At 46.5% G+C, this 72,089-nt stretch overlaps 1 long non-coding RNA gene across 1 annotated transcript; it reads right to left on the bottom strand.

Annotated features, from left to right (window-relative positions):
* Positions 1–17,971: 17,971 nt before the first annotated feature.
* On the bottom strand, positions 17,972–69,395 carry LOC142591140 (uncharacterized). The gene is made up of 3 exons (XR_012830355.1): positions 69,263–69,395; positions 42,132–42,243; positions 17,972–18,233 (listed from the first exon to the last, which is right to left on the bottom strand). It is a non-coding gene; the product is annotated as an uncharacterized LOC142591140 (long non-coding RNA).
* Between the last annotated feature and the right edge of the window lie 2,694 nt (positions 69,396–72,089).

Below are 72,089 nucleotides of genomic sequence, written 5' to 3'. Positions count from 1 at the left end.
ACAGATAGTGACCAATGCATACGAAAGCTCATGACATTCTGTGCAGCAGAAGGTCGCCGGTGAGGTGTTTTGCGCACAAGTGCACTCTTTCACACAAAATGACATCCTGCAGCCCAACCTTGAGCAAACATTACAGTTTGAAAAACACCACAGTGGAAGGCAAAGAGTGCTAAATTTGTTGAAAATTACTAAAAATTATTCGAATATTCATTATGGCTAATGGAACTTAACCCTCACAAATTCAAAACCTTATCTTTCAATCGCCGCCGCTTTCCAGTTGTTTTTTATATGCGATTAGCAGCGTTCCTGTCGAAGTAGTTCAATCGTTTAAGTATCTGGGAGTCACTTTCTGCCATGACCTTTCTTGGGCTTTGCACGTCACTAACGTCATATCATCCGCAAATAAAACACTTGGATTTTTGCGACGTCATCTACATAACGCAACTAAGAACGTAAAACTGTTAGCTTATAAAACTCTCGTGCGAACAAAATTGGAATGTGCTTCACCAATTTGGAACCCGCTGCAAGCTTATATTCAAGACGCCCTTGAGTAACTTCAGAACCGTGCCACTAGATTCATTCATCGTTCGTATTCTTATGATGTGGGTGTGTCGTCACTAAAATTAGAATCTAGTTTACCCCTTCTCTCATGTCGCCGTCGTATCGCCAGTCTTTCTTTATTCTATAAACTTTTTCATAGCTCGACGGGTATCCCGCCATACATTGTTCCAACGCGCATATCTAGTCGCACTGGTCATCCTCTTCAAGTCGCGCGCCCACGAGCACGCACTGTTACCTTTGCTACGTCATTTTTTCCTCGTACAGCTGCTGACTGGAATGGCCTTCCAGGCGACACCGCTGCCATCCCTTGTCTACCACCTTCATAGAAAGCGTCACCAATCACCTGACCCCATAGATTAACGCATGGTTTCTGCTTATTTCTGTGTAACCCACCCCTTATGTAATACCCCGTTACGGGGTCTTTAAGGAATAAAAATGAAATGAAATGAAATGCTTACTATTCGCTAAGGATTTGCAGACTGTTCTGTACGGGTGCTGGTAACAGGCCCCCTGCTTTTACATTCGTAGCAACAATGATCTGTGGCACAGACAAGGATATATGCTTATGAAGATTAAAGGGACACTAAAATGAAAAATGATTTCTTCTCCATCAGTAAATTGCCGTTCTACAACACCAAAAACACCACTCTTACAATAATAAGACGATTGGTAAGCCACAAAAAGCGCAAGAACGAAATACGGGTGGCGACGCCTCCTTAAGTTCCCGCCCCAGGGAGCTGTGGCGTCTCGGATTTGGTGGCATCTTCTAGGGCCTACTAATTATATATAGCGGCACAGATGGACTACATTGTCTTCTAAAGGAACCATATATTAAACATGGCAAGTTTCGGGAACCTTTATTCAGCCAACGCGGCCCAAATGCGAAGACTTACTTTGGAATCTCTGACGTCACGCTGACGTACCGGCGCTGGGGTTTCGGCACTAAATTCAAATACTGATACTTGGACCTTCATTTTCTCATCTAATAATCAAACAATCTTTTTTGAGATGACTGCCTGCAGGGTTCTAAAACAATGCTACATTAGTCTAAACTGATTTATTATTTTGATTTAGTGTCCCTTTAAGCATGAGTATGCCTTACAAATTACACCCCGCTTCAAATTCCAATCTAGTAGAGGAAGAGGAGGAAAAAAACTTTATTTTCTGTGGGAGGATGCATACTGCTGAGTAGAAAAAACAAGTGTACCCTAACCATTGCTATTGCCGATGCCTGTGCACTAGCAGATACATTCCACATGGCAGTTACAATTGTTTTTTTTCGCAAGCACTGCAAGCTGCTGCCAGTTTACCAGTACACAGTTCTAATACATTTAGGGGAAGTTAAAGCTCTCCAATAAATCGATATCGTATGACACAATATGAATGCAATATTCTGCAAATAAGAGAACCGCGATGTGCCATCCCATACAATGAAACACTTTTGAAGAACCTGAATTACTACCTGGGCCGTGACGACGCAAAGAGTGTGTTCTGTGTGAAGTAGTGCACCTGCATAGTGAAAAGCTGTGGAGAATACATTAGTATCAGTTGTAAATGTTATTAATTTAATTGCACACAGTAAAAACCTCCATGCAGTTTTACCAAACGCAAACCCCCGTCCTTTTCGTTGTTTATAGGTGATGACATGTAGGGTCATACTATGTACACTAGGGGCTTTATTCCCAAACAATCAAAGCGAATAGCACCACCTTACGTGTTATGTGCCTTATGTCTCAGATTTGCTGTCAAACATTGTTAGTGTCAGATGCTCGAATCAGCAGAGAAACAGAATTCTTGAGCAAATTTAAGTTTTAAGTACGGTGACCTCTGTTCTTTCACTACTGTTTAAACATCATCAGGTATTAAAGTAAAAAAATGAGGAATAAAGTCAACATCTATAATTCTCGTCCCAACCCTCATGGGGAGCTCACGAATTCTATGAACATATATGCCATGGTGAAGTTTGCCGACGGAGTGGCCAGGAGGGTTCTATGGCTCGTGCTGTGCTGAGTGCCGGGCAAATCATATGTTTAGAACGTCGTGCATGCATGCGAAAAGAAATTCGTGTTTTAGCGATAAACTTACATATTATGGCGCCCAATAAGGGCTCCACGATTTTCCAAGCACGCCACTTATCAATATCTTTACACCTCTGAGTACCCCAGACGCCACACACCAAGCTCCTCTTTTCAAAGACTTCATTTGCCCCGTTTTCCTCGACAACGGAATTGAATGCTTTTCTATGGGCCAATCAGAATCATCGCACAGCCCACAAAATTCAGACGATGGTGTTGCAACACCCTGTCAGGCTTCCTTTGTGATGTACAACTGTCGAACGATCTTCAATGAAATCAAGGTGTAAATATATGAAGCAAGCGTTAATGCTGTTTTCACGGAAGTCGTTGGTGCTGGATCTTTGCAGCACTGAGTGGGTTCTTCGTAACTGTCAGCGTGTGGCGAATCCAACAGTCTCGTCTTGACAGTCGCTACCACTTCCGAAGGATGCGGCGGTTGTGCTCATGTCGAAGGTTGGTTCTTCAACTCCCGTCAGCCGTCGCCGCTGGGCTCTGTTGTCATCCAGGTGGTCACTTGTGAAGTGTTCTGTTCGCGGGAAGCACACGAAGAGTGTTCTTGCCGTTTATAGACGCAACACAGCAGATGACCTAGTGCTGTTTTGTGTCTCAGAACTAATTCCGCTAGTCAGCTCTGGGGCGTTGAAAAGACGAGACAGCGACACCCAGGCGCGGTTAATTATGGTCAAGTGACGCTGGTTTCCTCGCCAGCTCTTTGACCTCGAAATAACCATGAGGAGTGGATGACATTGTATAGCATCACACTCTCTGGTGAAGCACCTTGTGACCAGTAGGAAAGCCAGGAGAAACAGTGCGGCGCTAAATCATGTACAAGGCAGGCGCGATCACGCATGGTAAACAAGTACGGCATGTAGACAATGTCAAGACAAATCTAGAGTGATGACGGCATGACAGCGACGGCGTAAGGAACGCAGGACGGCGAATACAGGACCACGATGCTTGAATGATGACGGTGAGCCTAGAGCTTAGGGATCACCACACCATAATTACAGCATTGGAACGAACACGACCGTATAACGATGACTCTATGACGACTGCACAGTGACAACGGAACGACCACGTTGGCTCGATGTTGGTTCGTCATGACGACGATTGGCAATGCACTGACGATGACAGTGAGAACGGCGGAATGATGATAATGGCAGGACAGCAAACGAATTATCACGACAGCATGAAGGTGATTACGTACATGATGTGTTGCCTCATGTAGCCTTGGTTTGAACTACATCTCGAGCTTGTTTGCAATATATCCTGTAGCTTCCTATCTCGAAAGACCACAAGCACTCAAAAACTCGGAAGGCGAAGATTGCTTTCATTTTGTAGCTCTTAAGTGCTTGCCTAGAAAAACGATTCCTCCATTGAAGTGTTTTAAATTAAGCTCCTGAAGAAACATTCATGCCAAAGGCACATTAAAAAGAACATTCTTGCGCACGTATTACACAAGAAAACACTTCCTCTAACCGGATTCCGACTTGTGATTGACTTTTCCCGCATACATGTAGATTACGTTTACAAAATCTCAAGGTGGCTTTCATAAGCGGTGAGGCAATGGTGATGGCCAATATGACATTGACTGAAGTAACGTCCCCACTGTGAAAGCTGAGCTCGGTATCTAAGCACACTGATAAGATCGCTCCCCGTAGGCCGTTTTCAATGGGTAAGCATGAGCTGAGAAGATTTCTGGCGCCCACCTCCCTCACGTGTACATTGTTGCAGGTTACGTAATAAAAATAGTAACGTTTGAAATAAAGGAAACATATATATATATATATATATATATATATATATATATATATATATATATATATATATATATATATATATATACTAAGGCCTTTGATAACGTTCCTCACGATAATGTAATTATTACATTTCGAATCATGAGTAATGTGAAAGTTTGTTTTAGATTTAAACACTCCTAAATAACCGCCAACAATACATAGACATGGTTGGTCGGCACTCGGATTGCCTTCCAGTCATGTCTGGTGTACCACACAGCAGTGTGCTTTTTCTCCAGCAATATATTGATATTGATTTTGTTCAACACCTTCTTTTCTGAAACTTATATTAGTTATCTACGACACATTAGGAGGATGCTACTATAAACATAGGCATGGGTTTCTCGCTTAGACGCTTTGAAGTTCAGAATTTGATTTTTCTCAGATGCTCGATTAAAGCAGCCACTGCACTTTTTGCGCAATCTATTTTGTAAGTCAGTAAACCTGGAGGCAAGCAAACAATAGTATGCGCTCGAATATAAGCGAACACTTGAGTGCTGCCCTTCGTGAAAATTACGCAGCTATATGGGTGAGTAAATAATTTCGAGAAGGCCAACAAACACATAGCTTGTGTGGTGTTTTTTTTCTCATATTTACTATATAAAACTATGTGAAATATTTAAAAGCAAAGGTGACATGTGACCCAAACTATTGCAAGTGCTCATAAACGGTGAGGAAATTACTTATAGGGAGGCACTTTGAAGTATGTTATCAAATATATGTTAAATTCGAGCGCTAAAGCCTGCATGCGACATGCATAGTCGCGTTCAAACTGCTTTATCAGTCGGTAAATTCTGTCAAAGATTAATTCTGTCTGATTAATTCTAAGGTAAATTCTGTCTAAGACAGCCAAAGTCATCTTAGTTTTTTTGCTTGTTATCTCATGTGCAACAGTCGTCTTTCGTGATAAGCGCGGATTTGCGCCGGAATGCCTGCGTTAGCTCTGACAACCACGAGTGATACAACATAAACAGCGGCAATAATTCAACTGCACAGTGGTGAATGGTTACATGAACGCCAATTAGCACATTTAGTGATAAACGCAAACCACGACTGACGCGAACTATAACCCTCTTTTTCGCGGTGGCTCAACGGCTGACCAGAGAAGAGCGGCCAGCAGCCGCTATAATGGGACGCGCAATGTACTATAGAGCTATTTGTAATATGGCACATCGCCCAATGAGGAATGTCAGCCAAGTCGTAAAAGCATACCGTAACGAAGGTCCCATCGAAGACGCTCCACGTGGTAATCCTGAAACGGTCGCGTCACATGAGGAAGGTGTGCTGATTGTGTCCGCATCGGTAGAAGATCCCTTTCTAACAGATAAGGAGAACAGGGCTGGGCTTGGCTTGACAAATGTCAGCCTGCAAACGAAGAGGCGGAGGCTCCACGAAGCTGGCATTCACAGCAGGGTTGGTTTCGAAAACGTTGCAGGAAAAATCTCACAGAAGGGCTCGCCTTGAGTTTGCCCCCGCATGCGAGCCGTGAAGTCCCGTCACTTGGCCCACTGCTGTCTTCTCCGATGAAGCGTCATTTCGCACCCGGTGGAGCGTTCAGCGAAGAATCTGGCGGCCAGGAAGGTGTCGGTAAGTTGGGAAAAATTGCATGAGGTGCTGCTATCTTGATGAAGTCGGTTTTCTTGCTTCATTTGTACAAGGTCCAAATATGAAAATGGCTTTCTATTTACCAGTACAATATAAGTTTAAGTTTATATCTTCCTTGCTCAAACTGTGGTGCGTTGCCATTTGCCTTGTCCCATGAACTCCCTATTATTTTCTCTTTATCTTTAGCGTGATAGTTATTTTCTTTCGGCACCCTTACCAGCATACCAACGTGCAGCTCTCGTAATTTGTTTTCAAAATTGCATCCGGCTTATTCACATGGCATAATCTGCAATCTGTATGTGAAATAGTGTGACTTGATTCCTTAGAATATGGCAAGATAACCACTTCGCGGTACACTGCAAAAGCTTTAAAGGCGTTTGCCTCGGACTACTGCTAACACGCAAGCTACACGGAAAGCCCGTGAAGTGTAGTCGATAGTGCCACGTTGAGTTCGTTGATTAGTGTGACCACAACAGCTTCATTTACTCCGTTCGCTACCGACATGGTTAAATTATTTTGTGCATTCGCCTTTAAGTTTTTTATACGGGATTTTAGCATTTGTGGTGCAGGTACATGTACAATATTCGTTCCAGTTTTCGCACATCAGATATTTGCAGGTGTGGGGTGGCATCAGATAAGTCCAGGTGTGGAGTGCCATCAGGTATGCAGGCCTCAGACCAATTCACCGTTTAACACGTGGAATGATGTTCGATGACTACATGGACATGTTGCAATATACCTTGATGATTGAAGGACGACGTCCTGGTGGTTTTATTTTGGATTTAGCAAGATGAGGCGTCGGTGCACTAAGACAGGTGCGTCAAAGAATTGCTGGACAGCTTTTGCAGCTCAACGTTTGAGTGGACGGCACAAAGCCCTGACTTAAACATGACAGACAATGTTCGCGACCTGATAAAGGAAAATTTTAGCAGAAGGGTGGGTTTAACTACAGCCACAGCTGACGAGCTCTGGGCATCTATTCAAGAGTAGTGGGAGCGCATTCGACTGCTGCCCATCAATTCGCTGTGCAATTCCCTCCCTCGAAGAATTACGACTGTGAACGAACCGCAAGGTTCTTTATTGAGTTCATGCATTTCAGTGGTGCACTTATATATTCTGTCTGTAGTTTCGCTGGATCAGATTTACTGAACGTGTTACTTCATTTTTATGTTCTTATTTTATTGAGAGGCTTAATAAATCCTGTGTGTCATCCCCACTTAAAACATGGCCTCATATATGTCTGCCGAGCTACTCACTTTCATTTGTTGAAATAACCGCAGAACAAATGTTTAAGACAGCAAATTGATGCTCGCTTGGAATGATGCTGCGTTAGCACAAATCTTAACCGAAGGGCAAACGTCGGTTTCCACATTCAGTGGCTCTGAAATAGCCATAAGCTTTCAAACATGATGTAACTTACTCCAATAAGATCGTTGAAACCATTGAAATAATTTTGGAAAGTGCAGAACGATATAAAATTATGTCTAATGCTTAGCTCCTCACGGCACCACAGCACATCTCCTTGTTTAGCCAAATTCCGTATTTTAGAGCATCGGAAGAGAATAAATTGGACGTATACAATAAATAACCAATGTTTAATGGTTAGACAGCTTAGTACCCCAAAATTATATTCCCAACTTAGTAGTGTAATTTCGAGCTCCGTAAGATGCACTATAATTCGCTTTATAAGTTTCCACAGATGCTACAACTTCTAAAAAGAAACTACATTTTTATTCATAACCTCTGCTTCCTGCAGTTATGGATTTTCGCTGCATTTTAATTCAATGACCCGTGTCAAAGTCGGTATGGTAAAGGCCAGACAAACAATTTCAGCCTTTTCCTGTGCGTTCCCTAACGTTAAGCTTCCTTTTGCTGTTTATGGAGTTTCATCGTTCATTTTATCTGCTGCTTAAAGTGTTTCATCAAATTGCTATGCTCTTTACGTATGGTATCGTATGGTATGAAAAAAAAATTTATCTCCCGAAACACTGCCAATCTATCGGCTTCAATCAGATACGAATGCATTAGAGGAACCGTGTTTCGTTTTCGCTCTCTTATCAGTAGCCGCGGACCCTCCACGCGCCGAAGCAGGCAGAATCTACGGGATGGTAACGCAAATAGCCGCAAACTGCAATGCCGCATGCAGATTTGTGACGCCCGTATCCAACATATCTCGAGCCCAGCAGCTACTGAGAGGCAGCGCTCGGGCAGCCGTCAGACACGCGCTCGACTGCTCCTGACATGTCTGATTCTGACTGTATCTTCATCGCCAGGAGTGCTGCTGTAGTGCGCACTGAATGCTTTGAAAAATCCAGATTTTTTCCACTGTGGACCAGCGTGGAAAGCTGCGCATATCTCGGAACACGGACTGCGAAGCACCACAAACATGTACTGGCGCCCGTCGAAGTTATAATAGTGTCGATGAAGCAGGCTGTCGCGAATGGTGAAATAGTGACCTTGTGAGCACAGCGGCGAGGTCAACAGTGCTTTCATCTGTGTGCACCTTGTTAGGGCCTGTCGGGTCGTAATCACAAAACTATGGCAGAGCCATTACCACATGACGGAACTTTGTGAATGCCTCGTTGCACTCGGACGACCACGATGTGAGGAGTCCGCTGCTTATAAGTACCTTTGTCAGGGACAATATGAGGTCGGCGAAATTGCGAATGAAGAGTCTGAAATAAGAGTAAAGATCAATTAAAACTGTGCGATTTGTTGATGGACGTTAGCATAGGTATTTTGGCGACAGCCCGAAGTTTGGCTGGATCGGGAAGTATTCCATCCTTGGATTCCATCTTGCTGAACTGCCAATCGGCACTTCTTTAGGTTTATTTGTAGGTAAGCGTTTAATGAACACGTGAAAATACACCCGAGCCGTTTACTGTGCGTGGTGAAGTCAGGCGCAAAAACGACAAAGTCGTCAAGATAGCACAATCACATGAGCAACAATAAGCCGCGCAGAGCTGTGTCCATCAAGCGCTCGAATGTTGCTGGCGCATTTCAAAGTCTAAAAGGGATTACCTCAAATTTGTATCAACCACCGGGGGTGACAAAAGCTCTCTTCATCCGATCACCATCTGCCATGGATACCTGCCTTACCGTCAGTACAAATCTAGAGATTAAAATAATTCTGGGCCTTATAGACTGTCAATCGCGTTCTCTATGGACGAGAGAGGGCAGACGTCTATGCGAGTGATCTTGATGACGCACCAGTAGTCCGCACATAACCGCAAAGAACCATCTCTCTTGGTAACAAGTACGACAGGAGGTGCCGATGGAGTGTTTGAAAGTCGTATTACTTCACGGCGAAGCATGTCGTCGACTTGTTCCTTGATTAGACAACGTTCTGCAGGAAATACGCGATAGGGATGTTGTCGCAATGTTGGTCGCCAGCCATTATTAACAGTTGATGTCCGGCTCAGGGTAGAGAGCCCTACATGAAAAAAGAACGAAATTCTTCTAAGAGGCACAAAAGCTGATACCGTTGGACCGGTGTAAGCGAATTTTCAATAGAATAACTGAACGCGTCCTTGGGCGATAGATCACCCGTAGAAACAGCACTGAATGCATTGGAACTAGTTCAGTAATGGTCATCGAGCCCGTCCTTAACTTGTGCGTCCTCGATCTCTTCTACTTTGCGCTGACGGCCCCATCTGAGCAGCATCACAGGGTGTGGGAACAGGTTGTAAACGAAAATGGTGCTGCGGCCCTGTGTGATGCCCTCTGTTGCAGAAGGTATCAGTAGACCTTTTTTTAGTGAGAAAGTGGTTAAATGGAGACAGTAGTACAGCATCGTTTCAGATTGCGCTGCAGTGAATGGGCAAAACTATTGATGATTTCAGAGGAACGTGGAAGTCCGCTAGGACAAGCAGTTTGCGCGAATGAAAAAAAATTACGCTGAGCCGCAAATCTAACCGTGGCGAGAGTTCTATTCCAGCCACTTCGCATTGGATAACGGCATTCTAGCGAGAGAGAAAATCCGTCTTGGGAGCAGGAGGAAAAGATAATGAATTATATGGCTTAAGGAACGGCGGCAATGACAACATCAGTAGTGCACGCCGCTAGGGGGTGAATACTCGGAGCATCGGCTGTGCGGAGAGAAAGCCGACAAAGGAGCGGCGTGGCTTTCCGAAGTATACAGCAAACCTTAGTGTCCATAACACATACGGCAGCTCTTGTGTCCACGAGTGCAGATGCGGGAACGTCAACAGACACTTGAAGGCGCTGGAGAGGATGGCCCCCTAAAGCGTCCCTCGTCTTTGCTACAGTAAATACTATACACAGCATCCCTTCGTAATCTTGATACGCGCCTTAAAGTCTATCTTGGAGCATCGTGAGAATAACTTCGATTCCTGCTTCATGTCCAGAGTGCCTTAAACCATCGGTCGTACCAATCCAAGTACGACGAATTAGACGATGTGGACATCAGTACACAACTACGGTGTTATCTGGCGTACTTACACGCTGACCAAGTCTTCCGTGTCAGCGTACCATTGGAAGAGACGAAAGCTAAACCCTGATGCTTGCAAGGTCATGTGTGATCTTTGAAGCTCCATTCCCTGCCTATTGAGCATCACAATGCAGCATCCACCTCGCACATACTTATCCTTGGTATGTGCGAGAATAGGACAGGAAGTTGTGGATGTTCTTGATGATGCGCTCGGGAATATTTACTTATTTGCCTTCCACGCGCATTCTTCTATTTTTCACATAATTTCAGGATCTCCTCTACTTAGGCCGAACACTTCTCACTGCACAACTGGTTCCTCTATGCTAGTGTCTGCATTGCACAATGCTTTTCGCATCCCATTGTCACGTAGTAGTGGCGGTGAATAATACAGCGGCAAAACAGGGAATGCAAACCTAACTTTTTATTGGGTTGACTTGTGGCCTGAAAAGCAACTTACACTCAAAGCACAGCAATAGCGGCGAACACGGTCAGCGATCGTAGAAATCTTATCTGCCTGTCAAGCGCGTCGGCTTTTATACACAAGTCAGCCAAGCTTCCAGAGTAATCGGTGGCACCCGCGTGTCTTCCAGAAAGTTCTACACAATTCGCGTCGCACATGCAATCAGAGTACATAAGCTTCGCTGACAATAGAACCATCGCTAACATTCGAGAAACTTCCGATAGATGCGGGCGTGTCCCGCGCTAAGTGAAAAATTATTTACGAGGCGACAAGCGCTCACCTGTAGAAGTCTACGTGTCAATGCCCCCTCTTAAAAAACCATATTCCCGATGCTACAAACAGGATACAGAAACAAGAAAGGACAAATAAAGGTAAACAAAAGTAATGAAAAAGGCTGAAACAAAGTCAAAGTAACACAGTCCAAGAAACGAGAAGAAAGGGGGTTAGCCGAGGGGCCCGATTTTATTAGTCATATCATGAGAAGCCAACAGACACAAACAGTGTTTGTTGGCTTCTCATGACAGTCCAACAAAGAAAGTCCAAAACCCAGCTCTACAACGTTCTTGAATTTGTTAGCGCTGGAAGAATTGCTTAAAGCCTGTTTCACACCATGCGATTTTCGTCGCATCGGAACTGCGACTTCCGTCGTTTGCGACGAAAATCACAGTCGCAGCGCCGACCCCCAGATTTTTGGCGGCGACCAACCTGTTGGTCTCACAGTCACAGCGATCGCCGTGATTTTCCGTCGAAATTGCGCGGAGAGCTATTTGGCGGTTGGTTTTAGAAAAGGCGCCTCGCTGAACCTGTGCGCGTATGCGTGTGTTGGCGAAGTCAGTACGTACGCTAAGGGAGAATAAAAAGACTACCGATTCCATTCTCCGATTTCTATGGGTTCGTCGACACGCTACGCAGCAAATGAAGTGCGTGTTCATTTTTGCTTCGCACGCCTTTGCAAGTTGGGTGTTCGATACCCACGAGACGACATGACCTTTTGGGATTGTCAGAATTTGCTTTTGTGGAGTAACATAGACGAAACGGGCGTACATCATCATCATCAGCAGCCTATTTGTGACCATTGCAGGGCAAAGGCCTCTCCCATACTCCTCCAACTACCCCGTTCATATACTAATTGTGGCCATGTTCTCCCTGCAAACTTCTTAATCTCGTCGGCCCACCTAACTTTCTTCCGTCCCCTGCTACGCTTCCCTTCCCTTGGAATTCAGTCCGTAACCCTTAATAACCATCGGTTATATTCCCTCCTCATTACATGTCCTGCACATTTCCTTTTCTTGATTTCAACTAAGATGTCATTAACTCGCGTTTGTTCCCTCATCCAATCTGCTCTTTTCTAATCCCTTAATGTTACACCTTTCAGTCTTCTTTCCATAGCTCGTTGCGTCGTCCTCAATTTAAGTAGAACCCTTTTCGTAAGCCTCCAGGCTTCTGCCCCATACGTCAGTACTCGTAAGCCACACCTGTTATACACTTTTCTCTTGAGGGATAATCGCAACCTGCTGTTCATGATCTGAGAATGCCTGCCAAACGCACCCCGGCCCATTCTTATTCTTCTGATTATTTCAGTCTCATGATCCGGATCTGCGGTCACTGCTTGTCCTAAGTAGATGTATTCCCTTATCACTTTCAGTGCCCCGCCACCTATCGTAAACTGCTGTTGTCTTCCGAGACTGTTAAACGTTACTTTAGTTTTTTGCACATTAACTTTTAGACCCACCCTTCTGCTTTGCCCCTCCATGTCAGTGAGCACGCATTCCAATTGGTCCCCTGAGCTACTAAGCAAGGCAATATCATCAGCGAATCGCATGTTACTAAGGTATTCTCCATTAACTCTTATCCCCAATTCTTCCCACTCCAAGTCTCTGAATACCTCCTGTAAACACGCTGTGAATAGCATTGGAGAGATCGTATCTCCCTGCCTGACGCCTTTCTTTATTGCAATTTTGTTGCTTTCTTTATGGAGGACTGCGGTGGCTGTGGAGCCGCTATAGATATCTTTCAGTATTTTTACGTACGCGTCGTCTACACAATGATTCCGTAATGCCTCCATGACTGATGAGGTTATGACTGAATCAAACGCTTTCTCGTAATCAATGAAAGCTATATATAAGGGTTTCTTATATTCCGCGCGCTTCTCTATCACCTGATCGATAGTGTGAATATGGTCTATTGTTGAGCAGCCTTAACAGAATCCTGCCTAGTACTTTGGCTGACAGAAGTCTAAGGTGTTCCTGATTCTTTTTGCGATTACCTTAGTAAATGCTTTGTAGGCAACGGACGGTAAGCTGATCGGTCTATAATTTTTCAAGTCTTTGGCGTCCCCTTTATTATGTATTAGGATTATGTTAGCGTTCTTTCAAGATTCCGCTACGCTCGAAGGCATGACGCGTTGCGTATAGAGGGTGGCCAGTTTTTCTAGAACAATGTGCCCACCATCCTTCAACAAATCTGCGGTTACCTGATCCTCCCCAGCTGTCTTCCCCCTTTGTAGAGCTCCGAAGGCTTTCTTTACTTCTTCCAGCGTTACTTGTGGGATTTCAAATTCCTCTAGATTGTTCTCTGTTCCATTATCGCCATGGGTGCCACTGGTACTGCACAAATCTCTATGGAACTCATCAGCCTCCCCAGGAATCGGGCCTACGGAGCAAGTTAAATAATTTCAACCTCTGGAAGGGCAAGTGACAAGAAAGTTGAGTACCCGAAGTTTCAACATTGTGCTGTACGCGGGACTGCTCACTTGCATTTTCTTTTCGGTTTTGAAGTGTGACTTTCCTGATGCCAGCCATAGCAGTCGCATTTCGGTGAGAGTCATAAGAAAAACAAAGCTGTTGCGCTTTCATTTAGCTCATGATTATTTATTTAACCCTTCTACATTGCAAGACAATTGCCTAAGGGGACATACATATGCAAACTCCAACAAGCACTACTAACACATATTGAAAGCATAGGGCGCAACTGCTATACAAGCATCTTTGCTGATGTTTCAAATGAGTAAACATTCAATAAATCAAAACTAATGGTTCAAAACCACTGCACAAATGAGCGTGGTAACGCATAGTAAATACTTTATCAGGTAGCTGGTTCTACAGATGTATAAATGTCAAATGAGATGATGAATGAGAAGAAAGGGCGAGGGGTTAACTGTGGGGCCCGTTTTATTAATCGTACCATGAGAAGCTAACAAACACACCAAGGACAAAAAACGTGAAATTACTTGTGCTTAATAATTGAATCAAAGAAATGATAAATTAACAGCAGTGAAAGTGGATGAGATAACAACCTGCCGCAGGTGGGGAACGGTCACACAATACGCGTGCAAAGCTCTAACCAATTTAGCTACCGCAGCGCGGTTTCCCCATCCAATTTCTTGGGTATTTATGTGTTGTTATATCAAAACTAACCTTCGAAGTGTTAGCCAGTGCCACCACTTACAAATATTCATGGCGGGTGGGGGCATCCTTTCTGCCGCAGGCGTCACGACTATGTCATTTTTCCGGTGAAGGCAACTGGTCAATAAATCCACACATGCTGCCTGAAGGCATCAATGTTGCTGGATTCGAGACCCTCGTTACGTAAGAGCATCGCATGCGTAATGCGAAGCCGTGGGATCGTTCCCCACCAACGGCAAGTAGTTTTTTCATCATCTTTCATTGCTATTAATTTATCATTTCTTTAGCTTAATAAATACGTACAAGGAATTTTCTCTATGTTGTCCTTGGTGGCTTTGTTTATTGGCTTTTCATGAAAGACGTGAATGCTCATACTAGATCATGCACAAAGTACACAGAAAACCTATTTCAAGAGTTCTCTCTTCAGACAGATAAGTGTTGGCCATAAGCAGCAGTAAATTTACTAGAGAGCATTGTTTAATACCACTAATGGTAAAATAGAGTGAAAAGGCTTTTATTAAAGTACCTTAGGCTACTCTAGTAGGAAGCACGATGAGCGAAGAGATGGTGATAGAGCACGTAAGTAAACCCCTAACTTTTTTGCTATAAAACTTCTTGCTAGGTGAGCGCTTGTGTCTCGTCCTTGCTTCTTTGTGTTTGCATTTATTAGCGCTGTTAAATTTGTCAAATTACGTAACTTCTTGCAAGAACGAAAATTCCTTGTTAGAGTTGGAGATAAATTTCACCCACCTACACCAACAACACAGGCACACTACAAGCAGTACTCCAGTCTTTTGAGGACTACAGTGTACGGGGGAGCGATTTCATACAGAAATCAAGAATAATGCAACAAGCTATCGACAAGATGGCAGACTTTCTTAGCCAGTCTGTCCTCTCATTTTCTGATAAGTAAGCTTTCATCGACATCTGAAATAAGACCAGAATCAAGAACTACCCCAGATTGCACATTGTGCGTCACATAGCTCCACAAATATATCCGCAAGTCAACAGCCCCAAATTCTGGGCTATCGTAAGGCCAGGATGGCAGAACCAGCATGTGGGCGAAACAACTATGGCATGCCTGGAAACAAATTCTACACCCAGTGAAAAGAATAATATCAAAATTATGGAGGGTGGAAGAGCGAATTCTACGGAAAATCGCAGATGCTCTACTTGTGTCCAAGATATTGTTCGATATATATATATATATATATATATATATATATATATATATATATATATATATATATATATATATATATATATATATATATATATATATGTATGAATTACCTGCAGGGCACCAAAAAGACAACTCACCGAATACAGGCGTCGGGTATTGAGAAGTCTTTGCAACTTTACCCTGCTTGCATACCTCTACGAGAAAGAGCAAACTAACAAGCACCTAGGCGGAGTAGAGTTGCAGTCTGCAGCCCAAATTCTTTGCCTCGAGAGTTCGGAACCAAGTTGCAAGTTGCTATGCCCGCTAGCATGTGAGATGTAATAACGACTACCACTCTCTTCAGAGACGCAACCTCAGGAGCACCTGAACTTGAAACACAAGGAGCTCATACCGTGTAATAATGCGCTAAACAATTAGGCCAGGAGACTATAGATAACATCCAAACAAACAGAAGAGGTTGCTAATCTTGTCGACACAAAGATTAGGCACATACAGTACACTGATGTCGCAATAACGGTGTAACAGTAGTAAGATAGTACGTAAAATTAAATACCATGCAGCCAGAAAAGCTGAACTCAGAGCAATAAAAGCACCACTTCCAGGGCAAACTTGCAGACTTCAGCATCCTGCTTGCCTACATGAATTCATCAGAAACTGTCAGGGCCTACCTATCACGCAATGGCGTCAGGAAAATTGGGAGATTGGCACATGACTTGCAAGTACTTGCAAGTACCAAGAAAGTAAATTATGCGATACATAACCATGCAGATATTCCAGGACATAGTGGGCTCATGAGCGCAACATAAGAAATGAAAACTGGACTCGTTTACATGAATTCATTATTTACAGCGAAACACCTAGACAACGGACAAGATGAAAGCAAGCTCTGCGTTCACTTAATTCTTGCCTGTTGTCTTTCTCTCGAGCTTCAATTAACGAATTCATGCCGCTACACAACATCAGAACAATTACCCCACTGAAGGCCCTGATTTCACATCCAAATCTAAGGTGCAAACACACAGACAAACACACACACGCACGCACATACACACAAATAAATGTTGCAAGGACGCTTACCACAAAGCAGTATCAACAGAATGACTACTAGAGAGGGATGAGACTAACTTCCCACTAAGATTTATTGTGAAAGTGAGGCTATTTGTACAATAGCTCGAAAATAAAAGAGCAAGAAAACAAGGTAAAAATTTTTGTTTGTTGCAACGAAATATAGGTAAATATGTTACGGAAAGGAAACAAGGATAAAAATTGCAAGTGCAGGAAAAAAACAAATCACTACAATCCCCAATCATGCATGCCAGCTCGTTTCAAAAGACACTGTTCTTGTTCCAATAGACAGACTGACACTTTGCTTATGCAAGCAGAATCTTCCAGGTCCATGCCACTGGAAAAAAAACTTGTTTCTCGGAAAGTAGTCGCATGCGCAGTTGGCGATCACAGTCCTTCTTTTTCCCTGAAGTCAAATATTTATTTGTGTTTTCTCTCTCTCCTGTGTTTTATTGTTTGCTTTCATCAAGCACAGCTTTATCAAGCTTCCTTGCTTGAGTACTTTCTGGTGACCTTTATATATCACTGCATACTCACAATAAACATTTTAATTACAAGTTAGTGTGCCCTGTTCTTACGGCTTAACGCAATGCACTCTTGCAACATCGTCCAAATAAGAGATCTTGGTTGAGTGAATAGGTGTGTGACCTCTACTCATTACCCCTGTTCTCCACCCGTTTCCTCATCCCACCTCAGAAGAAACATTAAATAATAATTATAGCTGGCGGTGACCGACATTAGGACAGTGCGATGGCGCGTCGCCGGAGCACCGGCTCGATAGCGCCGGATCGCGGCGTGTGCTGGCCAATCCGAAACCCAGAACCGCCTTCCTTCGGCACTGCGTGTTTTGTATGCGGTTGCCTGTTCTTGATATAAGGCAGCAGCTGCACTCAAAGAGAGCATTACCAAGAAGCGTAATCGTCGGCCAATTTGTTCGTTCCATCGTTCTTTGCGTAGTCCTGAACTTGATCGCGAGCTTCTTTGTTGATCTCCAAGGACCTTTGCCATTTGTTTGTGCCAGTACAATGCAATGATTTGATGGTAGACTTTTCAACGACAGTACACACACACATATATATATATATATATATATATATATATATATATATATATATATATATATATATATATATATATATATATATATATTCCAATAATACTTTCACCTCTCATCAAGAGCGGCTTTTCAAGGCAGACCTGCTTAGTTATTATGTTGTGTGTTTGCTATCGCACAGTACGAACGCAGAAATATAGGCAGTTGACATGATGTGGTTGCCTAACAGTCATCTTATGCATGTATAATTGGTCCATGGTCCACGCAGTTTTCACATTATGCTTCCAATACTGTATGGATCCGTAGCGCAAACAAGCATTCCGACAAATGTATTTATCTTTATTGGTATCTGTAACAGCAAACAGCCAAAAGAAAGCCTTATTCCGCAATTCACGATGTGTTTTGCAGATATTTTCACTTCTAAACACAGGCAAATTGTTGAACACGTATGAATGATCACTTCCTTCCGCCATGACGCGCAGGCACTGGACACTGATCAGTACAACACCTCGGCCACGAGGTTTGCGGTATCACGCCAGGCGCACCAGGATGGTTGGCGTCTCCTTGCGGGGGTGGACACCTGCATTATTTCAATAAATGAGGTAGCCGTAAGCCGAGGAGCGCCATATTCGTAATTTTTTGCTATAGTGTTTTTTTTACTGCGAATATATATAAAAACAGCCTACAGCAGATATTCGAGTAATACGACCACTGGTGAATTACGTCCCCTTTAATACCTTTTTTCCATGACAAGTCAACGCAATTCACTCCCTGACTTTACAATTCGAAAATTCGAAAGCTGAAGGGTGCCTTCAGAAAAATCCACTTTGTATAGTTGAAAATGTTCATGTCACCAAAAATAAAGGGCGTAAGACAATTCGTTCAATTTAGCAGATCGTACACACGGCACCTGAAAGCTGGGGTTGCCACCCATATCCTCCTTTACGTCGAAAATTATATCAATTTATAGCTTAGCGGGTTTACAGCCAGGGGCCCAGCGGGCGAGTGAAGGCGCAAGTGCGCGTCTTGTACCGCGCATGAGCACTGGAGTCTGCGCTGGCCGGGTGGCCCACTGGCTGAGCTATACCTCTCTTATATCAGCGCCTCCTTTAAGAATGGAGTGACCTTTGGCTCAGTCTTCGCCACTTTTCCAAAAAGGGCAGCGCCATATTGGTTTTCTCGGAGGCGGTCGCATGCTGCTATTGCCGCTCGGCGGAGGCCTTTCTCACGCCCGGTTTCAGCTAGTTTTGTGTGTGCACATGCCTGCCATGTGCGTGCGCGCGTTAATGTGCTTATCAATGTTGGTCACATGCTGAAGGGAATCGCAGACGATGCGCTCAACATATTAGTGTATCGAAGTTGTGCCACCATCAACGAAATTAAACAAGAATGCCGGCGTTTTCAGCAGGCCAAAAAGCCAGCGTATTGCCAATACACTCGTTCGGCTACGTAACACTGCTCCGACGTCATCATGTGAAGACGGACAAGTCTTTCGTCTGCAGTTGTCACCGCCGTCTGAAATTACACGAATCATCCGTCGGGAAATCGAAGCAATTGCTCATGCTCTGCCCAAGATCGGCGATGGCGATTTAAATCGGCAGATTAAACTGCCGCCGTATCGCTCACATCACCCGCCATTGCAACAACTATTGGGTGTCACTGTTCCCCCGAGACGACACTGCTAGCCACACCAACAACTGCTATCGTTTTCTGCGCATTCAGCCATGAAACAGTGATAGCTATCGCTGCTTCCAGCCTCTTGAGCCGTACAACGTCGACGCCACCACCACGCCGCACAGCGGCTCCCCATCGCCCCAAGGTCACCAATTCCGTTCACCTACACCGTGTCTTCCATCGCCTCCTTCGCCTCTACGACGTCACACGACGCAGGCACAAGGAAGCTAAGGGGGACAGCTCTTAGAGGTGACGCTGCATTTTCGACTTCCACCTGAAATCCTCTCCTTGTATTGCCAACGCGACAAAACTTGATCGACGTTGACGTTGACTGCTCAGCTATTCTAAGACTAGTAGATTCTGGGGCAAAATCTCTGTGATTAGTAATCCACTTCGTCACCGCCTCAAGAAAGTACTTATTTCGCAGGTACTGGTATTATTCGCATCGGTGATGGACGAACTCCCGCAGTCATCGGAATATGCACCCCTCCTATCACCATCGACGGTCACCATTTTTCTGTTTGGTGTACTCTCATCGAACAATTCCCCAATGACATCATTCTGTGACTCGATTTCTTGTCGGCTCATGCCGCTCCTACCGACCGCTTAACCAGCGTCCTTCAATTTGACCTTCCTCTACTTGCCTAGGTTCCACCTCCGCCGTCACACCGCTTATTGTCTGTCGATTACGTTCGCTTGTCACCGCAACCATCTACGTGTGTTGCCTTGACGACGGCATCACCAGGCACCGACGGCGACTCCTAGCATCTCCACTAGTTCACGTGCTGTTGACCCGAAATATTGCTGCACCGCACATCTTCGTGACTGTTGTTGACAATCACGCCCGCTGCCGTTCCTAAACTTCACCAACTCGACCCATGCTTTCCAACAAGCCATCTCAGTGGCCAACGTATCAGCGCTTGATGCTTGCGACACCACGCCTTTAGACGCTGAAATCTTTTCGTGCTTTGTCGCAACCAGCCTGCGAGTCCCGTCCCGAACGAAATTACCAAGAAGATTGACCATGACCTTCTGATCTGTCAAGCGGCTGAACTCCGCCATCTCCTGCGACCTACAGGAATTTCTTCGACGTCGAAGACTGTCCTCTCGGTCAAATGTCTCTCGTAGGTCATCGAGTACATACGGGATATGCTATTCCTACCAAACGGTGACCATATCGTGTGTCCAATTCCGATCGCCAGGTCATAAAACGCGGGGTATCTGTATAGTATAACAACACAAGGGCAGAAGAAACGAAGCCGAAGACACTTGCTCAAGGCGCTTGTCTTAATCTTCGTTTCTTCTTGTGTCCTTCTGTTGTTGCACTATATAAATAGCTTTCAGTGATGACCAACCAACCAGACAATATCGCCGCCATCGTCGATACAACGCGAGCTACATAAGACGCTCGCCAAAGGCGTCATAGAGGCTTCTTCCAGTCCGTGCGCGGTTATCTGTCGTCTTAGTCAAAGAGAAATGAAAGCAGCTGGAGATTTTGCGTCGACTGTCGTGCCTTGAATAAAATAACGCACAATAATGTATATTCGCTGTCACGAGTGGATGATACCCTTGACTGTCTTGACAGTTCGAGGTATTTCTCATCCATACATCTACCCTCCGGTGAGTGGCACATTTCTGTTGATGGCTTGGGCGGAGAAAAAAAAACACATTTGCCGCGCCGGGCGGCCTCAGTTAATTCAAAGTTATGCCCTTTGGACTGTACAACGACTGCGCAATCTTGCAAAGCTTAATGGATTCTCTCCTTCGTGGTTACAAATGGTCCAACTGTCCGTGCATCCTAGACGACATCATTGTGTTTTCTCCAACGTTGGAAATTCACCTTACTCGTTGGGCGACCAGACTATGTCTTCCATCGTGCGGGACTCCAGCTAAACTCTGAAAAGTGTAAGTTTTGGAAGACGGCAAATCTCTGTGCTTGATCATTTAGTAAGCGCTACAGGTGTCCAACTTGACCCTGACAATATTACCGCTGTTAAGAACTGCCCGGTGCCCTCGCCTATTAAAGATGTTCGGAGTTTTGGGCGGTTATGTTCGTACTTGTGCTGTTTTTCACGGAATTTCACCATCATAGCCCGACCGCTTACTGACATTCTAAAGGAGAACGTCCACTTCTGGTGGGGCCACGACCAAGCGGCTGCATTTTCGGAGCTAACCAACTTGCTCACTTCACGGACTATATTGGCTCATTTCGACCCATCCGCGACTATGAAGTTCACACAGACGCTAGTGGGCATGGAATCGGCGCTGTCTTCGCTTAGCACCTGCACAGTCAAACACGTGTCCATGCATACAATGCAAGCCCCAGTCTTTCGACGTCTGAACGCAACTATTCGATCACACAATGCGAGTGCCTTGCGTTGATTTGCGCTGTAGCAAGATTTCGCCCGTATTTGTACGGCCACATATTCTCGATTATTGCACACCTAGTTGTTGCCTGTCATCGCTGAAGGAGCCAACTGGTCTGCTAGGTAGCTGAGCTCTCAGTCTAGAGGAACATTCATTTGAGGTATTTTATAAGCCTGGCAGGCTACATCACGATACCTTGGTCTTTGGCGCCACCCGGAGAACTCTGCTAGCTTCGCTGATCATGACAATCATTCCTGTGTGCTTGCTATGTCTGATTTACACAACATCGGCACCGAACTGCGTCGGGATGAATCCCTAAAGCTCACGATTCAGCAATCCTCTTCCGCACGTTCCGATCTTTCTCTACGTTAGTATGTCCTGCATTGAAGTTCTATACCGTCGCAACATGAAACCTGGCGCGTCGGAATTTTCGGTAGTTTTTCTTCGACACCTGCCAACCACACTTCTTCAACATCTGCGCGATGCTACAATTGCGGGACACCTCGACGCCTCACTCACCTACGACCGCGTGTGACAGCGCTCTTTTTTCTTGGCTCGATCCTTCTGCGCGCCGATCATTGCTGCTTGCGAGCGCTGACAACGGCGCAAACTTCCTGCTCTTCCACAGCGGGCCTGCTTCAACCTGTCGACATTCCATTGGACCATTTCTTTTCCGTCGGCCTCGACTTGCTCGGACCTTTCCTTACGTCCATATCCGGCAGCAAATGCATTGTCGTCGCTAATGATTATACGACCAGATATGCCACCACTTGCGCCATACCCAGTAGCGGCGCTACAGGCCTTGCAGACTTACGGCTGCATGAGATCATTCTTCGACACGGGACCCCGCGCCAGCTTCTTACGGATTGTGGCCGCTGTTTCCTAGCAAAGGTCATTGCGGATATTTTTCGTACCTGATGCACATAACAACGAGATACGACAGTCTACTAACCATAGACCAGCGGTCTTATCGAGCGCCTAAACCGAACTCTCACGGACATGCTGTCTATGTACATCTCTGCTAATCATCGCAATTTGGACGCCTCCTTACCCTATGCTAGTTTTGACTACAACTCGTCCAGGCGTGACACCACCGGTATTCGCCGTTCTTTCTCCCGCATGGCCGCAGCTTTGTGTTGTACTTCGAGACGCTCTTTCCTGGTGGTCTGCCCGTGCCCACCGCAGATCCTCAGGACATGAGCTCTAGAGGCAGAATAGCTTGGCAGGTTGCTCACCCTAGGCTATGTGCGTCGCGGTTCTCCAAAAAAGAGCGCTATGATAACCGGCATTGCGAAGTCGAGTACTCTCCGGAATCCCTGGTCCTACTCCGGACACCGTCTCCATGCCATGACTTGTGCAAGAAGCTGCTTTCTCGCTGCACCGGACCTTACAAAGCTCTCGGCAAGCTGGACAATGAGTGCCGTGCAACTAAAAACTTTCGATATATGCGACAGCAATATGTGCAAGCTATGCAAGTGTGTAAGAGCCACCCTTCAACACATGTTGTGGGGATGTGAAATATATCAAGATAAAATGGCAGTCTCCCCGGAAAATTTACGGGCTAAGCTCAGAACTTCAAGACCAAGTTTGGGCCGTCCAGCGAGCCATGGAGGCCGCACAGGAGCAGCAGCTCCCAGTGACCATCTAGGCGGCCCCAGGCCCGGACCTCCCTATCACTGGATTCGAAATAAAGTTGACTCCCTCGTTCGCTCGCTCAACGTCATTGACAACCACACCACTCTGCTTCCACATCAGCCGTGTTCGCCTGTTATGTCTACTACTGTTGTTGTCCATGTGTAGCAGCTAAAGCCATAATTCACGAGCAGTTCTCACTGAATTTATAAGGCGCCGTGACGGCGATCCGACCACCGATAGATTTTACTATTCTTCACATATGAGCATGCCCTTGAAGCACCACTCACCAGGCCCCTTTGCAAATTTCTGTTATACGCTGGAAGTTGTTACGTGCCCTGTTGGAAGGGTTCTCCTGCAAACTTTTTTCAAATCGGCTAATTCATAGCCGAGATAGAAACATTTCAGTGCCGCGAACTAATGGTTTCAGAAGGCGGGCTCCGCTGCAGAGCGATGCACAATATCCACTCACCCCGTCTAGCCTCCGCGAAGTCCCTCCCTACGTTGTCCCATACCCCACCTCGCCTTTATTTTTTCATCCTCGCTTTTTTTCGGCGCTGCGCATTTTCGCTGACAGTAGAGCTGGGAAGCTGTTGCGTTGTCTTGTTTTACGCAGCGCACGGATTTCCGCGCTGTAGAAAAGGACACATGACAGATGTATAATTCAGTGCTACACAAATACTGAGGCAGAACAAGCGGGTCGCATAGCATGATGACGCGTTCGAAGACAGTAGAAAAGGTTGTATTTTCAGTACTTGAGCACTTGACTCCGCGACCATGAGAACATTCAGACGAATCTGAAGTATATCTCTTTTGCTTCGGTGTGAAGTAAAACACAAAAAAGCATGCAGACATTCCGATTGCGTGCTTTATTATTTCTATACCCTTTAATTCGTGAATTCAAGCAACAGATCACATAAATAACGGATGTTTCCTTGAAAAATTCTGGAAGTCACGTGTCATCACGAGTGATGTCCCAGTGCGGATACGAGTACGTCACCGTCCAGCTCGGAGCACCGTCTCCGCGAGAGAAAGGGAAAGCGGCGTTCAGATTGAAATTTCACACCTTACCGTGGTGCGTAGCGGTGTCATTCTTTGCAAACAAGGCCGTTAGCGCGAATTGTATGAGCTACGCCTGTAACCTCAACATGGCCAGACCTGGCGAGGGGCCCTAGAAAGGACCGCTTGGCTCCATCAAGAGAAGAAACGGGACATGCTACGTGAGGTGCAGTCGGGCCATTCTGCGGTAGCAGCAGCCTGTAAATATTGCAATATACGACTTCGCCTCTTCCCCGTGTACTCTAGAATCCCCGTCATGATATTGTGTAATCCTAGGTTTAGGATATGCTTGGTAGGAGTGGCATGGATGAGCCCAGCTGCCCCTCGTACACTACGTAGGAGGCGGTCGAGTTGTAAATTTCGACTTGGAAAAGATGTAGGTAGCAAAGGGTGTAATTGTGCCATGAGATTAAAAGAGTGAGCTCCTTCTACTTCATGGCTTGCTTGCATACCCTCACTCGGGCGAATAGATGTATCATCTGATTCAACGCTACGGTGAGACGACCTTTAGTGTTATTGTAGTGATTCTTTTGTGCAAAAAGGCCGCGGACCGCTATATGATCCACGTGCTGTAGTGTAATGTCGTTGATATACAGGTTATAGTTGGGTAGAGGGTCTTTATTCGGCGCCCGTGCACAGTTCGAACTATTAGTATCTCCGATTCGCTCAACGAGCACTCTAAAGCCGCTTTAGTCGCGTACAAGACGACCATGTCGGCTGCCTTCTGAAAGTTATCTTCGACTTGCTAGCCGGATCCAGTGTTTGTCTAGAGCGTAATGTAGCCGGTGTAGAGAGTGCGTCGCAGTCCTGCTATCGTGTCGAGGTTGAGTGCTTTACTTCATTGCGAGGTTAAAAGGAAAGGTGAGAGAATTGGTCCTTGAGGAGCACTCCTCAAGAAATTCTTCGAACTGCTCAAGGAGTTCGAAGAAAAATATTGCCCATCAAATGTTTGGCCGCACAGTTGGAAGAAACGTACGTATGTAAATACGTGCGGTATTACCTTAGTAAATACTTTGTAGGCAACGGACAGTAAGCTGATCGGTCTATAATTTTTCAAATCTATGGCGTCCCCTTTCTTATGGATTAGGATTATGTTAGCGTTCTTCCAAGGTTCCGCTATACAGGCATTGCATATACAGGGTGGCCACTTTTTTCCAGAACCGTCTACCCATCATCCTTCCATAAGTCTGCCGTTATCTCCTCCCCAGCTGCCTTCCCCCTCTGCATAGCTGCCAAAACTTTATTTTTTCCGGCGTTACTTGTGGGATTTCAAATTCGTCTAGACTATTCTCTCTTCCCTTATCGCCGTAGTGCCACTGGTACTGCATAAATCTCTATAGAACTCATCATCCACATGAATAATCTCATCCATATTAGTAATGATATTGCCGGCTTTGTCTCTTAATCCATAAATCTGATTCTTGTGTATTGCTAGTTTCTTCTTCACTGCTTTTAGGCTTCCTCCATTTCTCAGAGCATGTTCAATTCTATTTATATTATACTTCCTTATGCCAGCTGTCTTACGCTTGGAAACTTGGAAGTTTCCAAGTTCATCGCCTGGAAACTTGGAAACTTGGATCAACTTGGAAAGTTCTGCCAGTTCTATTCTAGCTGTAGGGTTTGAGGCTTTCATACATTGGCGTTTCTTGAGCAGATCTTTCGTCTCCTGCGATAGCTTACTGGTATCCTGTCTAACGGAGTTATCACCGACTTCTATTGCACACTCTTTAATGATGCCCATAAGATCGTCGTTCATTCTTTCAATACTAAGGTCCCCTTCCTGAGCTAAAGCCGAATACCTGTTCTGTAGCTTGATCCGGAATTCTTCTATTTTCTCTTTTACCAGTAACTCATTGATCGGCTTCTTATGTAGCAGTTTCTTCCATTCCCTCCTCAAGCCTAGGCTAATTCGAGTTCTAACCATCCTATGGTCACTGCAGCGCACCTTGCCGAGCACGTCCACTTCTTGTATGATGCCAGGGTTAGCGCAGAGCATAAAGTCTGTTTCATTTGTAGTCTCGTCATTCGGGCTCCTCTGAGTCCACTTTCGGCATCCCGCTTGCGGAAGGAGGCATTAATTATCCGCATATTATTTTGTTCTGGAAAGTCTACTAATAACTCTCCCCTACTATTCCTAGTGCCTATGCCATATCCCCCCACTGACTTGTCTCCAGCTTGCTTCTTGAATACCTTGGCATTGAAGTCGCCCATCAGTATAGTGTATTTTGGTTTGACTCTACCCATCGCCGATTCCACGTCTTCATAGAAGCTTTCGACTTCTTGGTCATCATGACAGGATGTAGGGGCGTAGACCTGTACCACCTTCAATTTGTGCCTCTTATTAAGTTTCAGAACAAGACCTGCCACCCTCTCTTACATATGTCTTAATAAATTATATTCGTAAAGATTTGCTTTTCTTTTCTCTAGTGAAACGTATATACTCCCCCTCTAAAAAGTCTTGCGAAATTCATCTCACGACGAATGTCGTTGTTAATGTGATTAGCATTGAAACAGTGCAGCTACAAACCGTATTGCCAACGCCGAAACATATAGAGTTGGGCTTCTTTCCAGCTTTGCCCACTACACGCGCGGCGCGGTCTCGATGCCGGTGAGCACCGGATAAATTTCAAAGATGTGTTTTGACAATTGTGGCTACCTTGCTCGACTGTGATATAAAACCTGTGCTTATGGGAGGTTTTCTTTCCGTTTTCGAAGTGAACAGCCTTTTAATGCCCAGGAACGGTTGTGAAATGTTATGTCGGATTACAGAAATTTCTGTCATTCTTGAATTTGGCGCCTCAGATCACAAACATTTTTCAGACATACATATTCGAGGAAGCGCTCATGCGCGTCTCAATACAACTTGCGTTTCCCTATTGCTCCTGTGAAGTGGGCAGTCTTGTTTTATCTAACCAAAATGATTTCAAGTCATGGTATAGTTATATATAAGGCTATGCGAAAATTCCCATGATAGCTTGGGCTGCATTGGGTGCTCATAAAACTGATATCTGTGCTTGTCAGTGATAAGGAATTTGCCATTCACGCGTGCAATGGCTTTAAAACTTGTATTACTGAGAATTAGCCTTTCTTTGCTCCATGAGGCTGTTTAAGCAAAAGGTGCGCACAGTTGATATAGAATTGACTTCAGTGAGGTTGCCTTATCGAATAAATGAATAAAAGATGTTGTTGTGTGGGCGTTATTATTCTTTATGGGCTGGAGTGTGAGGTGGTCGTTTAATTCATGGAAAAAGTTTGCTGGAAATAAATATCAGCTAAAGAGACACTGCAGAACATTACAGCGATGTCCTAAGTCGCTCGCGCTACAGTCGTGCAATAAATTCAGAGAACTAACCTGTCATGCTTTCGTACTTTAGCAGTCCCACGCAAAGCCGGAATAGTTTCAGAAATATAGTTTATTGGCTTCTTGGTAGTAAGTATGCACATTTTTATGAAGCAAGTTCATGATTCCTAGATTGAAAAGCTGAGCGATAATTTAGACACTGATACGGCTGAACTTCAAAGGCATTTCATCTCTTTAGTCTTAAGCCGAAAGGGGTCCTTCAACTCTGCATGAAATTGAGCTTATGCCAAATACACCAGGTTTTGACGGAAGTTAAGCTGAATTTTATAACGCATTTAAATGCCGTCTTTTCCCCAGTTTATTGAGAATTTCCACAGAGGGCTACCAGAGAGCGATCCTTGCACAGTCCCTCAATAATATGCACGATTTCAATGCAAAAAATTTGAGATCGAGAAAGAATACTTCACGCTGAGGGCTAAAGCTTCCATAACGTTATGCAAAGTTGACTATAAAAGTTTCGCTGTTATTTTTCAAATCAATTTTAACTTTTAATGTCCATCGTAAATGGACATCATTAAACATATCAACTAGAAGAACGCTATGTGGAAAATAACGCCCATACAGAATAACAATAAAAATCAGAAACTGCTTTAATTTTTCCCAAGGAAAAATGAACCCCAGACAGAAAGCTGCTCATTGAGTAGCTTGACGAAGCCGTTGAGTAGCTTGACGAAAACGTTTCGCCAACTCTTTTGAGAAACTTGATGTAAGTACTTCAAATTGAACTTGGAAACAAATTTATTCGTGGTTACTACGCATTTCTGTTTTCTCTTGCACAATAATGTGATGTTGGTTCTACTTTCTTAAAAGGTGTGCACTTTGTTACATTTATTGTTCTACCCACTGAATTGTAAACGGCGATGTATTGGAGCCTATATCTACCTAAGCTTCCGTGAAGCATGATTTCCCTATGTCGGCTCTCATATTTTCTCTTTACTTTAAGCCCCTGTGCTTAAGCAACATTGAATCTCAAAGCATACATGGTTGCAGCGTGCTAGGACACGACGTTAAGGTGCTAGCACAAGCGGACGATATTTCATTTTTCTTCAATAACCTATCATCTAACTGTTGGTGATGTAGGTGAACTATTTACTGTAGGTGATTTGTAATCGTTACAGGTGCACATAAAAAACTTTCAAGTATAAGGTTTGTGTCATGATGGTTCACACTTGCGCCGCTCCTTCCTATACAATAAGACCTGGTGTCTTGGCGACACAGTAAATGTACACAAGTGCTCGCTGTTGGAAAGGAAGTGATCCAGCCCTTGAACGACCTTTCAATTTCTCGTAAAAGTGATGGCTTGCAACATGCTGCTAGTACAAAACATTTTCATGTATAACAAGTGATTGACGTTGCAGGATCGTAATTTAACGTCTTCAGAACGTATTTGCCACTCTGATATGGTCATCTGGTTCTGATGCTATTTGACAAGCTTATCTTTCCAGGTTGATTAGTGTATGTGGGCTGGACATAGTACGTATGTATATATGGCAACTGGTGTATTGTTGCTTTCTTAGTAAGAGTGCTCACTCTGTAGAAGATTTCTTGTGGATGAAATGGGTGCATGAATTACATAACCTAGTAGTTTCAATAATTTTTTGTTTGTGTTCATGCCTCCAAGTGTTCATGCGTGAAGTGCATTTCTCGGCTTGTTTTTTTACAGTGAAATTTCGAAATATTTGTACTCTTCATCACGAAAAAAACTTCAACCGAAATTTATGACATATTTTGGGAAACATCTACAACGATTCCAAGGCTACCTTGTTTCTCGACAGGAAGAGTAGAAAACTACCTATCAGGTAAGGGGTCACGCAAGGACACATTATCTCTGCAATGCTATTCGCTGCATGCTTTGGGCAGTTATTGAAACTGTAGCACTGGAAAGGCCTAGAAGAGAGCATCAACGGCCAATATCTCAACAACCTTCTGTTTGCGGGTGATATTGTATTGTTCAGCAACACTGGGGTTTATTACATCAAATGATAGAGGGCCTTAAACAGGAGAGTGTAAAAGTAGGGTAGAAGGTTATTATGCAGAAGGTGTTGATGGTGCTAGTTTTCCGTAGTTTTCGGGCTTTTTGACCCGTTCAACCCTACTGGATCACTAAACTTTTGGCTGGGATCGACGCCGGAAGTGAAGACGACCACGAGGACCCCAAATTCAAGCCCGTGGGTCCAATATTTTGGATTTCATCGGCATTTGAATTTGCCATGTGGCAGACCGGGCGGTAAGCCTAACAAGACCTAGAGCAATAGCGGGGCTCCGCAGCCTCCCCGGCGTCAGCCCGAGGTAGAGAAGACCCAGAGCGATGTCCCGAGCAAGCAACCCCATCTACGACCGACTCTCAGCGACAGGCCCGACAAGATTTTCGGCCGAATTGCAAGAAATCATGGAGGAAGACCTCCAAGACACCACCGAGGCGGCTCCCGAGCAGCAGCTAGTGCGAGGCGGACCCGCGGCGGCAGGCAGCCACCAAGCCCTAGGAAGCAGCACCCCATCGACACAAAGTAACAAGTAAGCAACAATGGCGGAACCAACGCAGATTGGGAAATCGCCATGTCAAGAAGGTAGAAAAGACGCGAACGCAGCGATAACAAGCAGCAAGTTTTGGCGGGAACGCCGGGGAATGGAAATTCCCCAGGCGCGGCGAAGGTCACAGATGGTGCGCCAACTGCGCCGGAGAAGAAGAGAGAGGGAGGAGGAGCGCCGAGGAGGAGACTTCCGCCGCTCCTCAGAGACGACCTTAAGATAGTCCTTCGGCCGAGAGGACTGGCTGTCAAAAGCCTGCAGACGCACCAGGTGGTGCGAGCGGTGGTCGCGGCCACCGAGCAAGGAAGTAAGGCGGAAGACATCATCCGACTGCGCAACGGATCCAATATCATCATCAGCAGCACCGACAACGAAGAGGCGGCCCAGAGGATTAAGGCGTAAATATAATCCGATGTAACGCGCGCGCGCGCGCTCGCGCACGCTACGTTACGTTGGCGAAAACAACTCCTTCTATAGTCCGACGCACTGCAGCGCCGACCTAACCGGCGGCTGCCACCGCGCCCCGACGGGCCCGGCGCAAATTTGGCTCCTGCTCAATTCGCGCGCCGGCGCCGCCGACCGCGTCGACCCACAATGCATTGCGCGCGAAGAAAAAGGCACCAACACAACTCCACAGACGGCTTTTGCGGAGGGCGCGCGATTTGGGGAACGTTCTGCGCATGCTCCGAAGATAGCAGCCGACGGCGCGCGCTTTGGAGTATAGAGGGGATGCCATCTCGGCTGGCGCAGCGCAACCGACGTAGCGTGACTGACCGCGAATGACGCTCGCCCGCGCGTCGATAACGTCGGACTATAAACGTGCCTTTAGGCGCATCACGCAGCTGAGCTTCGAGGGCAAGAACTACGCCATCAACGCCCACGTGGCGGCGCCGGAAGGCACGTTGCGCGCGGTCATCCATGGCGTGGACCCGCGGACCTCACCGGAAGAACTCAAGACCAACCTCAGAGTCCGCAGGCAAGGCGTGAAGATCCTTGCAGCCAGAATGCTTGGCAGATCCAGCATGGCCGTCATCACCTTCGAAGAACCCATCTTACCGAAGCAGGTGCTGTACTATGGTGGGGAGATATGGTGCTACCCGTATCGGCAGACGAGGCAGGTGTGCTACGCCTGGGGCCAACAGGGGCACCGAATGGACGTCTGCCCGAACCCGGAAACCAGGACCTGCAGACAGTGCGGCTGCAAAAACCCGGAGTAGGTGCACCAGGGAACGCCCAAGTGCCTGCTATGCGGCGGCGACCACGCGGTGGGTATGAGAGACTGCAAACAACGCCTCAAGTCAGCGAGCGAGCTGCGATGGGGCACCCAGCAGCAGCTACGGCGCAGCTGAAGCCAAAGCCGAGGAAGAAGACCACGATGGTTCCGGGACGAGAGCCAGGGCCCGGGCCGGAGCGAATCGCGGAGCCGCAGCTGCGGCAGGGGCCGAAGCCGAAGCCGAGGGTCCGTCCGGGACGAGTCATACCCAACCCTGGGAACACCGACAAGAAGCAGCTGCAGCAGAAACAGCAACAAAAGAAGAGCGGCGGAGGAATTAAGGTGAGCTGGGGAGACGGCCCTCCCAAATCGCTTTTTGCACCGCACTCGAACAACATACACACAACACAAGACAGACAACTAATTGAAGTAATCAAAAGTCTCAGGCGCGAAATCAAGCAATGTCGCGAGGAATCGAGACAATTAAGGAAACAGTGAAACGACTTAATCAGGGAAAAACAAGAAATGAGGGCAGGTTATACACCGACTAGCACACCTTCTCCCGGACCCCGGACCATGGAGCTGGCACAACAAAACAACGAAAAGTGGAACCCCATTGACGCGGAAACGCGGAAATGCGTCAAGTGACACGGACAGCGAGGCAACCGAGTTGTACTCGGACAGCGTCGACTCGTCGGACGACGGTTTCACGCGTGTCATGAGCCGAACCACAAAAAGAAGACTACTGCGGAGGTCATCGTCGCCAAGTGTCTCTACCGTGAAGACAACATCACAGCGCTGGCCGCACACTATGCTCTTCATGCCTGTGGACCCAGTGTCAAATCTGCGACTCCTAAACAGGCAAGTCCTTTCTGCGTTTCTTGAGGGAGTCGCGCCAAATGAGATAAAGGACGTGAGAATAAACCCACGGAAGAATGTCCTTGCAGTAGATGTTCTACACCGTAGTGCACTGCAAAACCTGCGGCACGTAACGGAGATCGACAAAGTACAGGTGCGATCCATGATACCTACAGGCTGCAATGGGACTATCGGCGTCATTTATGATGTTGATATTTCTATACCAACCGACGACTTACCAATATTAATAAAGCCAACTACAGAAGGCACTCTTATCACGCAAATCACAAGACTTGGCAACACCCGTTGCCTGAAGCTGTGGTTTGATGGAGACAGCCTTCCCTCACATGTTAAAGTTGGCCACGTCCGCCATCCAGTCCGCCCATACATACCGAAGCCCCTGCAATGCTACAAATGCTGCAAGATAGGACACGTAAAAGGTGTCTGTAGGAATAACCTCGTGTGCCCACGGTGTGCCGAATCCCATTCAGCAGATGCCTGCCGCGCAACTGTGTTAAAGTGCCCTAACTGCCATGGTACTCATGAGGCCTCATCCAATGATTGCCCGCGGGTGAGGAACGAGCAAGCAGTACTCAAACGTATGGTACGGGACCATTCAACACACAAAGAGGCTGCCGCTACTCTCAGGCGACGACGACATCGGCCCCGAAGAGCAGCACGAAGAGTTACGTCTACTGAAAGATATACGCCATCTTCCGGCAAAGCGGCTACCGTATCAACGCCGACTTCCACAAAAACAGATACTGCGAAAACGAAGACTGCGGCAACACGCTCACCTCCTGAAGAGTGGCCTACACTTCCAAGAGCACAACCTGCCTCGGAGTCACACCAAAGTGCGCCGCCCACAATGACCTCACGAACCGCGGATGGGACGACGATTGAGGATCGCCAAGTCATAGTGATGCTGAAGTCACTTATGGACGCCATGCGCATTCTACTGAGCAGCATGAAAACCCCGTCGGCACAGAGTGCACTGCAGGTGCTGGACACCTTGAGTCCGGTGCTTGCGGCTCTAGGGTAAAACCATGGCACGAGAGATGCCGTCGTTTCAAGAGGAGGTCAAGCATGCATCTGTCTTGCAGTGGAACGCCAGAGGGCTTAAGTCACGCATGTCCGACTTTAGACAGTTTGTCTTTACGCACCAGTTCCCCATTATCGTGATTTGCGAGCCCAACCTGTCAGCTCCCATCAGAATGTCCGGGTATGAGTGCTTTATGTCCTCTACCTACGGAGAGCGCAGCAAGGTTGTTGTGTTTATACGCCGTGACTTGACTTATGTACATCACCCAGTGCCTCCTGACGAAGCAAATCAATACGTTTGCTTAACAGTGAAGAAGAAAAAGCTCACGTTTACAATTCTTGGAGCCTATATATCTCCAGCAAGCCGTCTAGATTGTGAGCGCCTACGGGGAATTTTGACATCGACTCCAGAGCCGTGGGTGCTCACTGGTGACTTTAACGCCCACCATTACCTATGGGGAAGCTCCAAAGTTAACTCTAGAGGCAGAACGTTGGTGTCCTTTGCTTCTGAACGGGAATTTTGCTTGTCGAATGATGGTAGCCCCACTTATCTGCGTGGATCAGCGTATAGCAGCTGCTTGGACCTAACCTTCGTGTCACGATCGCTTTCGAGAAGAGTGCACTGGTTTTCCGATTTAGAAACACGGGGTAGTGACCACATCCCAACCTATTTGAAGATCGAAGGTTTGACTAGTTCCAAGTCTTCCAGAACCGTCAAGTGCACCGATTGGCCTAAATACAAAATAATAATGGAAGACTGTTGTCGTGACGGCACCTCTTATAACCTACAGGGCGCGATAAAGGATGCCATACAAACAACCACGCATCTGCTTTCGAGGAGTTCTTCCCGCACCGATTTCGACATTGAACTAGCAAAACTTCGCGCCATTCGCCGTCGTGCGGAGCGAAGATATAGACGCACGAAGTCAAATCATGATTTGAGATTGGCTAGACGAACACAAAAGAAAATGCAGCGTCACATGAACAAGCTGGCTTCGCGACAATGGGCATCCTTTTGCGAGTCCCTGGATCCGCGAAAACCTTTGTCGCTTATATGGAGGACTGTTCGTGGCCTTCGCACAACCTCTGGTCAGCGCCACCCGTTTAAATCTTTGGCATTTTATCTACAATGTAGAGATATTGACGTCCCTGAATCTTTCTGCAGAAAGACTGCTGGCGAGGCAAATTCCGATGGAACGGGTCTGGGAACGCTCGGCGACCCACTGTTCTCACGCGATCCCCGCATGGAATGCCCTTTTTCTATGGAAGAACTGGAAGCTGCGCTGGCTTTGTGCAGGCGTTCTTCAGCGCCAGGACCTGACGGCATTACATACCGTGCCTTGTGTAACCTAGGAGACCAAGCTCGGAAAGCACTCTTGCTCCTATACAACGACTCCTGGCAGACGGGTACGGTTCCGCAAGAGTGGAAGTCAACTCGCCTCATTCCACTTCTCAAAGCTGGCAAGTCGCCTTTGGACATTTCCTCATACCGTCCGATCGCACTTGCCAGCTGTGTCGGAAAAACTATGAAAAGAATGGTTTTAACACGTCTGGAATGGTACTTAGAGTACTATGAAATCTATCCACAAGCTATGGCCGGATTCAGACGGGGCCGTTCGTCAACAGACAGCGTTGTTGACTTGATAACATTTGTGCAACACCAAAAGGCCTGTAAGCGACTATCTGCTGCTCTGTTTCTAGACGTTAAAGGAGCTTATGATAGTGTCACCCATGAAGCCATCCTTAGCACGTTAGAAGCCGTCGGACTTGGTGGTAAGATGTATATGTGGGTGTGCAACTACTTACAGAGGAGACCATTCTACATGCACACAGAAAATGGCCCGACGTCCGAGCATTATGGTAGCCGAGGAGTCCCTCAAGGAGGAGTGCTTAGCCCGACTCTTTTCAATCTCACCCTCAGTGGATTAGTTTACAACCTGCCAAGCACCGTACGACTTTCCATCTATGCGGACGACATCTGCATTTGGGCCTCAGGTGTGACACGACTTCAGCTTCGTGCTCGGCTTCAGAAGGCAGCCACAATGACATCTTGCTACCTTCGTCAACAAGGACTTGAAATTTAATGCGAAAAGTGCGCAATGGTGGCATTCACGAGGAAGCCAATGTCTGGTTACGGCGTATCTATTAACGGACAACTTATACCATACAGCCGAAGCCACAGGTTCTTGGGAGTCGTAATTGACAGAGACCTGTCTTGGACTCCGCACGTCAATTACGTGAAAAAGCGGCTGACTGCTATCTGTCACCTGTTCAGGCTCCTTGCAGGAAAAAGCTGGGGAGCATCTATACACGCTATGTTACAGTTGTACATGGCGTTGTTCGTTGGATTCCTGCGATACAGCCTGCCTGCAATATCCAACACCTGCAAGACTAACCTGCGTACGATTCAGAGTATTCAAGCCCAAGCCCTTAAGATATGTCTTGGCTTACCACGCAGTGCATCAACGGCTGAAACCATTGCCCTAGCGCAGGATTACCCCATCACGACGCACATTGCCGCTGAGACAATGCGTATGCATCTCAGGCATTATGCTAGGACCCCTTCCCACCACTTGGCGAGCCTCACTGCTGCAAGGCCCTGCTCGACATTTAGCGGTATTGTCAGTGCACATCGTGCGTCGTTTACCTCAGGGTACGCACCTGCGGCCAAGCCAGCGTTTCCTCCGTGGTGTTTGAGCCGTCCACAAGTTGAGATAACGATTCCAGGACTACAGAAGAAGACAGATCTACCGGCCCCTGCTCTAAAACAGCTGAGCTTACTTCTTCTGCATTAAAGGTACAGCAACCACGTGCACATCTACACCGACGGATCGACTACGTCGTGTAGTTCTGGTGGTGCCGTGGTTATACCAACGCGAGGAATGACACTGCGGTTCAGGACATCGCATGTCACGACCTCAACGGCGGCAGAACTAACGGCCCTGCGTCGAGCACTGGAATTCATTGATTCGGAAAGACCCAGAAAATGGGCTGTGTTCTGTGATTCAAAACCGGCATTACAGTGCACGCAGTCAGTTCTCCGACACGGATGTCATGACCAATTGACATAGGAAGTCGTGAAACTTCACCACGATGTGCAACAAAAAGGCCACGAAGTCGTTTTTCAGTGGGTACCTGGCCACTGTGGAATCAGTGGCAATGAGTCCGCCGATAACGCTGCTCGCACAGCTCATCAAGAAGAGCACTGCATTACGATTCCGCTTTCGAGGACTGACGCTGCAAGGCAGCTTCGACACCTGGCACGTAGCCTCACAGTGACCGAGTGGAACTCGCAAAACTTACGACTTACACGACTACATCGACTAAACCCATCCCTGCAGCTCCGACCTCCACCCGGACTTCCTCGACGTGAAGCTACGCTTCTCTGTCGCCTTTGGTTAGGAGTGGCCTTCACAAAGGCATACTCTACATTAATTGGGGTGACTGAGAGTGCAGCATGCGAGGTCTGTGGCACCGAAGAAAACATCGACCACCTGCTGTGCCACTGTCCAAGATATGCCCTAGAGCGACAAGAACTTGCCAAAGCTTTCCAAAAACTGGACAATCGGCCGCTTTCTGTGCAGGTGCTGCTGGAACACCGCCCCCATCGCCCGTCTGCCCATAAAGCGGTGAAGGCACTTTTGTGTTTCTTAAGGACGACGGGTTTGTGCGACCACCTGTGACTATTAAGGCAATTTCTGTAAAACCGCACGCGTCAGCGAACTTGCCACAATTTCATTCTTTCCTTCCCTCCTCTCTCTCCTTGTGATCTTTGCTTTCCCCTTTCCCATTCCCCCGGTGTAGGGTAGCCAACCGGACGTTATTCTGGTTAACCTCCCTGCCTTCTTCTTTTCTCTTTCCTCCTCCTCCTCATAATGAATCTACAGAGCCAGATACAAAGTCAAATTCAACAGATGCAAAGCGAAATACAGCAAACACAACAAAAGTTTACCCTGCAAGAGCAGAGTTTCCGAAATTACGTAAAGAATCAGAATACGCAAAGAACCACCAACGACGCCAGAGACAGACTCTACAACGAATGTAGGTTCGGCGCAGGAACCCCCAACGCAACCAACAATAATCAGACATGGCAGAACGGAAACAACACTTAGAAATCTGGCAATGGAACTGCAGGGGGTACAAGCGCAAGCAGGGCCTCCTACAGCAATTCATATACACCAGGGGAACCCCACCAGATGTAATCATGTTGCAAGAAACAAACAACACCCCAACGCTCAGGGGCTACACATGTCAAGAGAGCGGCCGCACCGCGACCCTCATAAGCAAACAAATAGTAGCCATAGCACACAAAGAGATCGAGGATACCCAAATAGAGCACGTAATCACGGAGATCATTGCCACAAAGAAAAGAAAAGCCAAGAGCACCTACATCGTAAATCTATATAGCCCACCCAGACAAACAAAGGAGAACATTATTAGGCTCTTTGCGGAGGCGAAAAAGTTAGGGCAGAATACTCTAATCATTGCGGGCGACTTTAACGCCAAGAGTCCGAGATGGGGCTATACTAACAAGGACAAAAAGGGGCGCGGCATCTGCACGGCGGCAGAGAACGTAGGGTGCGAGCTGCTAACCGACGAGAACCAACCGACAAGCCAGGGGAATAGCGTTAGTCCAGACACGAGTCCCGACCTGACCTTTATCAGGGGCGCCAAACAAGCGGAGTGGGGAAACCTGCTCGAGAACCTTGGGAGCGACCATCACTTACTAAAGATCAGCACGGTGGCGGACAACATCCGGAGGTAGATTGGCACGGCTCCGCTGACAGACTGGGACGCCTTTAGAGCGCACTACAAGCAGCTCAAAGGCAGCATCGTTTCGGCGGAAGAGCGGAGCCAACAACTCAGGCGAATCCAAGACCTATACACGAAGGAAGTAGACAGGACGGAACAGACGCCGGAGGTGGACAAGCGGCTCCTCAAGCTATGGGAGGCGAGACGCGGGCTCACGAAGAGGTGGAAGAGGCAGAAGCTCAACAGAAAGCTAAGGAAGAAAATTGCGGACATCACCAAGCAAACGGAGGAGTACGCGACGCAGCTGGCCAGACAGGGGTGTCAGCAATTTAGCAATTCGCTAAACGGCACCCACAGTACGGCCAGAACGTGGCAGATCCTCAAGGCCCTCATGGACCCGCGCAAAAACAAATATGAAGGCAGCAAGTTGATACAGAGGCTAGTCCACCAGTACGAAGGCACGGACGAACAACTCCTTGAGGAAGTCCGGGTCAAATCCTACGGCAAATACCAGGTCGAGAGCTACAAGGAAGAATACCGCCGCGAAGAAAACCATGCCATGGGCCGACCCATCATGAGAGAAGAAGTCGTCGAGGCAGTAAGATCGGCCACCAAGAACACGGCGGCGGGGGCGGACAAAATCCGAAACTCGCTAATCAGAAATGTCAGCGACGAGGCCATCGACCAACGGATGGCCTACCTCAACAAGCTCTGGCAAGAAGGACGAGTTCCGGCGGAGTGGAAACACGCAGTCGTCGTAATAATTCAGAAGCCAGGGAAGAAACTCCGAATAGAAAATCTCAGGCCGATATCCCTAACGTCGTGCCTGGGCAAGCTGTACGAGAAAGGGATCACAAAAAGAATCCAGTCGCACTTGGAAAACTAGCGATGGTACCCAGACAGCATATACGGGTTCAGAGCCAACATCTCAACGCAAGACGTGCTGCTCCAACTTAAGGAGAAAGTGCTCGAGACGATGCTGAAAACGGGCGAAAACGTCGTCATGGCCCTCGACATAAAGGGGGCCTTCGACAACGTGAGCGACGCTGCCATCATGGAGGGCATCAACAACACCAACTGTGGGAAGAGAGTGCGCGATTACGTCAGGGACTTCCTGAGCAACAGAACGGCGACGGTGGGGCTGGGCGAGCTCTGAAGCAACGTCTTCCCCACGCCGTGCAAGGGCCCACCCCAAGGATCCTTCATATCGCCCGTCCTCTTCAACGTGGCAATGATTGGCCTGACAAGAAAACTTAAGGTGATCCGAGGCATCCAGCCCGCGATTTACACAGACGACGTCACAATCTGGGTCACCCAAGGATCGCTCGGAGAGAAGCAAGAAAACTGCAGGAAGCGGCGACCTGCGTGGAAAACTACACCAGAGTAATGGAACTGCAATGCTCCACGGAGAAGTCGGGGCTCCTCGGGGTCGGCAAGCACCCAACGCAAGCGACACTGGAGGTAACCTTCGAGGGACACAACATCCCGGAGAAGAACATGATTAGGATCCTGGGCATGTAGCTACAAGGCAGCCGGAAGTGCAGCCACACCATTAGCCTGCTGAGCAAGGCGGCGGCACAGGTGGGCCGCATGATCAATAGGGTCTCCCAAAAGAAATACGGTATGAAAGAAGAAGACACTCTCAAGCTAGTCAACAGCCTAATTGTCAGCCGAGTCACGAACTCCCTGCCGTAGCACGTGACGACCAAGGCAGAAAGAGAGCAAGCAGACACCATCCTCAGGAAGGCGTACAAGACGGCTCTGCATCTACCCAGAAACACGTCGAACGAGAAGTTGCTCTAGCTGGGCATCAGCAACACCTTCAGCGAGCTCGCCGAGGCTCTGATGGGTACGCAAACCGCAAGACTCAGAGGCACCCCTACGGGACGAGCGCTCCTGAGGAGGTTGGGTCGGGATACGAGCCGACTGACAGAGAGATACGCGAACGTACCGGACCACCTCAGGAAAACCATTATTGTGGGACCACTGCCAAAAAATATGGATCCCAGACTACACGAAAACAGGCGAAAAGCTAGGGCCGAATACGTTGACAGAACGCTAGCCCAGCTAGACAATACAGTATACACAGACGCCGCCGTATATCCACAGGGAAAAGAACGCGTGGCCGCGAAGGTAGTGGTTAACAAGGAAGGAAACCCGATCACGTATGCCGCGGCAAAGGTCGCTGGCACAGCGGAGGCCGAGGAGATTGCCGTAGCGCTGGCGGCAGCGGAAGGTTATAAAACAGGTCGATCTCTTAACATACTGACGCACTCAAAAGAGGTGTGCAGGAACTACACGAGGGGCAGAATCATCAAAACTGCCCTCAGAATACTCAGCGGAGCCACCTCCGCCGAGAAGGAAAAGCGCAGGCACAACCTAATCTGGATCCCGGGTCACGTAGGCATAGGGGGGAACGAAAGGGCAGACAGCCTAGCTCGAGGCGAAGCGATGCGAGCAGAGCGGTCGAATGCCCCGGAGACCCACCTACAGGCTTGCAAGGGGGGATACGCAGAGACCCTGAACTTACATAAAGGAACTAGATTTAGATATCCGCCACCACACAAAGCCCTCACAAAGGAGGAAGCGACCAGCTGGCGCAGACTACAAACAAACTCCTTCCCCAACTTATACGTGCTCAATACGATGTTTCCGACACAATACAGGGCCACCTACCCTTGGTGCGGTGCCACACCTACACTCTACCACATCACCTGGGAGTGCGACCACAGCAAAGCATTCCACAAACACGAACACCCGAGTGCGGAGCAATGGGAGAGCCGGCTGACCAGCAGCGAGCTCACAGCCCAAAGGGCCCTAGTGGAGCCTTGGAATTGGGGCCCACCCTTGCTGAACAGAAGTCTCAAGTCGCTAGCGCCAAGAAGATGAAGACGACGGAGACCTCGTAACCGCAAAACTCTTGAAAGACTCAATAAAAGTTTTCACTCACTCACTCACTCACTCACTCACTCACTCAATAGCTTGGCAAGAGGACAATAATTGATGATTGTCAGTCAGCCTAAGTGTCTGCGCAGTGCTACGTTTATCTACACCAATTACTCGCGGGGGATCCTGACTATTAGAAGGAAATTTATAGAATTACAAACATGGGTTTGAGTGCATACGCCAGCTATTGCCACATCCTAACTGAGTTTACCACTGTCACTGAAACCAAAAGTGTAAAATCATTGCAGTCTACCAGTGTGAAGAAGTGGAGCAGGAACTTGGACGTGAACAAAGATGCTTCAGAAAAGGTTAAGGACAGCGCAAAGAGCGATTGAACATAAAATGTTGGGCCTAGCCATAAGAGAGAAGGAAACAGTGCTGTGTTTAAGAGAAAAAAAGAGGATAGTTGATATTCTAGTTGACGTTAAGGGAAAAAAATGAAGCTGGGTAGAGTATGTAATGTCTAGTATAGATAACTGGCGGATTATTAGGCTTAGAAAATGGGTGGCAGCAGGGAAGCGCAGTCCAGGATGGCAGAAAATTAGGTGTGATAGTAAAATTTGTAAATTTGCAGGCTCAAGTTGGAATCACCTAGTGCAAAGCGGGGGCAGCTGTAAATAACTGGGAGATACCTTCTTCCTCCAGTGGACCTAAATATAGGCTGATAATGGCGATGATAATGAAGTTGGGGACACTGGACAGATGTGATAAATAATTGTGGTTGCGAAGATGTGCTGCATGTTCTGCGCCATACCTTTTCCGTCACTAGTTCAGCTTTCTTGTGCGAAGTGTCATTGGTGAATGAAAGCTGTAGTGGTAAACAGAGCATATCGTTGGGCAAGTTGCTCCTGTTCAGCGTATAACGCGTGGCTTATTCATATTGGCAGGAGCAAAAAATCAATTACCTAGTTTGAATTACATTTCTGCCATAGAAGTGCACTAAGCCTTTCCATAATAGTTTGTTTTTATTTCGTGATCCGAAAATGCAAGGAAATAGTTATGAACACAATATTGTGGAAACCTTGCGGTCGGGAAGTAAAACTTACCCTTGAAGCTTAATTGTGCGTCCAGTTGCGTCGCACGTAATAAAAACGCAGGGATCCATAGAACGCAATGTTTGGCCGTTCTCAACAATCCGCCCTAGGAACTCACAACGTCCTGCGTAAAAAGCAAATTGTAGCAGTCAATTAGTCTATGTGTTACTATGAATGTGAAGAGAAAATGATTAACGTGGAGGCGCCGTTGAGCTTTGCCTAATTTAGCGTAATAAACATGCATTATGGTGCACGTGTTCTCCATGCGTGATGAGGAAGATTTGAAAATATGAATACTGGTCAGCGCAATCAGAACACGCGTACAAGGACGAGTTTCGGTGCTTCAAGCAAGCATACCAGGTTGAGCAATATTGTATACTTCCAGTCGCATACTGCACTGCTCGAAGAACAGAACGAAAAATTGGAGGACGCTTAAGCTTCACCTCCCAGAATGGAACGCGATAGCGTTATCGCACCCCGTTCGCACCGCCCACTCATTCGTTTGGCATGCTCTTGAGTCACACAAAGACGAAACGTGTACCCTGAACAAGCGGAACGAACAAAAGAACTTGGTGTCTCGGAAGGGAGAAACGATCTACGCGAGCCAAACGTCGTGATTGGCACGGACAGCCGGGCCGCGACGCGCCATGAAGGCGGACGCGTCTCATGGGGCTGACGTCTCGATGGGATCGTCCTCTATCTCGCTTGGGAGCACCACGCAGACGCATGACTCCTCGCCAGCAGCCCGGCACACATCGCAGGAGATGCTTTCCCGCCAGACGCGCTACGGCGCATCGATCACGTCAGAGGTGTCCCGCATCGGACGCTGCACCTAGGAATCACGCTGTGAGCAGAAAGAGGAGCCGCATCGCGCGGGTGAGTGGCACGACACCAGTCGGGGTAGCGCCGTACATTGCGAGGAGGGGACCTTCTGTGTTTGCCGCAAGAGGGCTCTGCGTGCGCACTGAGTGCAGAAGAAATGTAGCGTAAACCTACTTGACTACGCGTTTAACTGCGATTTTTGTAATTTACATGCTCATAATTACCGATATACACCGAAGTATAACTTTCTACGGCACGTTTCTAAAGCAACTAGAGGCGCTTCTGTATCGCTTTGAAGCATCGAACTCGTGGCTGAGTGGTAGCGTCTCCGTCTCACACTCCGGAGACCCTGGTTCGATTGCCACCCAGCCCATCTTGCAAGTTGTTTTTATTTATGAGTTGCCTTCCGCCATTTTTCACTCACTGCCAATGCCGACGACGCCGACAACACCGGTTTTCTGCGACACGAGCTCCTTAACGCTATCGCGGTAAAACAAGATGAAAGCTAGAGTTAACGTTTCACAAGTGCATTTATCGAAACGTTGACTCCTTATGTCACCTTGTTCTCCTTTCGCTCATCCTCTTGAATTTTCACCTCCCGTATTCCCCGTGTTTTCCCTGCCCGAAAAAGATGAAACACGTATTCCCAGGAGATAAAAGTTCACACCTTTCTGACGAAGACTAGACATTATTCTAATACTACCCAACATCGCATCACTGCTATGGAAGGACGCTGCCATACAATTTGTGTGGTCGCAGCGCAAGAACTTAAAGTTCTCTATGTTGAAAATGCAATGCATAACGAATGACAATATTGGTGTTTCCGAGACTGTCTTACCCACCGCGGTGGCTTAGAGGCTGTGGGGTCGTGCTTCTGAGCACGAGGCAGCCAGATCAAACCCCGGCCGTGGCGACCAAATTTCGATGCGCCTAAATGAAAAAAACTTGAAAGAGCATAGGTTAGGGCGTCCTGCGCATTGGGAGCATGTTAAACATCCGCTGGTGGTCAAAATTCACCCGGAGTGCCCCAATACGACGTAGAGAGACACCAGCACTTATAGAGGCATTAGGTAATCAAGCAGTACAGACCACCTACGTAAATATCTTCGACAATATCTACAGAGATTCCACTGCTACTTTGATTTTGCTCAAGGAAATTTGGAAGATGCCTATAAAGAAAGGGGTCATAAAAGGAGACACAATATCTCCAATGCTATTCATTGCGTGCTTGGACGAAGTATTCAAGCTATAAAACAGGTAAGGCTTAGGAGTAGGGATCGACGGTGAATATCGCAGCAACCTTCGGCTTGCCGATGCAATTGTTCCATTCAGGAATACTGCAGACAAGTTGAAACACATGATTGAGGACCTTAACAGAAATAGTGCAAGAGTGGGGTTGAAAATTAATACGCAGAAGACAAAGATAACGATGAATAGCCGGGTAAAGGAACAAGAGCTAAGGATCGCCAGTCAGCCTCTAGAGTCTGTGAATGAGTGTATTTACCTAGGTCAATTAATCACAGGGAACCCTGATCACGAGAAGGGAATTCATAAGAGAAGAAAAATGGGTTGGATCGTGTATGGCAGATATTGCCAGCACCTGACTGGAAGCTTCCATTATCATTGAAAGGGAAGGTGTACAATCAGTGCATTTTACCGGTGCATTTCCCGGTACTGACATATGGGGCAGAGCCTTGGAGACTTACAAAGAAGCTTGAGAACAAGTTAAGGATCGCGCAAATAGCGATGGAATGAAGAATGCTAGGCAGAACATTCAGAGAGAAAAAGAGAGCGGTTTGGATCATAGAGAAAGCTCGCATAGCCGACATTATAATTGACATTAAGAGAAGAAAAGGAGCTGGGCAGGTCATGTAATGCACACGTTAGATAACCATTGGAACATACAGGTTACAGATGGGGTACCAAGAGAAGGGAAGCGCAGTCGATAACGGTCGAAGTTTAGGTGGCAGGATCAAATTAGGAAATTCGCGCCCGGATTAGAATTGTTCACGCAGGACAGGAGTATTTGCAGATCGCAGGGAGAGGCATTCTTCCTGCATTGGACATAAAATAGGCTGCTGGTGATGATGATGATGAGGATGATAAACGAATGGCTGTTTTGTAATGTAACAACCCTGAATTCCTGAGGTTGTATTATGTAAAACGCTTTTGCAATATGCAAAGGCCTAGCCAAGCAAATGAGTCCAAAATTTTTACAGCAACTTGTGCTCGCCTGTCAAGACTTAGTTAGCGCATTGATGAACTTTGTAATTACTTTCAGAAATACGATTTGATGTTGTGTACTCAATGTCAAGAACTTTCGCAATTTATAAAACGTGTAACCACGCAGCGACGTTCGCAAAGAATCAAAAGATAGAGGGTGATGATAGGTTCGAATTGTTGCATCAGTCCCAGGAATCCCACCTTGCGAACAGCCTTCATCACGTGTCCCAAGTCGGATTTTTTTTATGATAAGCATATATCGCGTATACATATCGTTTATGCAGGAGTTTCTGGGGGTTTGCGGTAGTCAACGCGGGAGAATGTGCCTCAACCACTAAAACTTTGTCGGAGCCACCACCCCACAAGACATCCGTCAACATCGCTCATCGTTGCGGACAGAGATAAAAAGAGCACTTAACGCCTGGTAGACATCTCCATAGCCGCACCGCTATGCCTCAGACCTTCATGTGAGTTGTATTAGACGAACAAAACGTACGAAGGGTTAGTTCACTATCAATTGGTGAGCCGCTCAAGCTTTGCGATACTAGCGTGCATCTCACCAATGTGGCTGTTTTAAATGGAAAGCGTTTCTCACCCGGTCGGAGCCTGTATTTGATCATGGCCATGTGCAATGACGCAGCAATTTCGGCGCCAACAAACATGGGCAGGTGCGAAATTGCGGGCCGATCCCGAGGGCAGTGCACTCCAAGAGAAAGGAGAGAAAGTAAGCTCCTCAGCGAAAATCGCCAGAAATTAACAGCGCCGCTCTGGATACAAGGAGATCAGACCTGCGCTAAGTGCAAATTTGGATGCTTAATTGTATAGACCACGTGCTCACCAGACAGATGGATCTAGCTTGCTGCTGATCTACTGAAGCGGATGATTCTCTTTATTTTGCTTGCAAATGAGCTACCCAGCAGCATAAGCTCACGTTGCACTCCCGCAGAGCCTTCACGTCGTGGGCAACTTGCCACAGCGCGGCGCGCGAATTGGGTACCAGAGCACCTTTTCATCCGAGAATAATTTTTACCGTGGCTAAGCTACTTAACTCCTGCAGACCCTTCAGCGATTTTAGCTTCAGTTTACCAATCATGTTCAATTAGCGATTTTCTGCTGGCTTTTTATTTAATTAAGAGAGTGAAATAAGGGCGAGCAAGTCCGAATAATAAATTTAGGTGCACAGGTATGATCCTGGTACAAGGAAACTTCCGTCGTTCCCCATAACCGAAACGATGCTAGGCATGTCATCAGCTCGACATTTTTCAAGCTCATTATCTTTGTTGGCATTCACGGCAGTGTGCGTCAGAAATTCGTCGCCAACAGTCAGACAATAAACAGTTTTACTGTTAAGATTTAGGCAGTCTGAGAAAATGACCCTATCTGGGGTGCACGAGGAACTGGAGGCTCCACGAACCCAATGCATCCTGTCACACATCACACAGCAAATGCGAGTTTCTGCGGGAAACAATATGGCTCCTATGCTAGTCGTCATGTTTACTTTTTCTTATTTCTCTCATGCTAAAACTATAGCTCTCACTCCAATTCAAATTTTTCGCACAATTTTTTTAATCAAGCTCCAATTTCTTACTGGTTCCCGATTGCTTCCAGGATGAGGAGGGCCAGTACATATTCGCAAACACACAGTAATGCTGGGAGTGCTGTATATCTGCGCAAGTGTAATATTTCGAGGGTGAAAGTGCTTGAATGCCAATGCATTAGTTTCGTCAAAACAAACTCCGTCATAAATGTTTTTAACGCCGCCTCATAACTTTAGGCATGCTGCTGGTAGGTACCAATTTGTGTGTTGTTTACCGCGAAAACTAAAGTGAACCAAACCTCATAAATAACTAGAACTAATGAATTCTGCCATTGCACTGCAAAGCACCGCACCAGGTAAACAAATGATTACCTAGCTTACCATACATGATTCCTCTTTTCTGCGCTATCGTGTATGTGGGACAATCATGACTCCTTAATGATCATCTCATAGAGCATCAAATATTTTTTAAGCTTGACAAGTTTAACACCATGCTGACCATCATAAAAAGTGCTGGAGCAAACCGCTTTTCAAAGAAACAGGGAGTATTTTCAAACACGAGGACCAACCAACTCGTGAGCTCCTAGAGCTATACTATATCAAGAAAGTGAGTGAGCGCGCATCAGACTAGCCACAATTATATGAAACAGTCAGCAGTTTGCCTATTCTCGATAATTACCGCTTGCCATGCTTTGTTTCTTTTGTAAGTTATATGAGGCTACTGGCGGTTTTTATGTGACAATACGTTTCGGCGCTTTGCAATACGTACAGATGAAATTGTAACATTAAATGTACAGTTCTTGTGTACAACCAAAGTTGCTATTGTCAGTGAAGCGCTGTGTTGTCTGCTTGGCCGTTCCCTTTTTGTTCTGGTTCTGGTGCGTATAAAAATTGGTCCAGTCTGCTTTGGAATCGTAGCTTGGTGGTTTAGTAGTGGACTGTTAGATCTCATGCACCTTCAGATCTTCTAGACAAATCATGTTACCCTGTTTTGTTCTCATGACAAGTCCGGCGGGCACGCATGTTGGGCCAACTCAAACGGAGCAAGCATAAAGTACAATCAAAGCTGTCTTTCAGAATGGTTAAAACCATGCCTTTTTTCTTCGGGAGCCACCTAAAAAGACTCTAGTATTTTCATGTGTCCGATATAAAGCAATAATAGAAGATTTTGCACTCTTCAATGTCTGACTTTAGGGCGACATTATCATTACTTGCTGTCTTCTGTCTGCGGAATTCAATCAGAGATGTCACTGTTCTTTTTCCTAACCTGAACCATTTGACGTAAGTATCCTCCACGCTCTTAACAGAATTTCTGGGTCCCAGCGACCGAGAGTAGCCATAAGCATCAAATGGTAACCGGCAAAGCAGAATGGTTGAACATCATGCTAGTCCCGATCTTAAAATGGTGGTAAGTGCATGTTCCCAACGGGCCACCACACCCCACCACACCGTTCGACGCCACACTACACACTAGTCCATATGAACGATGACCAGCTAGAAGAAAAAAAACTGCTGAAGGTGGCATGAAGGGCAGCGAAATACGCCAGGGAGGCAGAGCTCACTGCCCAGCTAGAAGAAAAGCGCCTATAGGAGGCGACACAAAACTCACGCCGCAGAACTCACGGAACCCTGGTGTTCAAAAGAACACAGGCGGTCCTGTCTCAGCGTCAAAATATGACAGTGACGTGTATGGCACGCTATATATGCATTTAAACGTCGCTATTTGAAACGACAAATGAAACTTCAGCGCACTAGATGTTACAGCTTCTGTGATAGAGTGAACAGACATTAGAAAGAAATTGGAAATAATATTTTTGTAACTTGTTCAGGCAGTAACTGGCATTTGTAATGCGGTCGTGTGCAAAGGGTTGAGGGCCATAGACCTGGCAGCCAGAGCAAACATTGTCTGAAGGTTTGACTCGTTGCCCGAATAGTACCGGTTTGTTCTCGTAACGGGCCCGTATAATGGGTCTGGCTATCGACTCAAGGCCACTTGAACATTTCCAACAACGGCAGCTAACAACACTTTGTGCTTAAAACAACCGAAATGTTATGAAGACTAACAACTAGCTCCCCCTCGCATGTTCATTCCTCCGCAATAATGCTCCTAAGATACTTCGAATACACTATTTTATAATGTGTTCCACTATCTGAACACGCTACCTCCACAGTGAACAGAGTGTCGTCATAATCTTACACATTACAAAGTGAACATTTTGATGAAGAAGAGGTAAACGCTGTCTTCATTTCAGTATATTCCACCAAGTAATTAAAATCCAGGTTCAGAATAGCCATGCAGTTACGATCAAGATGCCCGGTAATGTCGTCATAATCGCGCATTCGAACCCTGAAAATTAAGCAACTAGGTTGTGGTCGGTGTGGCAACAGGTTACCTTGTCCATTGTTCACTCCATATGAATAAATCGCCAAGAAACACAGAGATAACGTTTTCGTAAATAATTTCACATGCTGTTGTCACGAGCAACGAAAGACTAAATGCTCTAGCCAATAAAGCGCTTGCAAGACAGCCAACATCCAGAGCTCCGATGAATAATCTGCACCCGAACTACAAACTGGTCGCCACTTTCCACAACTTCAGGTATCGCTCCCATTGGAAAACCTGAATTGCCCTAAGGCTTAATTGCCAGCGATGTCAGCCTTATCCAGGCGACAGAAATACGGGACTGTGGACCGCACCCTCCCGCCTCACACCCTCTCCCCTTTAGAAGAACCCCACCTATATATACTGCGGCGAGGAAAGCGGACGTCGCCTTGAAGAAGACAAGTCCACTTGTCGAAACGTTGGCTTCCTGCATTCACCTTGTTCACGTTTTGCTCATCGTCTTGAATTTCCATCTCCCGCATTCCCGTCTTTTCCCAATAATTGCGCTAGTATCTCGTGTCTGTATACCTAGTACTTGTACCTTGTGTCGCATCTCCATACGACTGTACAGTATCCTAGCCCCGCCCTCTGCCTAAGACAGTAGGAATCGTTGAGCCTAAGTTGTCGCAGTGGGAACCATTGATCTTAAGCCACATGAGATAAATGTGAATGTGTGATTGGTCGGGTTAGCAACCACCAAAGTGCCCGGAATGTTATACAAGAGGCTCGGATGTTCCTAGCGAGTTAATAAATGCAATTGCAGGGTTGGGTACATACCATTCATCACCGTCCGAGACCCAGAAGGAACACTGGTTCGCACCATGAAAATTGGGTGAAATCACCTTCGCAGGACTGCATCACGTGTGAGGAGGACCCGAAATAGAAAAGCCTCTATTTGCTTCAGCACTGAGAAATTATTTCAATGCAGCAATTCAGATGTGTGTGGAGCATTACTAAGGCTTGCGAAGGCAGTCGTTGGCTTTGCTGCCGTATCTCCCCCGAGAACATTCTTTCTGCTGTCATGGCTCCATCGAGAGCATACACTTTGCCTATCGTTTTTTTCTTGGCCTAATAACAGCAAACGTGTATAATACGTGTGGTGAATTCTTGTGTCCTCGAGGGTCAACATACATTCGACACGCCTAACATCACTGGCTGGAGAGCGCTGGAGGTTCTGCACACCGACCTGGCAGAGAGAGCTACAGTGTGTCTGGAAAGACATTTTCCGGCATATCGCGAAAGTAAATAGCCTTTATTGCTTCCCTATGGAATGCCTGAACTATACACTCGCACACGCGCTTTCCACGTATGTATCCGGTCATGTTCGGTACAGGGATACCACATTAGCTTTGTAACGTTCGTATATACATTTGCATGACGTGAGAGTACCGTCTACATTCATATATATATATATATATATATATATATATATATATTGTGAGACGAGGTTTAGGCTGCCAGTCTCTTCTTTATTCTCCCGAGTGAGAGCCCCACCACCAGGGTCCAAAACGGGCATGATGAGTATGTACAGGTGACAATATGAAGCGTATGAATAATGCTTACACTAATTTACCCGCACGCGCAAGCGGCCAGCCAGGCCGCGACTTAGCCAGGAGGGGAACGCCGAACGAATCGTTTTAGGCGCGAAACGTGAACGATCTCCGAACCACGACAACGATGGTCGGAAGAAACGTCTACGGGAGTAACGCGATAGTTCACGGGGGATGTTTGTTCGTTAATAATATAGGGTCCAAGAAAGCGGGATTCAAACTTCTCGCACAAATCGGGTGTACGAATGGGCGTCCAAAACAGCACTTCCTCTCCAGGACGAAAGGAGACGTCGCGACGAGAGATGTCGTAACGTTGCTTGCGATCTAGCTGACTGACTTCTGTGTTGAAGCGAGCACGTTGACGGCATTCCTCAAGTCTCGAGACGAACTGTTCGGGTATACTGGCCGAGGTGTTAGTTGGGGCATTGAAGAAAGCGGCGTCGATGGTGAATGTCGGGGAACGGCCGTAAACTAGGTAGAAAGGTGAGTATCCCGTAGTTCGTTGGATAGCGGTGTTGTGAGCAAAAGTCACGAAAGGTAAAAGTTTGTCCCAGTTGTCGTGGTTTGGCCCGATATACATGGATATCATATCTATTAGTGTGCGATGAAATCGCTCGGTTAAGCCATTTGTTTGTTGGTGATATGCGGATGTTGTCTTATGAACTGTGCCACAAGCTCCGAGTACTTCTGCTAGCATTGTTGACATGAAAGTCTTGCCGCGGTCGCTTAACAGTACACGAGGTGCACCATGGCGCAGCACAATGGCATCTAGAAAGAAGGTGGCAACGTCGGAGGCCGAACTAGAGCGTAGAGGAGCGGTCTCTGCGTAACGTGTGAGCTGATCAACAGCTGTCACGACCCATCGATGACCCGCTGGCGTTATGGGCAGAGGGCCGACTAGGTCTATCCCAACGATGGCAAACGGTGTCGCGGTACATGGAATGGGCTGTAAAAGCCCAGCAGGGGGCGAAGTCGGTCGTTTCCGCCGTTGGCACTGAACGCAAGAAGCGACGTACTTGGCCACAAAGGTAGACATGCCTGGCCAAAAGAAACGGCTCCTAACGCGGTGGTATGTTTTGTGGAATCCCAAATGACCTGCAGATGGGTCGTCGTGCAAGGCTTCAAGGACTTGTGTGCGCATCGAACGTGGAAGAATAGGTACCCGGCGGTGTCCGTCGGGGTTGTATACGTAGCGGTACAACACATCGTTGTCAAGCTTAAATAGTCGCAGTTGTCGACGTAATCTGGCATTTAGTGCAGATGTAGTTCCGCACAGGCGTTGGATGATGCTGTCGCAGTAGGGGTCAGAACGTTGACACGAGGCGAGGTGAGTGACGCGATTGGAAGATAACGTGTCAGTAACCGATAGAGGTAATAACGGTAATAACGGGAGTGACGACTTAGTCTCATCATCAAGTGGCGAGCAATGGGGAGGTGTACTCGAAGCTAATAGTGGCAGCGGGCAGCGAGAGAGAGCGTCGGCATCTTGATGCTTTTTCCCAGACTTGTAGACAACGTCAAAATCGTACTGTTGTAAGCGTACCACCCAGCGACCAAGTCGTCCGGACAAATTTTTGATTGACGACAACCAGCATAAGGCGTGGTGGTCGGTTATGACCGTGAAATGGCGTCCGTAAAGATATGGCCGAAATTTTTGGATTGCCCAAACTACTGCGAGAAATTCCTGTTTTGTGATCGAATAATTCTTTTCGGCAGGTGCTAGTGCGCGACTGGCATAGGCAACAACTCTCTCTCGTGAGGTGGTATCACGCTGTAAAAGTACAGCACCGATCCCATGGCCACTAGCGTCGATGTGCAAGCAAGTTGGTGCGTTCTCATCGAAGTGACAGAGGACAGGGACGGTGGTGAATGCCTGCTTGAGGGCTTGAAAAGAAAGTTCGCATTCATCTGTCCAAGGGAAAGCAGTGCCCGACGTGAGCAACTTGTGTAGCGGCGACGCCACGGCCGCAAAATGACTCATGAAGTCGCGGAAGTGGGATGCCAGGCCCAAGAAACTTCTTAATTGCTTTTGATTTTCAGGGCGAGGGAAGCGAAGCATGGCAGCAACCTTTTCGGGATCCGGTCGAACGCCATCTTTGCTGATAAGATGGCCCAACACTTTGATGTTCTTTCGGGCAAAATGGCATTCCTTTGTGTTGAGTTGGAGTCCAGCGTTGGAAATGCATGTGAAAACTTCGTCCAAGCGCTCAAGGTGCTGACGAAAAGTTGTAGAAAAAATAACGATGCCATCTAAATAGCACAGACAGGTCTTCCACTTAAGGCCACGTGAAACTGTGTCGATCATGCGGTCAAATGTTGCAGGGGCATTACATAAACCGAATGGCATGGCGTTGAACTCGTAATGTCCGTCTGGTGTTGCAAAGGCTGTCTTGTCCTTGTCCGCATCGTGCATGGGGATTTGCCAGTATCCGGATCGGAGGTCTAGACTAGAGAAATATTCTGCACCCTGGAGGGAGTCAATGGCATCGTCAATTCTTGGCATCGGATATACGTCTTTGCGCGTGATCTTATTAAGGGCTCGATAATCGACGCAGAATCGTACAGAGCCGTCTTTCTCGCGAACCAGCACGACAGGAGACGACCAAGAACTGGAGGATGGCCGAATGATGTCTCTCTTGAGCATGTCATCAACGTTATCCGCAATGATTTTCCGTTCTGCGAAAGACACGCGATACGGGCGACGGCGTACAACCGAACTGCCTTCTGTTTCGATGCGATGTACTGCGACGGAAGTGCGCCCCAGAAGCTTGGAGTGGACGTCAAATAAGGCTCTGTGTTTGTGCAGGAGTGCCAGAAGGTCTTCTTTCTGCGCAGCGGTCAAATCGGGATTTATCGCGGCCGTTGAAGCAGCGGTAGCAGTGTGATAATCAGTTGTGGTAGACAAAGGTGGTGATGTGGTGTGAAGCGGTACCAGCGAAAGAGGTTCGGTGTCAGTAAAGCATGTCACAGTAGAGCCCTGGGAGAGCACAACTGGCGAAGAAGTAGGGTTATGAACAGCGACTAACGCTCTACCGTCCTGAAACCGTACTAGGCTAGGAGTAAGGCTAAGCCCACCAGAAATGCAGTAACCGCTCGGTGCAAGGAACACATCACCATTAATAATAGTGTCGGAAGTCAGCGTCAGAATATGCTCATTACCCGCGGGAATGAAACAGTCGCTAGACGGGACAAAACGCAGGCTATGAGCATTGACAGTGGACGAAGATTCAGTGTCCGTCATATGAATAGTTCGCTGACGGCAAGAGATGAAAGCTGAGGCGGAGGACAGGAAGTCCCATCCCAAAATCATCGCGTAAGTGCACGAAGATAGCACGACGAACTGAATGTGGTGGAGGATGCCATCAATGAAAACGCGCGCAGTGCAAACACTGGAGGGCTGAACAAGAACTGTATTAGCACAACGAAGGGGAGGGCCATTATACGGGGTCTTTACTTTTCGCAATCGAGAACACAAGTCAGCACTAATAACGGAAAGCGATGCACCTGTGTCAACCAAGGCTTCGATTCGGACACCTTCAACATACACCAAAAGTACATTTGACGGGCGCTCCGGAGGAGTTTCACGTTGTCCAAAAGATGCAGCTTTCCCTCCTGAAGCTGCACCATTTAGTTTTCCGGGCGGTGATCGGAGGACGAAGTAGCCGGTCGTAGAGGGGAAGAAGAGCGCCGCATCGGTGATGGAGAGCGACGACACGGGAAACGCAATGAACCGGCAGTGTTGAAGTCCTGTGGAGATGGGGAACGTCGTGGATAATAATCGTAGTCAGAACGCCGACGTCGCGGTACAGGGCTAGAAAACTGATCCCTTTCAAAGCCGTCATAGCCACGTCTTTCATCTTGCTGACGGCGTCGGCAAAACCTGGAAATGTGGCCACGGATGCCGCAGTAGTAACAAACCGGTCGAGGTGGGCTCCATGGGTTATAAGACGGAACAGGCGATGGCCTTGCAGTGATAGGATTCAGGGACATGTGCGGTGCAGGTGCCTGTTGTGGTGGCTGCTGGGAGGGTGGCGCTATAGAGGCAACCTGAGCGTACGTTGGCGTATGGATAGGGCGCGGGCTCGTGATTTGCGGGCAGGTCACGGCAGCTATCTCTTCCCTCACGATATGGTGTAGGCCGCCACCCGGGGGCATCAGATGGACCTCAGCAGGGTTTGACGAAGCTTGGGCGTGCAGTTCCTCACGGATGATGGAGCGAATCAAAGCACGTAGCTAGCTGTCGTTGGACTCCTTGAAATCAGACGTGTCAGGGTGTAAGCGGAGCATATGAAGGTCATCGAGACGCTGACACGTACTGATGATGTCGGCGACGGTAGTGGGATTCAGCACTACAAGAGCATTGAATGCCGCAGTCCCAATACCCTTGAGCAGGTGGCCTACACAGTCACTCTCTGCCATGGAGGTGTTCACGCGGCGGCAGAGGGCGAGGACGTCCTCTATGTACGAAGTGTAGGACTCGCCTGAGTGCTGTACACGCTCAGCAAGCTTCTTCTTAGCGATATCGGAGCGGACAGACGAGTTCGCGAAAATCTGGCGTAGATGGTGTTGAAAGATGCTCCAGTTGACCAAATCGAGCTCATGATTGGAAAACCAAGTTTTCGCAACTCCGGTTAGGTAGAAGGCGACGTGAGGAAGTTTTGCTGATTCGTTCCAGTGGTTAAAGTCACTCACGAGCTCGTATAGCTCCAACCAGTCTTCAACGTCGTCGCCTGGAAGCCCAGCAAATAGCGGTGGATCCTTCTGAGGGGTGGTGACGGTCCAAGAAGGGGTTCCCGCAGGAGTAGGCAAGGTGGATGTCGTGGTACTGGTCTGCTGGTCTTGCGACATGGTTGAGTGCAGTTGGTAGAGGCGGCGACCCGAGCGGAGCTCCAGGGATGTAGCGTAGGTGAAGCTGGAGAGAGACCGGGAGCGAGAGGGCGAAGGAACCGGACAGCACACTCCACCACTTGTGAGACGAGGTTTAGGCAGCCAGTCTCTTCTTTATTCTCCCGAGTGAGAGCCCCACCACCAGGGTCCAAACCGGTGATGATGAGTATGTACAGGTGAGAATATGAAGCGTATGAATAACGCTTACAATATATATATATATATATATATATATATATATATATATATATATATATATATGTATATATATATATATATATATATATTGGTCGCAGCCCGCTCCTCCGATTAGACTCGTCGCTGACTTCAGATAAGGCCTCGAGCACTGTACACACGTGTGAGGCCCCTTGAATGCGCCCACATCGCCAGAAGCATTCAGGCGCAGGAGCGCCTCCGACGCTGCTTAATAGGCTAGTTACGACCGTTGTCACTTGCATGTGCACTTTAGGCATTAATCTGACGTCAGGCATTTGACCCCTCTTTGTCGACCGCGCCGGGACATCTGCATCAGCAGGCGTTGGGTGTGTGGCTACATCACGGACTCGAGTTCATGGCAGTTGGCCTCTTCCGCGTTTAACCGTGTGTCGCTTGGCCGTGTTCGGGGGAAAGGAGATCCTAGGGGTATAGCTGAAGCTGAGTGTTTGGACCTCTAGGCACCTCGGCGGAGATAACGTTCTCCATCTGGGCTGGGCGTCACGTAGACGGCCCCCTCCCCCCATGGAATACCAGCTGTTGCCTTCGCCTATTGTCACCTTCAATATTTGCCTTTCTCTATCATTTGTTTTATTTCCTTTCTTGCTTCAGCATCTGCGGACGTAAGAATGTTGTGCTTAATCTTCAGGCACTCGGGATACCTTTAAACTTCGAGAATCATAAAACAAAGCTGCTAAACAATTCAACCATCGTTAAAAACACTTCGCAAAACAGCGCAAAAAAAGAAGAATGGCAGCTCTCAGAAGAAGAGAAGAACCTGCTCAAGAGTTTATTTCAATAAAAGATAAACTAAATGCGCGTAACGCATCTCAGCCGCCCACAAAGAAACATCCAAAGGTGCAACTGGTTTAGCTATTTACCCTTTCCTTGTCTTGAAACCGCAATATAGTCAAAACAAAGCACTTTTTTACCAATTTCCATCTTTGTCGCAAGCTTCTTTTATGTAAGGATAAGGGGACATCATGAAGGTGCATTAAACAGTCGCGTTTTAGACAAGATTTGAGCGGTGATTTTCTACTGCCATTTACTGCACATGCTCTAACAAGTCACCGTCTGAAGCAAAATAGTAATTCCTTCTTTAGAACACTTGTACTGTTGCAGCTTTAACGAACGAATCTCGCTGGAATCTTGCGGCAGACTCTGATTATTTTGGTTTTTATGGTGTACAGTGCAGTAGATTCGCTTCTATAAACGCGATCTTTCACGTAGCCCTACAAGAAGTTCAGCGGTGTCATGTCTGGTGACCTTGCAGGACAGAGTACAGGTCCGGGCCCACCAATCCATTGTCCAGCAAAAAGCTTCTCAAGCCGCGCTGGCGGCTAGTACTATGCACATGAACACCATCGTGTTTAAGCCAGATGTTCCGATGTGCGAAAGTGGAACGTTGCAACAGCCGTCGTTCACTGAGCCCTCGAGGATGTCGTTGACCAAGCGTTGCATCGTTAGTGTGTTGTCAAGAATGATGGGTCCGATGATATATCCGTCAAAAATACCGCGCCACGCATTAAACGACCACTCGTATCGGTGTCTTGTTGGTGTCAGCCTGTGGGGAAATCCTATCACTCAAGTAGTGCTCTTGCGAAGATTACCTTGTGTGTTTCTCGAAAAATTTGCCTCATCCGTCCTAAGCACGCATGTGAAACTGAAGTTCTTCATTCATTTCGTGAAAATCTATTTATCAAAGTCGGTATTAAAAATCCTACTCTTCAAGTTTTATATGAAGCTGTACATGGGTGCCTATGACCTTTTTTTAAATCTCCCACTCTGATGGCCTTGAGGTTCCGGCCTCAGCAAGTGGTGTCGCGTTCCGGTTAGCAGAAAAGAATGTAAAAACATCTGTTTGCGCTTCTTGAAATACCGTCACAATCCTGTGTCACTTTCTCAGGAATCTACAAGTCTCGCAAAGGACTTAGTACGTTCTAAGTATTGTTGGTGGACTAGGGAGTCCTCCACAAGGCCACATCCGGAATAGCTTGGCTTTTCGGAACATTTTAGCCTTCTGATCATTCTTGAAAGGAATGACTGCCTTTTTGAAGAGCAAGTCCCTGGCGCGGTACGGCTAACATCTCCTTCTGTTATCTACGCCCTGACACGTCAAGCAAAAAATATTTACCTAATAAACAACAGCATATGATGGCCGTACAGATCCACCAAAACACATTAGATGAACATAACCCGCACAAGGTTTGTTTCTATTGCTGAAGGGAGAAAATGAACGTACGTACCAGGCGCGACTCTCTACAAAACAAGTTGAATGGCCAAAGTTACAGCTACAAGTGTGCCTTTAAAGTTTCCCCGCTTCGAAATAACCCCCTCTCCACTACGACTCCGCTGCGCTTATCAATGCGTTAGCCGCGTGGGCTCATGATGCCGCGACCATAAGGTCCGCATCGAGCTGCCGCCGCTAGTAGAGCCGTGTATCCGTGGCTATTCGCTTGGGAGTGCTTGAGTCGGGGGGCGCAATCGCGTATCTCTTTCGTATTTTGAATATTTCACGCACTTTTGTTTTTCTCGGAAAAGCCAACGAGGCAAAGCTGAGCTCGAAGCAAATACTTGATTCGGGAGGTATTTGAGCTGCCATACAACTTTGTAACTGATATGTTTGCGACTAAAGTAACAGTTAAACAGTTCACTAATTGAAATCAATCACCTAAATAATTATTACATAGTGATGGAAACACACTGATTTATGTGCACAGAACTGCTCCTACTATGCTGTCGATACGATTCGTTCAGAGCTCTTGGGGTTTTTTAAATCTGGCTGCAAATTAACTGGTACATCCGGTATATATGGTTATAGCATAGGTGTGCAGTTCGCGCTTGCGGTACCTGCCCTTCCCAGATCTTGGAGCGTCGCCTCGTTGAACTCCATGGTGGGTCGCTGGCGCAGCTGCCAAAACTTTCATCTACAACCATGGCAAATAATTTCCCCCCGCTTCTTGATCGCCCTCACAAGCGATGGCACGCCGTAGAAGTCCTCAAGTTTTGGCACCGCCAAGTAGGTAATAGTGGAAGTTTTCATGCTGTATATTCGGAGAAAAGAAAAGTCAGTGAGAATGATCTAGGCTTTCATGGTTGTGAAATCACTGACTGACGCTTTCGCTCAAGGTTATAAAGTTTCCAGGTAAGCAAACGGTGATCTCATTCTGGAACTCCACCATATACGGCAACGTGAAAAGCTGGCTTATCCTTTGTCTTTCTTGAACATTCCAGTGAGTACCATCATGCACCGTACTATGAGTACCATTCGTGGCGTTAATTCCGATGACCATCTCATGGAGCTTACTGAGACTGAATTTTTGGATGGATGCAGTGACCAGAGTACTATCAATGTGGTAAGAATTGAGATTAGGCTACATGTTAAACAGCTTCAATCGAAGCATCTAATTCTAACATTCAGCTCAAGTGTGCTTCCCAAGATTATCGAGACAGGCTACGTAAAGATCCGAATCACGCCTTATATCCCTAATCCCCTCCACTGCTTCAAATGCCACTGCTTTGGCCACAGTTCTCATAACTGTCGAGGCCGACTAATTCGTGTCACACGTGTCAATTAACATAGGTCCGAATCTTGAGAGAACGCTCCAGGCTGTGTGAAATATGATGGGGAAGCACGCCGCGTACTCGCGATATTGCCCAACATGGAAGAAGGAGAAAAAGCCCACATGAATAAAAGAAAAATGATTCAAGGGGGCCTCAAGGCGGGTGTCCAACTTGCCGAAGATTAGTTTTGCCAAAGTGGCGCATCAGCGGAAGGCGTTACAACGGCCCTCGGAGGCTGTCCGGCCCACAGATCGTGAACTGGCGATGACGTCATCCGCCTCCTGAGCGAATGGCTTCGCCTAGGGCTGTTCCGCCATCGCAGAAGGAGTCATCAACCTCCGTGTAGTTGGCCTCAAGGTAATCGTTGATTGAAAAGAGGCCCTCTCGCCAAACACACCGCTCACAAGGGCGGGTGTCCAACGCCCCACAGCAGGCGATGGACGCGACTCCCAGAGAAATGGCGCCATTAGCCCCTAAGGAGTGGGTTGACTCTCGAGTTACTTAAAAAAAGAAAGAAAAATCTCGCATCACAAGACCCTGCAAAGGCTCTGTAGTCTAAATTTCATTCTGCTATCACACGGCACACTAATCTTTCAAAATGGACGCACAAATACCGCAGTGAAACGTCAGGGGTCTTTACGTAAAGTTGATAACGTTAAAGAGCTCATTCAAAAACATAGCGCGCGGGTGCTGTATATCCAGGAAACGAATCTGAAATCATCAAACAGAAACTATTTCAGGCAAATGCCATTTTTTCGATAACGCTGTGACTACGATACGACTCTTTCGGGCGGTTACGCTATAGTAGTCAATAGAAGTGTCGCCTGTCAACAATTGACCCTCCGTACTTCTCCTCAGGCTGTTACTGTCCGAGGAGTAATGATCGGTAAGTTAGTTATTAGTTAGTTTTAAAACCCCCTTGTTACCAACTTTCTAAGACAGTGTCAAAGTTTCTTCTATTAACTTCCTGCGGCATACTTCGTCGTTGGTGATGGAAATGCTCATAGCCCCCTATGTGGTGGCTCTCGTTGCCATGCACGAAGACGCCCAATAGAAGATTTTCCGTTTTCTTGAGGCGCATGTATAATTAACATATCACAGCGAATCACATTTCTATGAAGAAGTGTGTGTTACCCATAACACACACTCCTTCATAGACCTATGTATAGTATCGAGTGCACAGATTCCGTATCTGTAGTGGTCTCCAAGAACCCCTTCCAGAAGAACCCCTTCGGGAGCGATCACATCCCATTCAATTTACACCTAACAAAACAACATGTATTCCCACAACATTTTTCTCAATGGTACGTTCGATCAGCCAACCGGGAACTGTTCTCGGAGCTCACATATTTAGTTTGTAATGACGTTCTAGATTATAATATTCACGATGATGTGGCATATTTATCAGGTTTTATTATTGACACGGTAACTAAATATATTAAGCAAAGTATTAAACTGATTAATAAGCGTCACATCCCATGGTGGAACGATGAATTTCCGAAACCGCGTCAAAAAAAAAAAAAAAAGAAAACAAAGGTAGGAAATTGTTTCACCATTCTTTAATTGTCGAAAGCCTTGTTAATTTCGGACAGGTTAAATAAGGCAGGAGAACACGTCAATGAGCAAAGAGACAAAGTTGGGATAGGCACATCTCCAGTACAAATTCGTATACCGGTGAAGTAAATCTTGTTCAGGGTAAATAAACTAATAGGTCGGGAGTCACATCCTCTACCCTCTGCAAGTAGCCAGCGTGATAGCCCTGTTTATTTGAGCACTTTGAGTACGTCTCAAGTGCATCGCACTATACAAAAACATTTCTGAGATTGAAAGATTGCGCAGAGGGGAGCGCCTTAACCACAGAGATCCATCGAGAGAGGCTTACAAATGCCGATTTATTTTAGCTCAACTTAAACAATCTCTTGCTAGTTGCAACAACTCGGCACGTGGTGGCGACCGCATCATGTACGAAATGATTACCCACCTATGACCTAAAAAAATGAAAACACTCCTATCTCTTTTCAATACCATGTGGGCGGTTGGATTTATTATATCGTCGTGGAAAGAAGCCATATCTATCCCGCTACGTAAAAAAGGCCTAGACCCGTCATTAGCCGCCAGGTAAAGGGCAGTAGCGCTAAGAAGCTACCTAAGCAACGTGTTTGGGAAAATAATAAACACGTGCCTTATCTGTTTCCTATAAAGTGACAACATACTACATCTCCTTCAATGTGGTTTCAGAGACGGAAGATAAAGAAAAGGCCACCTTGTTGTCATCAAGATAAACGTCAGAGATGTGTCTATTTATAAGCAATTTTTACTTTTACTATTTCTAAATCTAGAGGAAGCGTACTACAGGCGATTCCGGCTTCTCCGCGATCTTTTCTGATTGAGGTTCGTGCGTACACGTAAAAATGAGTTGAAAGCTATCTGTCTAACTCAAACTTTCGCATAAAAGTGGGCATTGCTCTATCTCGACCTTCACCCAAATGACTGGTGTTCCGCAAGGGGGCATTTCTAGTTGCACACATCTTTATTGTAAAAAGGAACTCACTGCATACAGTCATTCCACGAGGAACCTTTGATTTCAGGCATGTCAATGATGTGCAGATAAGTTTCGATTCGTGGAATATTGATATCTGCGCACGACTAGCGCAACTTGGAATGAACAAATGTTCTAAATTCACGCCTGAGAATGGCTTCAGCATAAACGACGATAAAAGTACTTGCGTACTTGCTTTTTTCAAACAAGATACGGGTAACACGTTTGCCAAGCACAAAGATCAACGAAGACCAATCCTCTGCGAGCAGCGAACAGAAATCCCTGGTTATCATCTTAGACGTTAAGCTCACGTTTATTCCCTTTCCTAAATATCTGAATATAGAAGGTCCGGACAATATAGCGTACTGATGAAAACTGGATCCTGAACTTGTACAATACTGTTGTCCATTCAAACCTTCATTAGAGAGCTATATTTTAACATTCCACAACCCCTAGTGCATTAACAATCCTTCACCGTGTTCACCATCGGGGTATTCGTCTCGGGACCGGTGCTTTCCGGAAAACTCCAATAAGCAGCCTCTACGTAGAGTGGAATCATTGGCCGCTTCACCTGCAGCGGTCATTTAGCAGTTTTACGTAATTTCTGATGGTCCAAACGAACTTTGAATATCCTTCTTATTCAACCATAAACGATAGGGCTGCTGCCTCACTCTTCGATAAGAGACCTGTAGCTAGAAAGCTGTTTCCTTTGCGTGCAAGTAACCTCTGTCAGGAAATGGATACTTCAGTTGAACTTTGCCTATTGGCTCCAGCGAAACTATTGTCGTCGTGGCCGCTTGTAGAGTGCCACACATATTTTGAACATGTCACTGAACGCGCACAAATTACATTATTACCATGTATTTTCTACAACCGAAGTCCAAGGATTCGTGCAAAGTTTTACAACGACGCTTCCAGCCGTCGGTCCGTCCTTCTCGGGATCCGGTGTACTGCCCCCATAAACTAAGTATCTCTATGGTTCAGGTACGTAAATAATTGTCGGCTGTCAATGATATAAAGAAATAAAAAATTCAAAACGCAAATATATTTACAGATTCCCTGAGCGTCGTAAGAGCATTGATGTCCCTCTGCAAGCAAACAAATCCTGTGCTCACTGAGCCGTATTCCTTTCTGTGTGCAGCGTATATATCTCACCAGCAGGTGATTATATGCGGGATAGCTGGCCACATGATCATTGAGGGTAGTGGGATAGCAAGCAAAATGGCAAGAACAATTACATCGCAAGCTACTACCGTTGCTGTCTCTGACACAGGTTTGAACACGTTTTTATTAAAGAAACTGCGAAGCCCATGGCAACGCTTGTACGAGGCTGAAACAAATAGCTTACATGTGATTAAGTCACAGGTTATTTCCGGAACCTCCATCATGAAAACGCGATGAACCGATGTCTTGTTCTATCAAAGTATGCGGAACACATTTGACACAGATAATTAGCTACTCACTGGCGGCGAACTGCGACAATGTTGAAGCCGTCGTGAAAGGCTCACTGTCCTCCACGTCGTCGTCGAGTGTAAGAAAAGAGAAACCAAGCGCTATATGCACTCTGCGCAAGCCTTTCATTGCCATATACCTCTGTATGCAGCATAGAGCGTGGACTCAGAAACAACCTTTATCGTAAAAGCATTTATGAAGCATCTAAAGATGTAGTGCTGCATGTCATCAGCCCAGGAATGTCTAAGAGCACCACCTCACCAGAGGGTGCTCCAGCGATCGTAATGTAAGAGGCAATTGGAGGATTGGTGGAAGAACAGTACGGAAATGAAAAACACGGTGGCGTACAAAAGCACAGTTCGCAATAGGGGATCAGCAAATTTGGTTGTGGGAGTTCATCGTGTTTCTTTTATATTGTTTAACCCAGGTAGTACATTAGGCAGTACAATAGCAAGAGCTTGCATGCGCAACCCACCTCCCCATTTCAAAGGAGATGCTCATAACATCCAACCATCCATCCATCCATGTTTGTAGAACGCACGCCTCCGTATCCTTACCTTTAGGGTGCTCGTGAGGCCGTATTGCTAGTTCAGCACTCTGGAATTTTATTCTATGATCGCTCATATATATTGCCAATAGCACACTTCAATGTCATGCTTATTATTTTAATAATGATCTATTTTACGTGCTTTAGAGCTACTTACTTTAGGTCATTTTTAGAGCCAAGTGATATCTAGTACATATTACATTACATCTTCGAATCGCAATGACAGGTCATTGTCACGGGGATCATTATCCCACCCTCCTCTTTCCTCCGTCTCCATCCAACCGGTGGCGGTGTTCTTTTCTCAGGGTGACGCAACCCTCCTTTGTTATACCCCTGTAGAGAAGCCTTACCACTCATCCATAGAATGCTTCGCTATTAAAGGTGTCACTTTTCAGCAGAAACTATAAATTAAGACAATGCGAAATACATGGTAAGACTATCTAGGTGACTGGAAATAAAATTGGCTCAACTCATTTAGCCTGTTTTACAAATGGAAGAGAGATGCACAGAAAGTTGGGAGGATGACTAGGCATCGTACAGTTTAAACCCTACACGTGCGAGAGGAGGAGCAGGACAAACATGGGAGAAAACATTTCTGACAATGTGCCTGCACTCGACGATACCTAGGCTTTCTACAATCTGGCTATGAAATATACCGGCTTTAGGAATTACAGAAGAGCTCATATGGCTTACTTATCTGATGTAATTTTAGGACATTTGGCGAACTTGTGTTGACTCTTTAGAGAGCCAGCGAAAAAAATGGAGACGCAAACACGACAGAAAGAAGCGAGACCACAAAGCTGGGTCGTCAAGAGAGAGAGAGAAGGATGCATAGAAATGCAGGGAGGTTAACCAGAGGTAGTTCCGGTTGGCTACCCTGCACGGGGGGGGGGGAAGCGGCAAAGGAGCTAAGAAGAGAAAGAGAATTGAAGGAGAGGTTAGAGGGATGGAGTGCTATCCCTGAATAGCTGTACAGTCCACACTTTTGAACCCAATGGCCTCTGTTGTGACTTGACCCAGCTGGTACGGCAAATGCGTCGAGCAGTTTTTTATCTCTACTGAATAGATCATAGAATAGAACGCACTTCCTCACCAGAGCAGAATTGGTCACCATGTTGCAGTACTTGGCCACAACCTCCTATATAAATACGACAATCAAACAACGGCCCCCAGTCCCCAGCGGCTGCGAAGCAAGTGACCATGGCGGCTGTCTGACCTGTGACGCAGCAGACGGTGTTAAGAATCTCTGGTTTCGGACAGGCAGCCATTAGAATCTGAACCTGGCAACATTTAACGCTAGAACGTTATCTAGTGAAGAGAGTCTAATGGTGCCATTGGAAGAATTAGAGGGCAATAAATGGGAGATAATAGCGCTCAGTGAGGTTAGGAGGACAAAAGAAGCATATACAGTGCTAAAAAGCGGGCGCGTCCTGTGCTACCGAAGCTTAGCGGAGAGAGAACTAGGAGTCGGATTCCTGATTAATAAGGATATAGCTGGTAACATACAGGAATTCTATACCATTACCGAGAGGGTGGCAGGTCTTGTTCTGAAACTTAATAAGAGGTACAAATTGAAGGTCGTGCAGGTCTACGCCCCTACATGCAGTCATGATGAGACGTGGAATCGGTGATGGGTAAAGTCAAGCCAAAATACACTATATTGATGGGCGACTTCAATGCCAGAGTAGGCAAGAAGCAGGCTGGAGACAAGTCAGTGGAGCAACATGGCGTAGGGTTCCAGGAATAGCAGGCGAGAGTTATTAGTACAGTTTGCAGAACAGAAAAATATGCGGATAATGAATACCTTCTTTTGCTCGCGGGATAGCCGAAAGTGGAAGTGGAGGAGCCCGAATGGCGAAGCTAGAAATGAAATAGACTCCATACTCTGCGCTAACCCTGACATCATACAAGATGTGGACGTGCTCGGCAAGGTGCGCTGGAGTAAGCATATGACGGTAACAACTCGAATTAGCCTAAACTATAGGAGGGAAGGAAAGAAACTGGTACATAAGAAGCCGATCAATGAGTTAGCGGCCTGAGGGAAAATACAGGAATTCCGGATAAAGCTACAGAACAGGCATTTGGCTTTAATTCAGGAAGAGAACCTTAGTATGCAAGCAATTAACGACAATCTTATGGGCATCATTAAAGAGTGTGCAATAGAAGTCGCTGGAAACTTCGTAACTCAACTCCGTAAAACAGGATACGAGTAAACTATAGCAGGTGACAAAAGATCTGATCAAGAAACGCCAATGAATGAAAGACACTAACCCGACAGCTAGAATAGCACTGGCCGAACTTTCCAAGTTAATCAACAAGCGTAAGGCAGTTGACATAAGGAAGTATAATATGGATAGAACTGAACATGCTCTCAGGAACGGAGGGTGCCTAAAAGCACTGAAAAAGAATCTAGGAATAGGCAAGACACAGGTGTATGTGTTAAGACACAAAGCGGGCAATATGATTACTAATACGGATAAGATAGTTCATGTGGCTGAGGAGTTCTATAGAGATTTATATAGTACCAGTGGCACACACGACGTTAATGAAAGAGAGACTGCTCAAGAGAAATTTGAAATCCCACAAGTAACGCCGGAAGAAGTAAAGAACGCCTTGGCAGCTATGCAAACGGGGAAGGCAGCTGGGGAGGATCAGGTAACAGCAGATTTGTTGAAGGATGGCGGGCAGATTGTTCTATAAAAACTGGCCACCCTGTATACACAATGCCTCTATACCGGAATCTTGGAAGAACGCTAAAATAATCCTAATCAGTAGGAAAGGGGACGCCAAAGACTCGGAAAATTATAGACCGATCAGCTTAATGTCCGTTGCCTACAAATTATTTCCTAAGGTAATCGCAAATAGACTCAGGAACACCTTAGACTTCTGTCAACCAAAAGGACCAGGCAGGATTTTGTAAAGGCTACTGAAAAATAGACCATATTAACACTATCAATAGGTGGTAGAAAATGGGCGGAATATAACCAACCCTTATGTATAGCTTGCATTGGTCATGAGAAAGCGTATAGTTCAGTCGAAACCGCAGGAGTGATGGAGGCATTAGGAAATCAGGGTGTAGAGCCGTATGTAATGATTCTGAAAAATATCAATACCGGCTCCAAAGCCACTGTAGTCCTCCATAAAGAAAGCAGCAAAATCCCAATTAAGAAATGTGTTATGTAGGGAGCTACGCCCTCTCCAATGCTATTCACAGTGTGTTTACAGGTGGCATTCAGAGTCCAGGATTGGGAAGAATTGGGGATAATAGTCAATGGACAATTCCTTAGTAACTTGCCTTTTGCTGATTATATTGCCTTGCTCAGTAACTCAGGGACCAATTGCAATGCATGCTCACTGACCTGGAGGGGCAAAGCAGAAGGGTGGGTCTAAAATTTATTCTGCAGAAAACTAAAGTAATGTTTAGCAGTCTCGGAAGAAAACAGCATTTTACGATAGGTTGCGAGACACTGGAAGTGGTAAGGAAATACATCTACTTAGGGCAGGAAATGACAGCGGATCCGTATCATGAGACTGACATAATCAGATGAATAAGAATTGGCGAGGGTGCGTTTGGCAGGCATTCTCAGATCATGAACAGTAAGTTGCCATTATCCCTCAAGAGAAAAGTGTGTAACCGCTGTGTCTTACCAGTACTAACGTACGGGGAAAAAACTGGAGGCTTACGAAAAGGGTTCTACCTAAACTGAGGAGGACGCAACGAGCTATGCAAAGAAGAATAATGGTTAAGGGATAAGAAAAAAATTGATTGGGTAAGGGAACAAAGGCAAGTTAATGACTTCTTAGTCGAAATCAAGAAAAGGAAATCGGCAGGACATTTAATAAGGAGGGAATATAACCGATGGTCATCAAGGGTTACGGAATGGATTCCAAGGGAAGGAAAACGTAGCAGGGAGCAGCAGGAAATTAGTTGGGCAGAGGAGATTAAGAAGTTCGCAGGAGCAGCATGGCCACAATTAGTACATGACCGGGGTAGTTGGAGAAGTATGGGAAATGCCTTTGCCATGCAGTGGGCGTAACCAGGCTGATGATGATGATGATTATGGTGATGATGATGATTATATACCCTTCCTCGCCGATGACCACTTCTCTGAAATTCCAACAAAGCCATTCTGTAATCCGACAGTAATCAATGGTCGACTGCCTATTTCCGGTTTCCGCTTTCGTCTGGCCATCATATTTAGGCGCCATAACTAAAATGACGAGACTACGTCGCTCAGAGAGATCTGGCATTATGTTCCAAATAATGTTTGGTGCTATAACCCTCCAGATACCATACGTTGGCATCCATCTCACCTAACAGGACACCTTAGAGATCATTCCCGAAACCCTTAATATCATCGCTCAAGCATTCCACTAATTCTTGGTTATCTTCTTTGTAACCTTTCTCTTCCTACAAATACGTTACGCCCAGACAAGTGTTCTTTCCACTCACTGTGCCTGATAAGCAATGATGCTTTTGACACTTTGAATTTACTTTTCTCATTTGGCTCCCTGATGTACGAGCATCCCTACTAACCTTTCCTTTCTTTCCGATTTAGTTCTGTCGCCCCCTTCCAGAAGATACTCTCAGTCATAGGTGCATCTTGTATTTACTCTTCGCTTCTGCTACCGCATACACACCAATTTGTTCTCTATTTAACTGATCATTATTCTACAACAACCATTCCTTTATTCTGCAGTCCCGCATGTTAGGTAGTCAACTGCAGGCCAAGCTCCCTCTTTTTCTGTTTCGTAGCTTTCACTTATTGTCGCTGATGCCAGTGTGAGGTTCTCGTTAAGCGTGCAGAGAAACGCCTTCTGGTGGTGTTCTAGGAAACCAATATTTGTGTCCACATCGCCAAAGTGCCCTCTCATTGATAAAAGCGCGCGTGGCATCGCGTGCGATTCATTCAATGAACGTACCTTCAAGGTCTTTGCCTTGAAAAGGAACAAACAGCGTGAAAGTAATCGACACGATGTTGCATGCTTCTTTGCTAACTTATCTCGTAATAAGGAGCTCTCTCCAGCTCAGAAAAGCCAGAGCTTTAAAAGTGCAAATTGTGTCCCAGATGCGATTTGTCTGTTAGAGCACACTTAGATCTTAGAGGTGATTATTTAAGATGTTTGGAAAATGAAGATGAACAAGTAGATCAAGATGATGGCTTACGGTAAGTATGCAGCAAATATTCCGATTAGGGTCTACAGCAAATATCTATTCGAATAAAAATTTCAAATTTCGCAGCGAACCAACTAGCCCAAAAATAAGCACAGTAGCAGGAAAAGTACACCAGTTCGCATACATGCAATTTGTTACTTGTTGAGATTTGAGCCTTCATTTCATATGAATATCTCATGCGTAAGAAGCCAAAATTGTTATTCACTTCCTAGAATATGCAATGTAGTATCCAATAATACATTTTACTTACTATCAGTAAATCTCAAAGGGCAGTGCACGTCAGTCTGGGATACAACAAGTGCAAGACGCACTGCAATTGTAAATGCCAGAATAAAAATTTTCGTCATTATGATGCTTTGCTTCGCAAATAGACAGGAGATCTGAAAAGAAAAGTATTCATGAGCACAACTATAGTGTATACAAAACGGCGCACAAATATCTCTGGCAGAAATGTTAGTCATGAGGATAACTTGATATTCACGCAGGAGAATTGATTATGTAAAGCGACCAAGGTGAAAAATACTTGCGAAAGCACAGCAGAATCCATCTGAAGACATATTTCAACGATGATGCGATTAGCGCTGTAGTAATGTAGCGACACACGTTACTACGACGACTGAAACGTGTCATATATGATGCGTCTATGCAGCCTAGCTCTACTCTCGCGCTTCTCCTCGTGGCACGGTGTGACAACGGCCGTCACCAGCACGCAGTCTGTTCGAAGTGCATATTATGCAAGTTCCATTTCGCCATACACAAATAATATTTTTTCTACCAGTTAGCCCACTTTCCAGCCGCAGCTTTGTGATCTTTTGCCAACCAATTTGGTCGAAAACAAAAAGGGAATCGGGTTAGCAGTCTTGAACCGGGCTACGGAGATTGGTCCTTCAGGGCCCTGTGCGCCAACGCAAGCCAGCTCGGAGATGCTGATGGGTGCCCCGGGAAAAGTTTTCTTTTCTCTGTAAGGACATCGAGCCCCTAAAATGGGTTCACTTCGAGATACGGATAGTGGCTCCGTAGAGCAGTGCGGCTTTTGCGCTGTGCTGTGGGCTCCTCTCGTCCATTAAAATCCGAGTGAGGGAGTGTGATTTTCGTGCCGGACCGTACCCACATCCACAGCAGGTCTCCAAGGTGAACTGCCTCTAGTCGATTGACCAATGTAGGCTAGGGAAGTCGGCAAAACGGATCCGTAACCTTTGGAAAAGGATTGGCTCTGAGGGATGAGCCGGTCGCGGCTGAGGTCCAGAAGCAGGACCCGCACTGTACCGGCACGGCACCGGGACTGGGAAAGGACCGCCACAGTAAAATGCGATGCGGCCGAGCCCAGACCAGCGTCGGGACCTTCCTGTGGAAAGCCACAGCTGTGCATTTTCTGTGGGCTTCGCGCCTGATGCTCTTGCTTCGGACGGCAGTAAACAGCTAACTCAGAACTGGGACGGACCGGGGGAATGGAACTGTCTAATTAAAACAAAGCATTGTGAGGACCGTTGACGGTGCTAACGCAATGTGATTTCTGTCCAGTACTCTAACTATCAACAAAAAAATTCACGAAAGCCGGCGTACACAGCGGAAGTAAGCATGACTTCCAAGTGGTATGATTTTGTTGTAATTTCGTCTGTTCTGCTAAAACTTTGTGGCACCTGGTGGTGTTTCTTGCGTTGGTGAGCTTGCACCGTACAGTGTACAGTGGTGCAAACGGTCCACCGTGTTTAGCTTGCACGGTTTAGCTCGCACGTTTCCTGCACCCCCCCCCCCCTAAGTGAGTTTAACATTTCGAAAACTTCAGCGGGAACATCAGTTCATCGGAATATGCAGCAGAACTGCATCGGCGCTACAGCGCTAACTCGCGCTCCTATTAACCCCTGTGTACGGTGACATTGTTGACTATTGTACGCATTTTCACCGATAAATTCGCAATTAGTTTTCTTGAGGCAACTTTGACGGCATGTATTCGGCGATGTCACATGTATTTAGCGGCCGAAAGGCCACTGCTACATGTGCAGACATCGCACTGTGCAGATTTGTTTGAGACATAGAAAAATTGATTTCGCTTGTTAACATGAGCTCCGCGTCGTTGTTGTTGAGGAGTAAATGCTTGTAGCATACACACGACGGACTTTTTCCAACTCACCAATAGCCCCAGCCACTAGATAACATGAACTTGCGTGCTTCCAATCGGACATAATGAGGACAGTTGCTGAATATTTCACTTTAGCGTTAAAGTGAAGACCAGTCTTGATTATTGCTTTTGTAAGTATTCGATCGGTTGTATAAGTGAGTTTTCTAGTTTATTAGATAGAGTACATTAGGTACAGTACTGTATATCGAGAGCATTTTCTTCTCTATACATAACTACACTATTGCTAAATTGCTGAAATACGTGCGACTGATGAATATGCAAATCATGTTCTCGTACACACCATCCTTATGGTCGTTAACGGTTACGAGGTAATTATAATAATTTATTTTGTTTCCTGGAGCAAATAAACAAAATCGCAAGCTCCCACTACCGCTATGAGACGGAGGAATCAGCGGTTTTGTGGGAGGCATCAAAACCCCAGCGGCGGTTCTACCTTTGTGCAGGTCCCTTTAGGGAAATGAACAGGTGAGCGTCGATTCACACGCCATGTTCGATAATTACGATGAAGCAAGTGATTTGCGTAGATCGCTCCGAACCGCGGAATTCCCTTAAAATTACAATGAAAAGTATCATCTCTCTGTTCTCAGGGTTCCTAGTCTCCTGCGTGTAAAAGGCGAGATCACTAGTATAGAATAACACGCGACGGCTTATCCTGCAGCCTGCAATTAGCTAGCAGCAATGACGCATAAGAAAGCCTAAAAAATGCAGCTCATGCAAAACCACCACCAAAGGTGAGAAACAAGAGTGAAAGACAAAGAGAGAAGAGGTCGGCTTCATTATATAACATAAACTTGGGCTCTCGGTTCCCCTATGGCAGCCGGAAGTGAGTTTTTATTTCTTTTTTTTGTGCAAATGCTGGTTTACGCAATGACAGAGAGCCCTTTAAGTAATAAAGCAGAAAGGGCACACACAAAAAGATATGAACAAGACTGAACAA

The sequence above is a fragment of the Dermacentor variabilis genome, chromosome 8 (genome assembly GCF_050947875.1).
Source record: "Dermacentor variabilis isolate Ectoservices chromosome 8, ASM5094787v1, whole genome shotgun sequence".
Lineage (NCBI taxonomy): Eukaryota > Metazoa > Arthropoda > Arachnida > Ixodida > Ixodidae > Dermacentor > Dermacentor variabilis.
This window is presented reverse-complemented; position numbering and strand designations above follow the sequence as displayed.